The 59,449-nt window shown below is 32.6% G+C and overlaps 1 protein-coding gene across 3 annotated transcripts; it reads right to left on the bottom strand.

The window, feature by feature from the left end:
• Window positions 1-1,987: 1,987 nt before the first annotated feature.
• Window positions 1,988-38,233, bottom strand: LOC126888399 (uncharacterized MFS-type transporter C09D4.1-like). 3 transcript variants are annotated; one of them, XM_050656635.1, is made up of 8 exons: window positions 38,105-38,233; window positions 28,219-28,517; window positions 25,710-25,895; window positions 22,478-22,655; window positions 21,544-21,758; window positions 18,025-18,128; window positions 15,838-15,948; window positions 1,988-2,421 (listed from the first exon to the last, which is right to left on the bottom strand). In XM_050656635.1, exons 2-8 carry the CDS (start codon window positions 28,498-28,500, stop codon window positions 2,100-2,102), a joined length of 1,398 nt encoding a protein of 465 aa, XP_050512592.1. In that variant the 5' UTR covers window positions 28,501-28,517; window positions 38,105-38,233; the 3' UTR covers window positions 1,988-2,099. The 3 variants fall into 3 exon arrangements, with proteins under 3 accessions (XP_050512592.1, XP_050512590.1, XP_050512591.1); XM_050656633.1 differs by lacking the exon at window positions 38,105-38,233 and having other exon boundaries at window positions 28,219-28,746; XM_050656634.1 differs by lacking the exons at window positions 1,988-2,421; window positions 38,105-38,233 and adding an exon at window positions 12,035-12,394 and having other exon boundaries at window positions 28,219-28,746.
• Window positions 38,234-59,449: the final 21,216 nt, after the last annotated feature.

Raw genomic sequence — 59,449 nt, 5'->3', positions numbered from 1 at the left:
AATCTAGATTGGTTATTAAAACTTGCTAACATTAATACATATAAATAAGAGGAAAACTATTAATATCCATAAAATGAATTCTTCCCAGACTGCATAATATAAATTAATGGCCAAAAGATTTAAATTTTTGAAATGAATTTTGAATTTGAATGATCGGTAAATTGGAAAAAAATTTTAATACAAAAAGTCAATGTCAGTGAAAAAATCAGCCTACATCGACAAGTAGCTAAAAGTAATTTATTTAAATATATTATAACGTGATGATTTGTTAAAAAAAAGAAAGAAGAAATAAATAAGTAGAGAAAAAAATATTTTAGTAGTTTACAGAAGTACAAAAGAAATGTAATAAGGATGTGAAAAAAGTGAAATATTTATGGTGCTCTGAATATTATTTAAAATTATAAGGAAATGATGTAATTATAAATTTTGCTTAAATTTTGAATTTCTGATCTTTTATTTAAACTATGATCACTTCTACTAATAGATACCATTTCCAAAAAAGTCCTTTTGAATTTATTACCTTCATTGCACAAAATTTTTATGTTGTCAAAATCCATGATATGATCTTTGTCAATCACATGCTCTGCCAAAGCACAAGACGGTTTTTTGATTCGGCAATCACTTTTGTGGGAAATTACGCGACTAGATAAATTCCTGCCAGTCTCACCAATATATACAGCCTCACACTGAGTGCAACTAATGCCGTATACTACATTAGTTTTCTCTAATTTTTCTATAGGATACTTTGTCTTAGAATACAGAGATGTAATGGTTTTGATGTTTTTTGTTGTTATTTTTATATTGTCAATAACCTTTAAAATTTTTATTAACTTAGGTGTTAATGATGGTATGTTATATATATTGGTGAGACTGGCAGGAATTTATCTAGTCGCGTAATTTCCCACAAAAGTGATTGCCGAATCAAAAAACCGTCTTGTGCTTTGGCAGAGCATGTGATTGACAAAGATCATATCATGGATTTTGACAACATAAAAATTTTGTGCAATGAAGGTAATAAATTCAAAAGGACTTTTCTGGAAATGGTATCTATTAGTAGAAGTGATCATAGTTTAAATAAAAGATCAGAAATTCAAAATTTAAGCAAAATTTATAATTACATCATTTCCTTATAATTTTAAATAATATTCAGAGCACCATAAATATTTCACTTTTTTCACATCCTTATTACATTTCTTTTGTACTTCTGTAAACTACTAAAATATTTTTTTCTCTACTTATTTATTTCTTCTTTCTTTTTTTTAACAAATCATCACGTTATAATATATTTAAATAAATTACTTTTAGCTACTTGTCGATGTAGGCTGATTTTTTCACTGACATTGACTTTTTGTATTAAAATTTTTTTCCAATTTACCGATCATTCAAATTCAAAATTCATTTCAAAAATTTAACTCTTTTGGCCATTAATTTATATTATGCAGTCTGGGAAGAATTCATTTTATGGATATTAATAGTTTTCCTCTTATTTATATGTATTAATGTTAGCAAGTTTTAATAACCAATCTAGATTTATCTGGTGAGTTATATTTTTACATGATCTTTGTTTCCACTTTATCAGTTACTTTTTAGCTCTTGAAAATGAATGTAAACACATTCGAAAGCTCGAGTAATAAAAAATAGTATTCTAACAGCCCCTTTTTATTGACTCCAACCCACCGAAACTCAAAAGTGTTTTTTATAAACAAGTCAACAAAGTACTTCTTTTTTCTTTATATATATATATATATATATATATATATATATATATATATATATATATATATATATATATATATATATATATATATATATATATATATATATATATATATATTTTGTACTCTCTAAGAATTGGATATTAATATGTAAAAAGTTCTATGTTCATTTTTAATAAAGGTTCTGAAAAAAAAATTAAAAAAAAATTATTATTTCTGGTCTTCTAAAGTGTACTAGTACCTTAACATCGTCTTTAATAGTAAGAATGTGCTTAGAATAAAATATTTTATTTATCGTAACAATTAGATTTTTCATTTAACAAACCTTAAATTTATTTCTTATAAAATTAAAAACATTCTTCTAATTAATTAAAACAACAGTACTCATTTAACAAATAGTGAAGACCCACGGGATTCTCTCCTCTTCAAAAACTGCAAATTCGTCTGCTTCGATGCCTCCAGCCTTAACAGATTATTAGGAATGTACGCAGTGACTATTGTACCAATTAGAAGCAGTACCACTTGGGTACTCAATGTCCAAAACGCTCTAAAATATTGATTGAGGTATCCAACTCCTACAGTAACTACTACACCCAGAACTTGAGTACTAGCCAGCAGTATACCGGAAGTTGTAGACTCTTCGGATGGAAACGTTAGTTCTATAGCCAATTCAAAACCAACTGGCATGTAAGCATTGGTAAATAACCTAGAAAAAACAAATTATATTTTTAAAAATAGTAAATGTTTTTATATGTCGTGTTTAACATGCACACCAAATTTAAATCTCTTTAAAGGTCTTTCAACCTTTAGAAATCATAGGAACAGCTAAATTTTGTTGTAAGAGTCCCCAAAAAAGATGCAGAAAGTTTGTCACTCCACTCTCCTGGCTTTCCTCTAAACTAAAATTCTATCTTCTAGAGTGGAGGCATCGGAAAACATTAATTTACCTAGAATCTGTACGCAGTAGAAAAAAAAATTTCAAACCAGAAATGTAGCTGAGATCATTTTGAACAAAAATTTAAATATATAAATATATAAATAGTCTTTAAAAACTATTTGTGCAGAATGAACCATTCTCTCGGAAACAACTCTTGAAGCGATGGGCGATTTTGAATTTAAATTGTGCGTCTTGAATACATCTTAAAGGTGAAGAGAGCAGCTTTTTTTGTGCAAATTTTATTTAAAAACTTGATTTCGCGCGTGTAACTGACACTCAAAATCACCAGTCGCTTCAAGCGTTGTTTCTGAGAGGTCTATACTACACAAAAAATTCTAACATTTTTGTTTAAAATTATTTAAGCTACATTTCTTGTTTGAAATATTTTTTCTATTTTTTCTACAGCTTACATATTCTTAGGAAATCGATGTTTTCACACAGTTTTCGAGTGGCAATAATCCTATTTTGTTAAATGTTCTACATGCAGTATTATAAAATACGTCAAGAAAGTACGTCCATGATTTAGATTGTAGATATACAATAAAATGCTTTTACACACAAACACGTTGTTTAGAACATATGAGTGACTGTCAACAATACACTCTATTTTGCTCATTATCTGGGCTGGGCTATAGACTATAGCTATGATTTATTTGTAAATATACTAAAGCAAAGCACCTGAAAATGTTCATTTCGATAAAATAAATAGGTACATATTAAAAAACCAACTTATTTTTATTTATTTACATAATAACAACTATAGGAATATAGTACTCAATCAAACTTTTACATTGAGATACTAAACTTACGTGAATAGAAATCGGCCCACTTAAAAATGTGATCATTTTTGATGTCTCATATTTCCTAAACCTGTTAGCCGATTTAAGTGATTTTTTGAACATGTTATAGCCTGATTCTTTAACAATACGTCTGTAATAATATTGTTGCTAAACAGTTAAATTTTCATTGTATACCGGGTGTAGGTACCACTCAAACTGTGTTTTTTTCTCAAATTTTGAATCACCCTGTGGAATATTCTAGCATTTATAAAATACTGAAATTAAAATCCAACTATAGCATCAGGTTTTCTTAACATTCTGCTTTTTGATTCATTCATTTATGTTGGATAATAAAAAAATTAAGATACTTTAACAACTAGACATGTTCTTCATCAATACACGGTGTTTCCAAATAAGTGCGACAAACTTTAAGGGATAATTCTGCATGAAAAAAAAATGACAGTTGGCTTTATAAACGTATGACCGCAAATGTTTCGTTTGCGAGATACGGGTTGTTGAATTTTTTCTTACAAACTGACGATTTATTTATTTATTGCTTTAAAACCAGTTGAGATATGCAAATGAAATTTGGTAAGTTTTAAGAGCTAGTTATTGCGGATTTTTTGACATAAAATTAAGAATTTTATATTCACCATTAGCGTGCATACAGGTAATATGATCGGTCATATTACACGTATGAGCGCTAATGGTGAATATTAAATTCTTAATTGTACGTCAAAAAATGTGCAATAACTACGTCTTCAAACCCACCAAATTTCATTGGCATATCTCAACCGGTTTTAAAGAAATAAAATAAATCGTCAGTTTGTAAGAAAAAATTCAACATCACGTATCTTGGAAACGAAACATTTGCGGACATATGTTTATAAAGCCAAATGTCATTATTTTTTCATGCAGAATTATCCCTTATAGTTTGTCGCACTTATTTAGAAACACCGTGTATTGATGAAGAACATGTCTAGTTGTTAAAGTACCTAACTTTTTTATTATCCAACATAAACGAATGATTCAAAAAAGAGAATGTTGAAAAACCTGAGGTTATAGTTGGGTTCTAGTTTCAGTATTTTATAAATGCTAGAATATTCCACAGGGTGATGCGAACTTTGAGAAAAAACACAGTTTGATTGGTACACCCGGTATACAATGAAAATTTAACTGTTTAGCAACAATATTATTACAGTAGTATTGTTAAAGAATCAGGCTATAATCTGTTCAAAAAATCACTTAAATCGGCCAACAGGTTTAGGAAATCTGAGACATCAAAAATGACCAAATTTTTGAGTGGGCCGATCTCTATCCACGTAAGTTTATTTGCTTCCGAAAATCGTTTATTATGCACTTGCAATTTAAAATTCTTATAGAAATATTTGAAAAATTGGAGTAACTTTCGAGACGTATAATAAATGGGTTAATAGTAAGTCCATGCTTTAATTATCTTTTAGGCATAGCTATATTTAACTTAACTTACCACATTTTGTACTAATTCGTAAACGGTTTTCTTGCATTGGATACACTTTGTTCAAATTTAATTGTAAAATTGAAATTATAACAGTTTATAAACAAATATCAATGAAAAAACTATAAAAAATATGACAATTATCTATTACGATACGATGACTAATATATCTATTTAGGGAGATGTTAGCAAAAGCTACTCTGTTAATGTTAACATGTCTTCAATCAATGTTACCAACTGTTAACAATCTTCTTCTCCTTATTAGCCTCCTATTGACCATTTTTGGACATAGGCCTCTCCGAACTCCTTCCATTGATCTCTATCCTGAGCAACTATCTTTATACTTCTAATTTTAGTCCAGTCGGGTTAGACGAATAACAGGCCTAACCTTGCATTAGGAGCTGCCCCAAATTTTATTTTTCTAATCTTTATCAGGGGATCAATAGTAGTGTAAATTTAAAATCTCGACTGAATTCCGCCGTTGCGTTAGCCGCCATCTTGATTTTAAACGAGAACCGTTTTTGCTCAATATCTGCGCCATTTTCAACATTTCGACAAAAAGTATACAAACTAAAATTGTTTAAAATGTGATTTTCTGTAATTTTTATAATTACAATTTTTTCATGCGGTCTATATTCTCCAATTTATGGCGGAAGATAGTAACAGTTAGAGCATAATTATTGAGTTATCTTGTTTATTATTAGTTTTGCGACAAAAATGTGCCTATACAAAAATAGAGAAAATTTAATTCTACACAATTTTGATTTCTTTAATTTTTTTGCTAAAATGAATATTTAAAGTAAGTATGCGGTAATGGCGCGAGCGTAAGACCTGATTGATTTTATATCAATTGTTTTTGTTCAATATCTACGCCATTTTCAACTAAAATTGTTCCAAATATGATTTCCTACAATTTCTTTTTAACAATTTTTTTCATGCGGTTGATATTTTCCGAGTTAAGTGGGAACATAATAAAAAGTGGTGGGGTGAACATAATTATTGAATTGAATCTTGTTTCCTAGCTGCCCCAAATTTTATAATTTTATCCTTTAGGGGAGGCCAAATTTTATAATTCTATCCTTTAGGGGAGGTCAATAGTAGTGGAAATTTAAAATCTCGACTGAATTTCGCTGTTGCATTAGTCGCCATATTGATTTTAAAAGAGAACAGTTGTTGCTTAATATCTCAGCCTGTTTCAACTTTTCGATAAAAATGGTAGTAACTAAAATTGTTGGAAATGCAATTTCCTACGATTTCTTTTACACAATTTTTATTATGCGATCAATATTTTCCGAGTTAAGGCGGAAAATAGTGGTAGCGGGGAGGGGAAGCATATTTATTGAATTGTCTCATTTATTATTAACTTTACGACATAATTGTACATAAACAAAAATAAAGAGAATTATATTTTATATAATTTTTGAAACTTCCAATGAAACACCAACCAAACGAAGTATATAAAAGACATAAATAATAACTTATATGCATTAAATTCACTTATTTTTATTAACAATTGCGGGTTTTATTGGTTGAATTGGTCTGTCGATATTTTAAGTTTCATGTCAGCTTTTTATATTTCAACATTTTTTTTAATTTTGTACCCTGTTGAGGGAAGTTTCCTCATTCCACCCCCCTCTAAGACCCGCCTCTGATTCTCTCGAAAAATTGTAGTAAATCGTAATTGCAACAATTTCAGTCCTTAGACATTTTGTCGAAAAGTTGAAAATGGCGGAGATATTGAACAAAAACAATTGCTATAAAATCGATCAGGTCTTACGCTCGCACTTTTACCGCATACGTATTACCTTAAATAAAAAATGAAAGAGATCAAAATTATTCAAAATGCAATTCTCTTTATTTATGTGTAAAATTCTTTATTTTTTTGTGTATTTGTTGTAAAATTAATAATAAACGAGATAATTCAATAATTCAATAATTATGCTTTAACTGTCACTGTTTTTCCCCATAACTCAGAAAATATGGACCGCACGGAAAAAATTATAATAAACGAAATTATACAAAATCGCATTTTCAACAATTTCAGTTTGTATATTTTTTGTCGAAAAGTTGAAAATGGCAGAGCTATTGAGCACTTAGAGGATCTACCTTTGTTAATTAACCTCGTTTAGGCTTTGGAACCTCTTCAAGGGACAGATACTCCCTTTTTTTAACGGAGGCAATTTAGAAGATTTGTTTGCGCTTTGGGTGCGATTTTATGATTGACATGTTCGTTTTTGTCCAGACGAATGGATTGGGTTGTTCAGCTAGAGGTGTTCGATATGCCATTGATTTTTTTTCCTTTTTATTTTTATTTTTGTTTTTTTTTTGTATTTTATTTTAAATTAAAATTAAAGTTAAAGTTGTGCTGCTACTAATATACAAGTTCGGTTATTTATAGGAACGGCTCTTTGATTCAGCGTTTGGAGTGTAGACGATTATTGTCTACGATAGTATATTGGGATAGTTTCTAGGACGTTCCAATACTCATCAGGAAGTTCGTTACCTGCTATGTCAAGAAGTTTAGCAGGCAGGAATGGAACTTTGGTTGCTGGATTTCTGGTGAGTATTTGTCCTCTGCGGTCAACTCTTGTTTTTAACACCTCCTTAGCCCTGGTGTTAGTGCTATTTACTGTTCTGAGGACGTATCTTTTGCTGAGATCGTATATTCTATCCCGGACAGAGGGGATATTCGCTAGACTTAGAGGATGGAAAATTTTAGGGTGGGGTAAAATTTTCCATCCTCTAAGATTGAGCATAAACGGTTCTCGTTTAAAATCAAGATTGCGGCTAATGCAACGATAGAATTCAGTCGAGATTTTAAATTTACACTACTATTGACTCCCCCTAAAGATTAGAAAAATAAAATTTGGGGCAGCTCGTAATTCAAGGTCAAATGGTATCCCGACTAGGCTATTTGTTCGGCTATTTTTTTGATAAATATCATCTACCCATCTCATCTGTGATCTGTGGTCTTCCTTTTAGTCATCTGCCTATTTAGGGTCTACAATGTATTATTGTGGTGTTTCAAGGTTGTTTTTTTTTATCTAAAAGTGGGACTTGCGAAGTTTCATTTGAATTTGATAATTTTTCTTGTGATGTCCTCGACTTTTGTTTTTAATCTTACCCAGTCGTTCCTCTTGCCCTCTTACCCCCTCAGTGGGGCGGTCTTACCCAGTCAGAGTGGGTAAGAGGACAACAGCTAGTATGGGTCTTAGATTGATGTCACATATTCGTTTTTTCTAATTGTTTTATTTAGTTCTACGTATTCTTTAGTAGCTATGGCGTTTGTTTTGCACTAGTTTTTGTATTCTTTCCTTCATTAGTTGCTTGATTCGCTGTTTATTTTGTCTTCTTTAGTTAGTGCTTGTGGTCATTGTGACATGTAGTCCGGCTTGTTTTTTTAAGGTCATCAATTTGGTCCTGATTATATAGAGGAGATGATGTGAACAAGTAGACAGGCCTGGATCCAGCGTACCAAAAAAAAGTTTATTAATAGCAAGCTGAAAATTTGTTAATAGCTTAACGGTGTCGGACAAACTTTGATGTATGGGAACACTGGAACAGGTTGTTTTTAAGTTTATTCAATAGCAAAATTTATATAATATATGAAAAAATGTTGGACAAATATGTTGGGCATTTTACCTAATAAGTAAGTAGAACATATCAAATGACAGGAATTATGTTGGTGATAAATAGCAGTCCGACTTTTGCATGAGAGTTTATTGAAAGGGTAACAAATCAATAATTGGAAGTTCTGTCTGACAAAATACATTGGACGTTTTCGTAGTCTGACGTTCGAAACTTTTAACCTGTTCCACAATTAAAACTTCTCCTGTTCCAGTGTTCCCGAACATCAAAGTTTGTCCGACTAGACACCGTTAATCTATTAAAAAATTTTCAACTTGCTATTAATAAACTTTTTGTTGGTACGAGCAGGGCCCCGTAAGGGTTATTGGCGCCTGTGTGCAAAAAAAGATTTTGGCGCCCCTTAAGCCATTTTGAATGATGTTTTTTTATTTATTTTTTTTTGAGGTAGGTAGGTAGGTAGGTATGTAGGTGCTTAAAATAAAGCAAACAACTAAACATTAGAAGTCATATATAGTCCATTCATTCAAGGTAAAATATTGCAAAATCTCCGAATTTTAAAGAACCGCTAGAAGTAGCATGACATTTGGCATACATAATAGCTAACATTTCAAAGAAAAAGTGATATTGTGTCGATGTGTCCGTTTGCCCTGGATATGAGTTTCACCTCTGGTGAAAAAACATAAGTTCAAAAAAGTCTAAAATTGGATAAAGTGACTAATTTTAAGCAACTTTTGTTCTATAGAGTTTTTTCACTAAGTCAATATTTTAGCGTTATTTTCGAGTAAATATGTTAATTAAAAAAAACACGGTTTTTCTCAAATAACTCAAAAAGTTAGTATTTTATCGAAAAAAAAAATATTATCAAAAATAGATCTTATAAAAAAGTGAAAAATATGGTGTATTTGTAGCTAATGAAAAGTAGGTTCTGATTCGTCAAATTCCAAATCGAATATTTCAACGTAAAATAATAATCTTATCGAGGAAAGCTCCTTATAAATTAAACTGTTTAAAAGAAGCTTTATTTTTATTTTTTGTTTTTAAGTTTTTAACATCATAAGTAAGTTACGCTCAAAATAATTTTTTGTCAGAAAAAAATTGTAAAAATCGCCCCTTAATTAGCTTACCAAATGAAATTAATCGTCACCGCTTCACCACAAGTTACTTTACTTATGCATTGTTTATATGACCTCTAGTTTCATCTGTTCAAAGTGCTTATTTTTAAAAAGGCTGTAGTTAAGAGGGCTAGAACGAGTCACTAATCACGAGTGTATGCAAATTTTGAACAGCCTTATCTTAACCAATTTTTGTCTTACAGGAAAACAAAACATCCAAAATATTCAGAAAAGCAAAACTTACATTGTTTTACTGCTTGATATTTTTGGTATCACTAATAATTTTTAAGTTATTTTGAAAAAAAAATGGAATTTTTTCAAGATTAACAATAATTTCACTTTAAAACCAATTTTTTTTTTAAAATGCGAACTTTCAAGCACCGATGAAACTTACAGATCATATAAACAATACATACAATACATATATAGTAAATGGTAAAGCGGTAACGATTAATTTAATTTATGATGCTAATTAAGGGGTGATTTTTACGATATTTTTTACCAAAAAATGGGACCAACTTTATTTTGAGCGTAACTTACTTACCTTTGATGCTAGAAACTTTTTTAAAACAACAAGAATAAATCTTTTTTAAACAGTTCAGAGAAGTTGTAATCAGTTTTTCCCGCAAAAGTCCCTAATTTTTTGGTTATTTCACGTCAAATATTGGATTTTAAATTTGACGAATAAGAACCTACTTTTCATTACTTACAACTATGCTTCTACTGAGTTCACAGACTTCATATTATATAAATCATTTTTTTCACTTTGTTGTAAATATTTTTGCTAAGAACATTTTTTCGATAGAATACTTACTTTTTGAGTTATTTGCGAAAAACCGTCAAAAAAGAAGATTTTTTGTTGAAAAATGAACATATTCACTCGCAAATAACCCAAAAAATATTGACTTAGTAAAAAAACTCTAGAACAAAAGTTGCTTAGAGTTAATCAGTTTATCAAATTCCTGATTAATTTTGAACGTGTGTTTTTTTACCCCCGAGAAGGAGTGTAACTTACCCCTAGGGCATAGCACACATCGGCACAATATCACTTTTTATCTTTGACATGTTAGCTATGTGTATGCTAAATTTCATCTCAATCCAAGCGGCTCTTTAAAATCCCCAACAAAAACCGTGAGTAAATGGACTATTATTTGTAGATTAAAATATCAAAATGAAACAAACAGAATTAAATAAAATTATGACTTCATGCATGACTTCTACTTGTTCTCGCAAATAGGAATCGGCAGTAATAGGTCTGGATCCCGTGTATGAAAAAAAAGTTGATTAATAGCAAGCTGAAAATTTGTTAATAGCTTAAGGGTGTCTAGTCGGATAAACTTTGATATATGGGAACATTGGAACAGGGGCAGTTTTAATTGTGGAACAGATTAAAAATTTGGAACGGTCAGACCATGAAAACGGCACATTTATTTTGTCCGACAGAATAGACTTAAACTCTCCGAACAGAGATTAAACTTTCATGCAAAAATCAGACTGTTATTTATCACCTGTCATAATTCCTGTCATTTGACGTATTCTACATGTTCCACTCATTAAAACGCCCATTTGGTGATAAATAGCAGTCTGATTTTTGCATGAGGTTTAATCTCTGTTCGGAGAGTTTAAGTCTGTTCTGTCGGACAAAATACATGTGCCGTTTTCGTGGTCTGACCGTTCCAAATTTTTAACCTGTTCCACAATTAAAGCTGCCCCTTTTCCAGTGTTCCCATATATCAAAGTTTGTCCGACTAGACACCCTTAAGCTATTAACAAATTTTCAGCTTGCTATTAATCAACTTTTTTTTCATACGCGGGATCCAGACCTATAACTGGATTATATAATATGTACTAATAAAATTTCGTGTCTTTTTATACCATCTTCTTCTTTGGGTGCGTGTCCGTGTTCAGATGTTGGCCGTCATCATGTTTACAAGTTCCTGAAACTTTTTTCTATCGCCTGCTGCGCGAAATAATTCTACTGTGGTTCCACACCATTGTCTAATATTACGCAACCATGATAGTTTCTTTCGACAAATCCATGTCTTTCCCTCCACTTTTCCTTATACGTATTATAATGCGCAGTAGATGGTATTTAGGTCCTTTAATTATTATGCCGAAATATTTTGTTTTTCTCCTCTTTCTCTCCTATTTATACCTAATCCTATTTAATTTCTCAACTTTTATTTTAAAATTAATTTTTGTTTGTTTGTTTGTTTTTTTTGCAACTTGTGAGCCCGGGTTTTGCCCCTATAGGATGGCGCCTGTGTGCATTGCACACTTTGCACATATGGTAGCGGGGGCCCTGGGTACGAGGGATCCAGAGCTTTACTCTCGGCGTCTGGAAGGGATGAAATATAATTTGTACTTTCAAAGTTCTACTTTTGGCGAAGTCTTCTTCTTTTTACCTACCTTATTAAGTAACAAAATAAACGAATATACTTTATTACAAAAAAATTTGCTAATATCATTCAATAAACACTAAATGGGAGCCATGGTATTGTTCTTTTCGGAACAAGTCTTTATTTTCTTTGAAAGCCGCCTGCCTTAGAAGACAATTAGGTACAAAAATCGTTACTATCGCACCGATAAATAACATAACAGCTTGAGAACAAAGCGACCAAAACGCGCCCAGCCATAAGTTAAAGTGGCCCAAGGCGACTGCCATTATCGCTCCAGATATTTGAGTAAAAGCGAAGAGAATGCCTGAAGTTGTGCTCTCTTCAGAGGGAAAAGTGAGCTCCATGGCTAGCTCGAATCCTACTGGCATGTAGGCGTTTATGAAGAATCTGAAAAATATTAAACGGTGTTCGGCAAGGTTTAACGATAAATGGTTGTCGCATGCAAAATATTCTATTCTAAACTGAAGCTTCAACTTCAGGTCATCAACGTTCTTTAAAAACATTTAGAGCAAGAAAAAACTGACAAAGAAATGTGCAACTTCAAGTGTTGTTGGTATACTTAATAATTTATTCAAATATGAAAATATCACTATTAACCATCGTTCAAGATGATTATGGGCTTATAATGTTTTACTCTATCAAATGTATTTTTCACATTGTTTCTTTGAGCAGCATTTGCGGGCCTTAAGAAGGCATTTGACAGGATAAACTTAAAGGACGTTATCCATTTATTATTAAGAGACGTACCTCTAGGAATAATTAAAACTATCGAAAATATCTACCAGAAAAACATAATAAAAGTAACAGTAGAAGAAGAACTAACTGACCCAATTGAAGCTGGTATTGAGAAGGGAGATTCCCTGAGTACTCTGTTATTCAACCTGATTATGGATGAGATAATAAAAACAAGTAAGAAGGATACTAAATGATAGAAAAACAACTTAAAATAATTTTGTAGACGATGCCAAATTAATTTCTCAAAGTGAAGATGATTTACGTTTGCTGCACCAATTTAGTATAACCGCCAGAAAATTAAACATGTTAATTTCCCCACAAAAGACAAAAAGCATGGTTATAACAGCAAATCTACTAATAAGATGTAAATTAGAGCTGCAGAGTCAGATAATAGAGCAAGTGATCGAGTTTAAATATTTAGGCATCACACTATCTAGCTACGGAAAGCTCGAAACAGAAGTGGAAGATCAGGTGAATACAGCAAACAGAACCACAGGTTGCCTAAATGAAACAATATGGAGAAATAAACATATCGGAAAAGAAGTGAAGGACAGAACTTACAAAACAGTCAACAGACCAATAATGGCATACGCGGAAGAAACACGACCTGACACAGACACAACAAAAAGAATGCTAGAAACAGCAGAGATGAAAACCTTTCGAATAATCGATGATAAGACACTATGGAACAGAGTTACAAGTACAGATATACGACGGAGATGCAAGGTGAAGAATATTAATAACTGAGTAAGAAACAGAAGAGTAGAATGTAACGACCACAAAAGCCGAATGACAACAAATATAGTAGTAAGGACGGCGAAAGACAGTTCCTCAATAGGAAGACGATCAGTGGGAAGACCACAAAAGCGATGGAACGACAACTTACTAGAGGCACATTGAAAAAACCAGACAGAGCCATGTCTACACAAAAAGAAGAAGAAATGCCTTTTTGTAATCGACAAAACAATCATATCCTTCAGAGTTGACATAACTCCAAATCTGCATAAGCACTTATAAAGCGAATAGAGCCTTTCGGGTGCCTAAGGCATCGCAGAATCCAAATTGTGTCCATTACACTTTTTTCTTCAAGGCATTTCTCTTATTTGAAAATGGAACCACATCTGGGTCGAGCTATAGTTATATACCAACCAATTACCGTAGTTGGCCAGTAATTTCTCGAAAAAATCATTAGTGGAACAAAAATCATTCTTTAGAATATTTATAACCATGTTTTAACTCCCCAGTACAAATATAAAATAAAATTGAGTGATTCTCCTAATTGTTCATGTGGAGAAGAAGGTACAGCGGAGCACATGATCCTAGGCTGTTCTAGAATAATAAACGAGGTTAAATTATTAAATGAAGAAATGGACAAAATACCCAAAATCACCAGACCATATAACCTAACTCAACTATTAAGAGCAGAAGATTACAATGTTTATCAAATTTTGTACAAACATATTTTATGTATTAGATTAAGTTTATAACCTATGTTTTTTTCCCTTCTTGTTAAGCCGTATGTCTATCCGAGGTCCACCTGTCTCGTCTAAATGCTCTGATCGACCCCTGAGCGTCAAATTGTGTCCTAGTCTAATATCCCAATTTATATTGAAAAAAAAGACAATGAAAAATAAAAAAAATAATAATATCAAAAAATAATAATAAAAAAAATAAGTAAATAAATAAAAAAAATACATAAAAAAATGATTAAAAAAAATAATAAAAAAAAATCACAACGAAAGGAAATAATTCCAAATAAAAACAAAAATCGTTGAAAATTAGATATAGGTATGTAAAATAGTTCTTTGTAAAATTTGTAAAATAATACAAATAATTCCAAAAAGGTAAGATGGCGAATGGACATTGACTCCGAAGCCAATAATGCTCAAACGCACACACACATAGAATATTTATATGTCCAACCTAGTGAAAAATTACTAACTATATATTATAAAGTAAGTTAAGTTCAAGGAAAGTCAAAGTTTTCAACCTAATAAAAATATTCAAAATATTTAAAAATATCCAAAATATTTCTGAAAGATATTTAATCGAAAACTTATTGGACCATTTTGCTGATAACACCTCCATGGCTTCTAAAAATTGCAAGCCAGATGGATGCTGAAGCGAAGAAGACAAGAGGGAATTCTAAAAATTTGCGTCCCCCGTCACGACCCCGTCTGCGTCTGTTCAACTGGTAAATTCCAACGGAAAATGGACCTATGTTACTCAAAGGAGTAATACTAATATAAAATAAAAATGTATACCATTTTTATTCAGTTGCAACAGTTGCAATGCGAAGACAAAACTCTCTTATTTTTCACTTAGTACAGAGAGCGCAAACCAGCACTCAAAATCGACTATTTTCGACTCTATTTGGAGTCATCATCAGAGAGGCGTAGGTCTGCTGCTCTCTGCCCGAAGTGACGAAACTCCGAGAGCTTATCCCCGCATTGCAACTGACGTTATGGAGTAGGTGCCTAGCGACATCTGCTAAATGAAAGTAAAAGTTTTCAACCTAATAAAAGTATTCAAAATATTTAAAAACATCCAAAATATTTCTAAAAGATATTTAATTGAAAAGTTATTGGACCATTTTCCCGGTACCTAACACAATTTTTCTGGCTTGCAATTTTTAGAAGCCATGGAGGTGTTATCAGGAAAATGGTCCAATAAGTTTTCAATTAAATATCTTTTAGAAATATTTTGGATGTTTTTAAATATTTTAAATATTTTTATTAGGTTGAAAACTTTGACTTTCATTTAGCAGATGTCGCTAGGTACCTACTCCATAACGTCAGTTGCAATGCGGGGATAAGCTCTCGGAGTTTCGTCACTTCGGGCAGAGAGCAGCAGACCTACGCCTCTCTGATGATGACTCCAAATAGAGTCGAAAATAGTCGATTTAGAGTGCTGATCTGCGCTCCCTGTTCTAAGTGAAAAACGAGGCAGCTTTGCCTTCGCATTGCAACTGAATAAAAATGGTGTATATATTTTGATTTGAAGTTAAGTTCCCGTATAAATAATCGTGTTTAAATTTTTTAGTTCAAATTATTACAAATTGCCAATTAATATTCTCATAAAACTAAAATACTCACCCTACTAATGCACATGAAAAATATGTCATCAACTTTTGTCGGTATTTTAACGTAAACATTAAAAATCCAATGCTTAACGCTGAACAAAAGTAAATCAATAGAGTTATTTCCCTAAAAAAAAAGACAAATAAAGTAAATTTTACAAATACTATACCAAATGCATTAAATGATACATTCAGAAGGCTTGAAACGTATGAGACGTTGTGACATGTTTCGTTATACAGGGAGTTCATAAAAATTTTCTCAAATCTCCCAGACAGTGTGTTAGGAGTCCTCATCTCTCTAATTAATGATTCTTTTAAGAAAGGTAAATTTCCAGAGTGCCTAAAGACGGCCATCATTATTCCTCTTCATAAGGGTGGTGAAAAATCAAATTCCTGCAATTATAGACCTATTGCATTACTACCGGTACTCTCCAAAATTATTGAGAGACTCATAAAAGCCCGAATTATGTCCTTTCTCGTTGATAACAATATTTTATCACAAAATCAGTTCGGCTTTTTAAATAATAAATGTACCACAGATGCCACGTTTTCTGTACTACATGAGGTTTATCAAGCATTAAACAATAATCTGCACACTGCCACTGTTTTTTGTGATTATGCCAAAGCTTTTGATTGTGTGAATCACGACATTTTGATAAAAAACTAGATTTCTACGGAATTCGAGGTATTTCTTCGAACTGGTTTCAATCTTACTTGGATAATAGGAAACAATTGGTTAGAGCAAATGATACAGACTCTAGTCTCAAAAATGTTGTATGTGGGGTACACAAGGTTCATTATTGGGTCCTCTACTTTTCCTTATCTGTATTAATGACATCACTAGCTTAAAAATCGATGGAAAAGTTTTTCTTTTTGCTGATGATACCAGTATCACTTGGAGCAACTCAAATATTGCAACTCTTCATGCTACTATAACTTCTGATTTACTTACAATAAAATCCTGGTCCGATTCAAATTTACTCTCTTTTAACCTAGATAAAACAGTAGCATTGTCCTATAAAGGAGCTCTTCAACCCTTACCTCTTCATAACAGCCAGATCAGTATCGTTGATTCTGTAAAGTTTCTTGGTATTTTTTTAGATAGCAATCTGAAATGGTCTCTTCATATTGATGTGTTAAGCAAGAAACTATCCTCAGCTTGCTTTGCAATAAGATCTGTTTCGAAGGAAATGAATTTAGCCTCTTCCAAAATAACATATTTTTCTTTGTTCGAGTCACATCTTGGATATGGTCTCCCTTTTTGGGGTTCTGGTACGGCTGCCCAATCTAATGTTATTTTTAAATTACAAAAAAGAGCAGTAAGATATCTGTTTGGCCTCAGAAGAACAACACATTGCAGAAGTTACTTCAAAGATCACAGGATTCTAACACTACCTTCTTTATATATTTTAGAAACTGTTTGCTTAATTCGTAAACATCTACATGTCTTTCCAGCAAGACCTAGACGTGACTATTCCACCAGAAATTCTACCTTTGACATCTATTTACCGATCCCGTCCAGTGAGTTAGTAAAGAAATCTATATTATATTCTGCAAAAAATCTTTACAACCATCTCCCTCTACAACTTAAATCTGCAACATTTTTCCCCAAGTTCCGTAAAATGACTAAAGCCTATTTATCTGAAAGACCATATTATTCAACAGCAGAGTTTCTTAACCAATAACTAAGAAAGTACAGTATTCTTATTTATAAGTATAATCTTAATCTATATTTGAGTGTCATATGCAGCAGCTTAACTTAACTTATTAAATTTCTTAAAGTAGATTATGCAATTTGCAAATTTTTTTTAAATTTTGCATTAGATTGTTATTGTTTTTTTGTTCATTATTTTTATTTATATATACGATTTATATCATTTTAGTAAATTGTATTTATTTGTTATTGTCTTATTTATGATTCTTGTAAGCTTTGTCTATAAAATTGTTAAATTTTTCATGACAATAAAGCATATTTCTATTCTATTCTATTCATCGATAATGGTACGTCAAAAAATACAAACTCAAATACAACAAGACAATCCACTACTTATGTTTTTATTACTAGGTAGCTGACCCACCAAGTATCTGATGAGATCCAAGTAGAGCAAAACATATCCTTGTGGCAAGAGCACAAACTTTTAGATAGTACAAAAATTGACACAAAAAAATTTATTTGATAACAATAATTAAAAATAGAACTTACTTATATTTGTGAGTTTTATCTAACAAGATTCCGAAAAGGATTGATCCAATCGTCCCAGAAATAACCATAACAAATCCCATCCAACCAGCATTTTCATAATCTCCCTGCAAAAGTATCGTATATAGCAAATAGGTACTAAAAGTTTCTATCAATTATCAATTTTTCTAAAATGTTAAAGCTTTGTGCTCCGTAAGATCTGTGAGCACTTAGGTACATATCTCCTCCTATAGGGTACCTCATATAAAGTATAAAAGCAGTCTGATTAAAGCAATGATTAAAAACGTGGAAGTTTTCGAGATCTGGCTTTACAGAAGAATCCTGAGAATATCCCACGTAGACAGAGTCACGAATGAAGAAGTCTTGCGAAGACTTTCTAAAGAAAAATATCTTAAATAAAGATACGAAAACTACAATACCTTGGTCACGTGATCAAAGGAACAAAATACCGGCTTCTGCAGAATATCATGCATGAAAGCCTAGCGTTGGAGACGACGAATTTCATGGCTGCGCAATCTAAAAGAGTGGTTTAATTGCTCGTCTAACAGTGAACAGAGTTCAAATAATCATGATCGCCAAACTTGGAAAGAAGGCCGCACCTTAAGTAGAAGCTCTCATCATCATCGTTGGTGGGTCCATGTATACATGCAGGGCAATACAAGCCATGGTGGGTATTGGTCTGTTCCAGAATCAACTTCCATTTCTTCCCATCCTTCGCCTTGGTTTTCCAATTTTGCACCCCTAACACTTGTAAGTCGTCTTCCACCTGGTCCTTAAATCATGCTCTGGGCCTGCCTCTTTTCCTCACTCCATCTGTTCTCTGGCTATAAATGTTTTTCGACGGCTCTACCTCATTCATTCTTTCTAAGTGGCCTCGCTTGTTTATTTTGATAGATCTACCAATACTAGGCACAATCTACTCACTCTATAGGCAGTAAAGCTCAAAATTATAGCGTCTCCTCCATAATCCGTTTTCCTGCACTCCTTTAGAGATATATCTTAGGATTTTAGTTCAAAACAGCCTAACCGTTCTTCATCACTTTTTGTTATCTGGGAAGAAGTTCTGGGTTAATAAAATTCGATGGTTGCCTTGTGGTTCTATCTTTCTAGGGCTGATTTTTCGGAGTAACCAAGACGACAGTTTCTTCTGTTTCAATGTAAACTGATAGACAGTAGACAAGATGTAGACATAACATGTGCGATATAAATTATGTAGTAGCAATGGCAGACGAAATGTCACCAAAAAATAATTCTTTTTTTTTTGGCAAATTCGCAAAAATATAATATGATTGATAATCTCTGATAGTCTTTATTATTATTATAAATTTTTTCTTACTGTTCGGAAGATATTTCCTACTGTTATTTTCATCTTATAATTAATATTTAATGTGAAAATTAATAAGGTTACAGTTCAAAATGATCCTGTGGTAAAACAACCATTACAAAAAGTTTTCTTTTAAATAATTTTATACCTCCTTATCAGTAACTGATAACTAATTGGTTTATTACTAGTTAAGTGAATTACTGTTTGATTCTTTAAGATTTCTGAATGCCACAAAAAATTCCACATTTGAGATGAAAATCACTGTGATCTCGCTTAGCTTAGAGGGAAAAAATATTTTTCCCTACATATTATACGGTTCTAAGACTGTAATTCCTAATAATGGGCGGTGAAAAAAGTAATTCTTCAATACAGTATATGAGTAAAGTGGTCTAGGTCTCCGGAGACTGAGACCTCGGAAGCCCTGATGAAGACTACAGAGAGGAATCGTTATACTCAAATTCAACGTGGTTCAACCCGAAAACTAAGTCTTTGGTGTATGTGTTATATTTATATAAAATAAGAAAATCTACAGTTTCGTTTTGATTTAAATCTGTCTCCCCCCATCCTCCGATGGTACTATTTCTAAGTTTACCTGTTGTCAAGGAGCCTCTGAGGAAGACAAATTTACACCAACACGACCGTAGTTTCTCGATATAAATTAAAACTATTTATATCGCAGTATGGTTAGAACGCCCTCTAACGGGGAATAAGTGAATCGAGTCGAAATTCATTTCACTTATATTTATATGGCAGAACATCTTCAGCAGAATGCAGCAATCTTTGGTTGCCAATACTAAAAGAAGAAGTCAACAATAAGAACATGCCAATAATAGTGGAATAAAGAAAATCGTAAGAGCAAATTATCTAAAATATCTTACAATGACAACAAACATGGAAAATTTAAAAATTTAATTTACACAATCACATCCACGATACAGATTAGGTACACAAACATTCCTCAAACTCCTGCATCCACTGTTGGATGCTATCTCCTCCATATTTTTCCATTGTTCTCTGTCTTGTGCTTTCTGTATCCAATTTCCCACTGTTTTTCTCAAGTCATCCATCCATCTTTTTGGTGGGCTACCTCGGTGTCTTTTATCCTCTCTAGGTCTCCACCCTATGAGTCTTTTGGCCCACCTATTATTATTTACACGTGCTACATGTCCAGCCCATCTCCATTTGGCTTGTGCAATTTTTTCTTTGACATGTCACTTTGGTCCTCTCTCTCACTCTCATATTTGGTACACAAAAAAATTAACACAAAATAACATTCATAATTGAATATCTTTAGAGGGTAATAATATCACCTTCAAACAATTTCTTTCAGCCATACATTGCTATGACCTGTAAGATCTAGGCCTAGTACGTCATTTTTTCAACATACATAAATAACCTAAAAAACAGGTTAAAAAGTCTTCCTTGAATTTTTAGAATAACATTTTTTGAGAACTATTTCCGGAGTGGAAATCGAAACGTCAAACATAATACAGTGGAATCCCGATAAGTCGGCCCCGATAACCCGGAAGTCCGGCTAACTCGGACCGATTTTCATCAGACAAACATTTCAACAATAAAAATGTATGTAATATAATATTTGAGAGATAATGTGTATTTGTGTAATTTGAACTATACGGTAGTAAAAATGACTCATGCCACACGCCGGCAGAGCGACGCCGACGTTCATTGTCTCGGATTATCGGAAACAACAGGCACCTGTAGTATTACTTTATTTATTTCAAACTGTCTTAGCATTGTTTAAAAAAGACTAAAAGACTATTTAAAAAATTCTTTTTTAAACAATGGTCTTAGCTTTCACTGTTATTAAATAACATAACATCGTTCCGATTGTGACTGTATTGTGTGTAGTACAGTCTTGTATTGTTCGCTTCCTTTTGCTTAGGTTTGTGTTTGCGTGTTTTTAGTAATTTAGATGTGTAGGTACTGTGCATATATACATATATTTCATGTTATTTCAATTATATCGTAAGTTTATCTGTAAGTATACCGTATTTTATTAATTTTACCATATTCTCCGGATAACCCGGATTTTCGATAACCCGGATCGGCCGCGGTCCTGATTAATCCGAGTTATCGAGGTTCCACTATACTTAAATTAGAAATTCCATAAAAACACTTTCAGAACATTGTTAAGTGTTTAATAATAATTTTTCTAATAATATTTGTTGATTACTTACCTCAAAAAATTGCAAAATAAATTGATTAAGTAAAGTACCCACTGCAGAGAATACTGCTATATTTATACTATAGGCTACCATATGGATAACAAATCCTCGATTTAAAAACAAATCTCTTATGGATTTGAAGAAGACACTAGTGTCAAATTCTTGTTTGTTCAGTCTTAACAGCGCTTGTGCGTTACTCGGGGGTAGTGGGGGTTCCTTTGGGAAATCTGAAATACAGAACGTATTAAATATGTAAATACAAGGGAAAATCCCAGAGTTTGACTGTATAACATAGTTTAAAAAACAATGAAGTAAGATCTTCTGATGTAAAATTGTACATCTTTAATATAAAATTTAAATTATCCAACTTTTAAGAATCCAACTTTTAAGAATCCAACGATAAGGACGTTTTCGGTCTTATCAGACCATCATCAGCGCAAACATCTTAATATAAATTGAAACGAGCCACATAGCAAGGTCTAATAATCCTTAGATTACATATTGAAAATATTGAATTTTAAAAAAAGTTCTGATACGAGGTCAATGCTAGAAGAATTCACTTTAAGGGAACATAATGATCCCTGCCCGAGAAACAAAGGATATTAGATTCCTAAGGAAGATACCGCCAACTGGCATGGATGGTTTTCAACTGGCAAGATACGCTACGAAACGAAAAGAAGAAGAAGACTTGACAAATGAAAAGAAGAAGACGTAGAATCCTCCATGGTTAGTGTTAGTGTAGTAGTAGAAGGCTTGACAGACGAAAAAAAGAAGACGAAGAATCGTCTCCATTTTAGTGTTAGTGTTAGAAGGCTTTAAATAAATTAAAATAAACATTACAACTGTAAAACGAATCTTTGATTCACTGAAATTTTCCAGGAAACTCAAAAGTAAAGTTTTATCCTTGATTGAAATGAATTGTTTATAAATAATTGTATATACTTACACACTAATACTACGATTGTGACTGGAACCATTGATCCAGCTAGTAACCAACACAAGATTTTCAACTGGGATCCAATTTGTTCGACGTCGCCATCTTGTACAATTAACGGGGGTAGAATATAACCGATTGCACACCCCACTTGAGTTCCAAATACTCCGAGAGAACATGCCGTTGATACCTATAATTACAATAAGAAAGAAAAAAAAATTTATCTGACGATCATGTGACATTTCGTTAACTTAATGTAACTTCAGTTAAAAAGATTATTCTACAATACTATAAAGGGTTGTCTACAGCTAGTACCCTTTTCCAATCGTTTCTTTGACATGGCTTTGTCGCCTCCATTCTTCCATGATCCTCTCAATCTTCATCTCGTTCTTGTCCGTCTTGGGCTCCATTCTGCCACTTTGTTTATCCATGTATTTTCTTTTCTACCTGGTCCTACCTGGTCTGTTGTACTGTATAGTTATGATCTAGATATGATTTCCCTGCTGTGAATCCTGCTTGCTCTTAACCGATTTTACCTTCTATACCTTCTATACTTTTCTCTATTTTGTTCCTGAGGATCCTAACATATAATATTCCCATTGTAGCGATGGTGCGTATTCCCCTGTAGTTTTCGTATTTGTTTCTAATTCCTTTCTTCTTCTTCTCTTCTTCTTAACATGCCCTATCAAGTCCCCTTGACGTTGGCGATTAACATGGCGAAACTGTCTTTGTCTCGAGCTATTCTAAATAGGTGTTCTGCTTTCTTTATTCCCGTCCACTCCCGGATATTCTTCAACCAAGAGGCCTGCTTTCTACCAATTCCTCTGCGTCCTTCGATTTTACCCATCATAATAAGTTGAAAAATATTATACCGGTCTCCCCTTACTACGTGTCCAAAATAGGCCATCTTTCTATATTTGATGTTATCAAGCAGCTCGCGGGCAGCATTTGCTCTCTTAAGGACTGCCACATTTGTCAGCATAGCCGTCCATGGTATTTTCAGTATACGTGTGTGCAGCCACATTTCAAAGGCCTCCAAACGCTTAATGGTGGATATTTTTAATGTCCATGCTTCGACACCATACAAGAGGACTGACCAAATGTAACATTTAATCATGCGTTTTCGAAGTTGATGTTGCAAGTTATCATTACAGAAGAATGACCTCATTTATCATTACAGAAGCATGACCTCATTTTTAAAAATGTCGTGCGGGCTATCTCGATTTTACATTTTATCTCTTTATCTGTATCTAGTTGTTCAGTAATATGGCAACCAAGATATTGCAAACTGGGTACTGTTTGAATTATATTACCATCAACATATAACCGTGGATCTTGATGGGCCAAACGGCTAAATACCATGTATTTTGTTTTTGAACAGTTTATGTTTAGGCCAAACTCTCTTTCCACTGTGTCAATGGCAGGTGTTGTAAATTCCTTTCTTACCGATGTTATATAAACTTCCTGCCATTGTTTAGTAATGTCCTAACCAATGGCATAAAATATTATTCTACACACTGTATATTACTTGTAGACCCAAACAGTGTTAGTTTACTGTGTTACAGGCTGAAGTTTTTGCTTTGGTGGCCTGCATTGATGAAATCGGTAAACTGAGAACAAGAAACAATATAATAACAAAACTTGCTGGAACAACTTGGGGTGCTTCTGCAGAGACTCTTCGGACCTCTGCTCTAGCTTTGGTTTTTTCAGTGGCAGAATGTTGTGCACCAGTATGGTTAAATAGTGCACATACAAACAAAATCGATGTCCAACTTAATCAAACCATGAGAATAATCACTGGAACAATAAAATCAACCCCAGTGAGATGGCTGCCTACTTTGAGCAATATTGCTCCACCAGATCTACGGCGTACAGCAGCATTAGTGAGAGAGCATCAGAAAATTGTAGCCAACAACCAATTCATCAAGACATACCAGACATCTCAAAAGAGCACCACGACTGAGGTCTAGAAATCCTCCAATCAGATCTGCCCGAATAATTGGTGATTCCTATGATATACAAAGGCAATGGTCCACAAGATGGATACCAACAATAGCAGCAGACTATATTCAGATATCCACCCCAACCCAGGGTTTCATCGGATCTCGTCTGCCCCGGTCCATCTGGGCGAGGCTTAATCGCATACGTACCGGACATGGTAAATGTGCTGATTCTCTGTTCAAATGGGGTCGCGCGGAAAGTCCACAGGGCGATTGTGGATCGCCTAGACAGACCATAAGTCATTGTGTTTCAAATTGCCTAAATCGTGCCTACCGTGGAAACCTCCAGGACTTTGTGGAATGCTTCCCAGAAGCAATTGAATGGCTATGTAAATTGGACATTAATATTTAGATTTATTCATTATATTTTAGTGTTTGAATAATATATATTATATTTGTGTATTTATCGTACTGTGAAAGTCCATACGCTAAATAAAAAAAAATAAACTGATGAAATCATTGATGAAGACCCTAAAGCTAAGAGAATCAATATTTACAGATAGCCAATCGGCTATTCTGGCTGTAAAGAACCCTCTCACCAAATCAAAACTGGTGAGAAACTGCAAAGATCTCCTCAACAATCTGACAAAAGACAATAAAGTGTCTTTAATATGGGTGCCGAGTCATGAAGGGGTGGATAGGAACGAACGAGCAGATATGTTAGCGAAACAAGACTTGAGAGAAACTTTTGAAGGCCCAGAACCTTTTTGTGGCATCACTAAAGATGCTACGAAAAACGAGGTTCAGAAATGGCTGATAAAGAATCATCAAAAGAAATGGAGAACCACTCTAAGGCAAATCCAGAATAAAAAAATAATCAAGAATATTGATAAAGAACTCTCGAACAGTTTGATGAACCTCAATAAACGAGAGATCAAAACGTTCATTGAAATGATGACTGGACATGGCCGTTTAGGAAAACACTTATACAAACTAGGTAAGGTGAATGAACTATGGTGCAGAAAGTGCGAAATGGAAGAAGAAATTACCATACACATACTATGCCATTGCAGTGTGCTGGGTGATTTAAGGCAGAAATTCACTGGTCAAATGAGTTTTGAACCAGAAGAGCTCCTAAAACTACCAATAAGAAAACTATTGGCCTTCGTTGGGGCCACAGAACTTATTAGAGTTTAAGGGAAAAACAAGGTATTGTACAAAAGTCTTATGACCAAGTGCCAGAGACTTACGGATCTCGCCTGAGTTAAGAAGAAGAAGAAGAAGAAGTGTTAGCTTGTACTTACCTCACTAGCTTTAAACCAAATAGCAGCCAGCTTTGGTGGTAAACATACTATCACTAATTGGGACGCTGATACAATCGATTGTCCCAGAAGAACAACACTGAAGAGATCATTTCTAATAGAAAATACTTTAATACTGGTTCCAATAAGGGTTCCAACACATCCTATAATTCCAGCTGTCCTTAATCCCTACAATACAGAGTTCTAATATTACTTAAGATTGCTGCGTAAATAAGCTCATAGTCACATTCGAATAAAAATATTTTAAAACAAACTAAAGAATCGTTTAAAAATTAAAACAACAATTGAGGCCCCTAGAACACAAGGGGTGTAAGTGAACAATTTTTAGGAAATTGGGTTAAATACAAAAATGGACTCCCAAACACATAGAAAACATGGTTCACTAGGGATGTAAGTGAACAGTTATCGGGTGCTGAGATCTAGTGACAAATCACTTAACTACTTGGCAGTGTTGAATATTTCAGTCGCCAAGAAGTGTTCTAAACACTGAAACTACGTTTTTGGCACTTACAACCCTTGTGTTCTAGGGGCCTCAACTGAGGTCAATACATCATCAACTTTTCAAATTGTCAAGTACTCTTATTTATATCGGAAATGTACGAAGAGTTAGAATATATGACAAGAAATGGCACCCCCTTTAAGATAGACAAAATGCTCTAACTCCCACAATTAAATTTTTTTTCATTTTTATACACTCTATGTAATTAAAAAATAAAGTCTCAGCGCAATTTTAACATGCCGCCACTCTTCCCCCACTTCAACAAATTTTTTCCATTTTTATTTTTGTTATTCTTTATTTTTTCTTTTTTTTTTTTTGAATAAATGTTATTTTTCATAAATTATTTGAATATGAATTGAAGGCGCATTTATTCAGGTTGTACCGATCTAAAAAAATATGATTAACCCCGTAAAACAAGCAAAAACACTTAAAAACTTTGAAAAAAACATAGTTTTTTAAGGTTTAATGATGTTTCGAGAATTCAAGAATCTCATAAACTTCGAGAATTATTTGAATGTCATAAAGGACACAGTTAGGTACTTTAAATTATTTATAACTTATAAAAAAACCTTTAATTGATCTATTTTAAATTCTATAAAAGGAGGAAAATCTCCCAAAACCCCTAAAAACTGGGTTTTTGAAGGAGGTGTCCTTACGAAAAAATCTGAGAAAAATCAAAAATAAGTTTTTTGATAAAATACACAAAATAAAAAAGCCTTAAGTATGAATTTTTTGAAGTTTTTAAATTAATTGTAACCCATCGAAGAAAAATAATAATAAAGAACGAAAAAACAATGTTTTTGGCAGTAGAGGAGGGGGTTGCGGGTTAACATTGCGCTAAGTCTTTTTTCAATCATGTAAAACACGTAAAACAATTTAAAAAATGATTCAGGTTGTATCGATCTAATAAATAGGATTAACCCCGCAAAAAATAGCAAAAGTCCTTAAAAAACTTCTTTTAGAATGTCCAAAAGGACTCAGTAACTTCAAATTATAATATATAATCTACAAAAAACCGTGATTTAATATGTTTTCAAGTCTATAAAAAGAAGAACATCCCTGAAAACCCCTAAAAATCAAACTTCTCGGGCTTTTGAAAGTGAAGTACCTTTCGGAATATGTAATATGGAAAAAATCAGTCTTTTCGGAATATGTAATATAGTTTTCGATAAAACACACAAAATAAAAAATAGTCGTTCGGCAAACTGCAGTCGCGTGCGGAAAAGTATGACTTTTTGCACTTGTTAGGAAATAGTTATTTTGAATTATTTTGAACAGAAACGATTTCTTATAATTTTTCTCTAAAGTTGATCGTTTTTGAGTGATAAACATTTTAAAACTAAAAATATAAACGAAAAATCCCGATTTTCAAGGCTTAAAAACACAATATAATAGATTTTATTTTTGAATTCACCAAGTAACTGAATTCAAGTTCAAACCTTCTTATATCAGCTTCGTATAAATATTTTGGGCTTTCTTATGAACATTTTTTTAGCTTGGGTCCGTTCGAAAAAAAAAATCTCATGAAATATTTTTTCATAACCACATTCGTGGGACACCCCAAAATAAAGCATAAAAGGCATAATGATAGAACAAGGTTTGGACTTGAATTTAGGTACATGGTGAATTCAAAAACAATATTTTTTAATTGTGTTTTTCAGCTTTGAGGATCGTCATATTTCGTGTTCTTTTTTCAGTTTTAAATTGTATATAACTCGAAAACTATCAAATTTAGAGAAAAATTACAGAAGACCTTTTTTGTTCAGAATAATCCAACAAAACTTAAAAAAAGGCCCGGGTCGAAAAAAACTGATTTTTTACAATTTGTTTAATTTTTTTTTTAAATAAATTAGGACTACTTTCTGCATGGGCGACTTTTTCTGGGGTAACTTATGCAAGTGATTGTGGAAATAAATCTGATGGGAATATTTTTCCGAACGCTTTGTCTATAAATGATGAAGGAGATAGTGATAGGAATACAAACAAACTTACCTTCTTGTCTATAATATACGACGCAGGAATAACTAGCACAGGATATAGCGCCATGTAAATAGTGGATGTCCAATCAACAGCCAATGTGCTAACATTATAATACTTAACCACAATATGCGTGATGCTCGAATACTCAATCCACTGTATCGCATTGACACAAGCGTAGTAAATAAACAACAACATAATCAGCCATCGCCTCGTATAAGCCTTGATCTTCGGTTTGGTCTCAGCAGAATTCTTCAGTAACTTCACCTCATTATGCTTCACCAGTTCCTTCTCCATGTCTTCACGTGCTGCATCTATTTCGTAACAAATTAAACACGTTAATGTCTTAATGAGGAGACTAATTTAATTGGGACCGTTCAAAATGTGCTAGTGTTCGAAACAATCAAAGATTTATTAACTTAAATTAAAAGTTGATGGTGTGACGTGTCTAATTCTATTAAGAAACCATTCGAAATGTATGATGATGTTATAAACGTTCACATGCGTATTATAGTTGCAGTTTATGTAGAAAATCGTCACTAATGCCATTTATTGTACTATTCTATTCTAGTTTCTGTGTATTTAACTAGGTATTTAAAGGGTAGATTAGACAGGAACAATATTTAGTTAGTTTCAAAAATACATTTTAGTTGCATTAAAATATATTTGCATTGTTAAAGCTTTGTTATTCAAGTCAAGTAGAGAAGAGAGCGGAAAAATGATAAGCTAGAAAAAATGTTATCAATAGAAAAGAACAGACGTAGCAGGAAGAGCTATAGTCCAGTCGCCAGAGACGAAAATGCCACTCTTCTTCTTCTTTTCCCTCTTTGTAAGCAATTCTGCTTGTTTCTTGGCGAATTGATACATCTATGGAAGATTGTCACTCCATGTTCTGCGAGGTCGGGCGATACTTATTCTACCGGCCGGTTGGTGATTTATTTCTTGCTATGACCCCACATTCTGCTTAAGTATGTGCTATTTCTTCTTTTTTTCTATTTAGTGCTGGGCCGTAAATACGATGTTGGGGGCCCCGGGGCAAATGTGATCTGGGGGCCCCCTACCGGGAGGTCTGGGGAATTTATAGCTTCATCTGTATCTGACATTGCGGACGGATTATTAACGAATGCGTTCGTTCGCTACACAGGGCCGTAAGTACGATGCTGGGGCCCCGGGGCAAACGTGATCTGGAGGGCCCCTACCGGGAGGTCTGTGGGTCTTCCGTTGGGGGCCCCCTACCGGGGGCTTTGTTTGATATTTAACCCCTTGAAAACGCATTTTAATGCATTCCATGACTGAAGTTTCTGAAGACATACATAATTTTTTAGAAAATGTTCTTACATCTGTTGGCAAATTTGAAACAAAAATGTTATATGGAATGGGCGATTAAATACTCCCCTGAGGTATTCCTTCCTGGACTTGTTGTATCCTGGACATTTTTATATCTCTTCCAATGACATTTTAGGTTTTATTACGCCGAAATAACTAATTTCCTAAGTAATCATTTAAATTTTTATTGTAGTAAAGAAAGAAAGACGTTCTCACAAACAATTTATTCCCCTTTATTTATTTCACTTATTCCCCGTTAGAGGGCGTTCTAAACATACTGCGGTATAAATAGTTTTATTTTATATCGAGAAACTAGGGACGTGTTGGTGTAAATTTGTCTTCCTCAGAGCCTCCTTGACAACGGGTAGACCTAGAAATAGTACTATCGGAGGATGGAGGGAGACAAATTTAAATCAAAAATAAAACCGTAGATTTTCTACTTTTAATTTATTTTACAACTGACGACCGGTTTCGCTGTCTACAATTTGCACAGAATCCTCAGGTCCCGGTTAAAGTAAAATTAAATACTACAAACAATAAAAAAAATCTTATTTTTAAAATTTTTTTATTTACTTTTTTTTATTGTTTGTAGCATTTAATTTTACTTTAACTGGGACCTGAGGATTCTGTGCAAATTGTAGACAGCGAATCCGGTCGTCAGTTGTAAAATAAATTGTTTGTGAGAACGTCTTTCTTTCTTTACTACAATAGTATGGACCATGCAACCCATTCATTATTTAAATTTTTATGTTAAGGTCTCGGGGGGACCCAGCTTAGCTCAAGCCTCAGGGACCCCTGCTCTGTTCCAATTTTAGTCGAAAAGACTAATTTTCCCTGTGAAAAATTAAAACTTTATGTTGAGGTCTAGGGTGCCCTGTAGGTCTTTTTAAAATTGTGTCATTTGAAAATATTTCGTTTTTCGTTGGAATCGGCTTTTAAAATACATATTTTTATTTTCCTCGTTAAAATCTATGCACGGTCAAACAAACGAGGGCCCCTGAGGGGCCCCCTTTGTCCGGGGGCCCCGGTTGCCCCAATGGTAGTTACGGCCCTGATTTAGTGTCCGGTCATTTATATATTCTACTTTTCGTTCTAATGTCTTCACTTCTCTTTCGATCTCTCACCGTATTTCCTGTAATTCTTCTCAGTACTCTCATCTCTTCTGTTTCCAGTAGTCTTTGTATTGTGGTTGTGTCGGGTCGTGTTTCTGATTCATATGTCATTATTGGTCTTACACAGGCTTTATAAATTATACACTTCATCTCAGTCAGTGTTAACATGTAACAAAACCTCAGTGTTAATATGTCACATATAAAATGCCACTGAATCTCTAAAAATCATACGAGCAAGCTGAATATTTGTAGTCATTGTCAATTTTATGACTCCAAAAAATATACAAAATATATACATTACGCAAAATTTTGCGTGTTATATATAGTCCTTGCAGGGACAGTGTGACAAATGAATGGAGGAGCAGATACAACAATGAATTAGATACTCTGTACAGTAAGGGAAAAAACCCTTATTGTATAATATAATATGTATCGAAAAAATGTATATAATTTTAAGTAATTTAGGTTGTTACAAAAGATATTGTTTCTACATACACAAACAAAACGAAGGTTGATTGACGAAGTTTTTTTGTGTAACCTCGCAGAGACTCACGTATAGTTTACTTCCAAAGTCCGAGTTGGAAGAAGAGATAAATAGCCCACAGGGGGATTAAATTGAGCATTATAGTATTGTCATTATTCATAGTAAGATTAAGATCGTTACTATGCTAGTGAGCTATCCTGCGAGAAGGGTGTCTTAAAGGACTACCCCGCGAAACATCATCTTAGTAACCTTATGTTGATGGATGTTGTAAGTCATAAATAAAGTTATAAGTTAGAGTCAGTGTTTCAACTCGACATACCAACCCTGCAACGTATCATGGTAATCTACCAACTTAACAACTCTCTTTGGACAGGGAAACATCGTGAGATGCATAAAAGCCATATCAAATAGACTAAGATGGGTAGGCGATGTGGTATGGAGTGATCAGGGCCCCCGCAAGGCTGAGCGGCGCCCGCGTCGTGCACGTATTTTAGCGCCCTTTAAATCTACTATATTATAACAGAAGTTGCAAGAACTCTGTTGTAACTGATTTGCTGATGATGGCAAAAAAAACAAATAAATATTTAATTATGTTATGAAATACAGCTTATGTTTCATTTCAAAACATTAATAATATATTAGTTAAATCTAGAAATCGATACCTTAAATCTAAATTGAATTAAATGGATGTTTTTCTATGCAGAAAATTCTTTTATAATATTTTCAAAGTCAATTTTATTGACGAGCTCTTGCTATATAGCATAGCTTATATTGCCACACCAGATAATCTTTCCTCTACCATAGTAGACCTCAAATAATTTTTAATTAGCTTTAATTTTGAAAATGATCTCTCACAGAAGCAACAGACACAGTTAAAGTGAGAAGGATTCTTAATGAAATGTAGTGATATTTGGTAAAGATGAAGTTAGATATTTTCAAATATCTATTGAAGATTATTGAGAAGATTTGATGAGTCAGGTAATGAACATAATTGTAAAGCTCTTATGTCACTAAATAAATCAGTTGCATCAATATCTGCCTCCGTTTTACTGGATCAGTTAGCTTTTGTTGAAGATCAAGACAGTTTTTTAAAATATCATCGTCATTTAACGTAAAAATATCACTAAAAAACAAAAAAATTATCATAACCAGACATCATATCAAATCTACTACACATTAGACGAACTTAAACTTGAAAGCAGTGGTGTCATGGTGCGGGAACGCCGTTCCGGCACTGGTTAAGAAAAGAAAAAAAATATAGAATTTAGGTTTTAGTCCATTGAAATGTTACATTTAGGGTTGCATTTCTTAGAGGAGTCAATTTTATTTTTTTAATGTGTAGGGAGGTTCAGTAGAAGCTTAAGTTCAAGTTTTTGGGGTCGCCACCCTTGTCCCCCGACCGCCATATTGGAAAAAGTGGTGCAAAGGGCTTTCGCGCTGTATCTTCTAAACTAGCAATCCTACAGAAAATGTAATTACACATAAAATGTAGAAAATTAAATTTTCTACAATTTTATATGTATTACTTTTTATAGTCAAGTGACCAACAAAAAAGTTATAAACAAAAATAAAAGAAAATTTTGTAAGAAGTTTCCTTTTGGAGGTTATAACTTTTTTCAGTTCATTTCACAATAAAATATCATCATAGCGATTTTGTAGAGGATTTTTCAATGAACAATTTTCACTATAAAGTTTAATTTTATTTATTATCTAGGTTTTACAGTGCTCCAAACTTGACCAAATTCTCGAATTCTCATAGGAATACAATAAAAATAAATATTTTTCTATCCATATATTAGGCGAACGGCAGCAACGTTATGCTGACCACGAAAATCAAATTTAAGGTGAATGACCAATTTTGGTCTATTTTTATGTTTTCGAGGTCGCTGAATCCGAATATGAAGTTTATTTTTATCTAGAGGTAGTGGAACATGTTCAAAAGTCAAATTTTATACAAAAAATCCAAAAATAAATATTGATGATTTTTCAAATTTACCTCACTGTATCTTTGATCACTGTAAATATTTCCTTTTGAAAATTTTACTGTGTCATATTTGAAGTATGTAGATATCAATGAAATTTGTCCAAAATGTTTAAACACATTAAAAAAGGAGTTGTTAATTTTTAAACATTTTGTCATCATATTTCGTTAGCTTCATGTTTACTTAAAAAAGTTGAGTGACAAACTTTTTATATTATAATTTTAACCAACACAGCAATAAAATATAATTCACGAGGAAGTTTTTTGAAAAATTTTAAGACAAAACATATAATAGGAAAAAAGTTATGTTACTTCATAGACAAGCGACACAACCCAAAAAACGCTTAAATCTCGAGATCCTGACCACGGTGTGGTGAATGGCTAATTTTGATCATACTTTATGATTTTGAAATCAAAAATCGTTTTTTTGCTCTTCTTAAGAATTTTGCATTTTGCGGTTGCGTCATTCTTCTTCTGAACCGGCGAATTTTTCCTCAAACAACTTTTTGGGCCTTTTCTATATATGCTTAGGGTTATAAGTTTTATAGTGGGGAGAAAGGTCAAAAACAGAATAACAATAGCATTGTATGAATAAAAAATATGTATAGATAGAAAAGTAAGCCTAACTTTTGTTTTTATTGTATCCCTATGAGCATTCGAGAATCTGGTCAAGTTTGGAGCGCTGTAAAACCTATATACATAAATAGAATTAAACAACTTTATAGTGGAAATTGTTCGCTGAAAAACTCTCTACAAAATTGCCAGTGTGATATTTTATTTTAAAATGAACTGAAAAAAAGTTATAACCTCCAAAAGGAAACTTGTTAAAATTTTTTTAAATATTTTTATTTATATCTTTTTTGTTGGTCACTTGACGATAAAAGGTAATAGAAACAAAATTGTAGAAAATTTAATTTGCTATATTTTATGTTTAATTAGATTTTTCGTAGGAAGGGTAGTTTACGAGATATAGCGCGAAACCCCTTTGCACCTCATTTCCAAGATGGCGGCCGGGGGACAAGGGTGGCGACCCCAAAAACTTGAACTTAAGCTTCTACTGATCCCCCTACACACTAAGTGTGTAGGGGGAGTAAAACAGAAGAGAGTAAAACATACTATAAGAGATTTCAGAGCCATTAGTCCCAGAATGTGCATTTTAAGAGTTAAAGGACGTTTCTTTAACTACAGTCTAATTAATGCGCATGCCCCGACAGAAGAAAAAGAAGATGAAATTAAAGAAGAGTTTTATGATGAACTAGAGTCCGCATATCAGTCATGCCCAAAAAATGATATAAAAATAATCTATGGAGACCTAAACGCCAAAGTTGGAAGAGAACAGCAATTCTAACCCACAATAGGTAGGCACAGTCTCCATGAGCAATCAAATGACAATGGCAATAGGTTAATAAACCTAGCAAGATCACTTAACATGGTGATTGCTAGCACATACTTCGCTCGCAAAGATATACACAAAGGTACCTGGAAATCCCCAGATGGACTGACAGTAAATATGATAGATCATGTTATTTTAGATTCGAGACACCAATCGAATATAATAAACGTCCGCACCAGAAGAGGGGCAAATGCGGATTCTGATCACTACCTGGTCGAAAGTAGGGTAAGGGCTAGAATTTCAAACATCAAAATGGAAAGAGACTCCAAACATGAACGATACAAGGTAGAAAGACTCAAAGAAACGAACAAAAAGCACGAAACAGATCAGAATGGAGAGGAATACTGGAACAGGCCAAGACCCAGAAAGGGTTGTCGAGCCAGTGATGATGATATGAATAAATTAATCAAAGTCAAGCAGCAGACTTCAAGCAAATAGCCCCGTGATTGTATAACAGATGAGGAGAAAGACCGATACATCGATACATCGAATGCCATTTGGAAGAAGAGGTTCGATTGGAGTTTACCGAAATAACGGATAATCCTGGTTTAAGGTCATTGGCCAAAATAATGTTGAATCCGTTTTGGGTAAATTCGAGCAACGCGAAAAGAGACGCCAAGCTTCTCCCTAAACCTCTCCCCCCTCGTAAGGAGGAAAACGGAAATCATTGATTCACCAAGAATCTGACGCCGTAGAAAAAAATGTTTAAAACGATAAATGTAGCTGAGATGATTTTGAACAAAAATGTTTATTAGCACTTTTTATATACAGGGTGATTGATTAGTAGGGTAAAGCTCAATAGCTCCGCTATAGTAATTAACAATAAAAGTTAATGACAAAAATTTTAGCCACCTTTGAGCTTCACATTACAAAATTAGTTAGAATATTACAGGGTGTTCGATAACACAGTGGCAGACCTAACTTATGTTTTTTTAAATGGAACACCCTATATTTTATTTTATATTCGAAATCCTGTTAACTTCTCCATCACAAAAATATAAAGGTTTGTAATGTTATACAGGGTGGTTACAAAGTTATAACCAATTTTGTATGAAAATCGTGACAAGTTCAACTCCCTGTATAAATAAAAATAAGCACAACAGCAATGGTTTATTAATGCCATATTTTTTAATTTATTCTCAAAATTTTTAAGAATTATTGATATTGCTAATTTTCTTTATATCAAATACAGGGTAAGTCAAAACGCAAGTACATTATTTTCTCAGTAATGTTAAATGGATTTTATATCATTATTGAAGAGTAACATTAACGTACTTTAATTTTTATTTCCCTATGCCCAAATTTATTAGTTTTCGAGATATTTTCATTTTTCAGAGCAAATTATTTTAGGTGTTTAAATTTATCTAAATTTTAAGTAAGCCATGACTGAATTGACAATTGAAGAAATAAAAATAATTTATTAATAATACATTTTACAAACAAAAACACAACCACTACATGCAACATTTTTGAAACAATTAAAAACTATTTTTTATGTAAATACAACAAATAAACAAAGAAAATTAGTAATAAATTTTACAAAAAAACACACAAACACAAAATACAATATTTTGTGAAGACAATTAAACACTACTTTTGTATGTAAATGTAACAATGTAACAAATAAAGAACAAAACATAATTTATCAGTAATACATTTTGCAAAAAAAAAACAAGCTACTTTTAATAAAATATTTTTAATATCTAATTACATGAGGTGTTCAAAATTATCTCCTAACACATTTATGTACGCCTAAAAACGATCATTGAATGAGCTACTTACTCTACGGAGCATTTGTAAATTAACACATCGAAATACACTTTGTATTCTATTTTTCATCTCATCCCTTGTTGTTGGAGGTATTTTATAAACTTCATTATTAACGTAACCCCAAAAAAATCAGTCCAGTTTATTAAATTCTGGTGATTTGGATGGCCACGCTACTGGTCCATTGAAAAATGAAAATATCTCGAAAACTAGTAAATTTAGACATAGAGAATGTTATCTAAAAATTAAAGTACGGTAATGGTACGTTTCAATAGTGATATAAAATACAGGGTGTTCCATTTCAAATTACTGAGAAAATAATGTACTTGCGTTTTGACTCACCCTGCATTTGATATATGTAATTGAAAAATATGGCATTAATAAACCATTGTTGTTTTGCTTATTTTTATTTATACAGGGAGTTGAACTTGTTACGATTTTCATATAAAATTGGTTATAACTTTGTAAATACATTGTATAACATAACAAATCTTTATATTTTTGTGATGGAGAAGTTATATAACAGGATTTCGAATTTAGGGTGTTCCATTTAAAAAAACATAAGTTTGGTCTGCCACTGTGTTATAGAACACCCTGTAACATTCTAACTAATTTTGTAATGTGAAGCTCAAAGGTGGCTAAAATTTTTGTTATTAACTTTTATTGCTATCTATTACTATAGCGGAGCTATTGAGCTTTACCTTACTAATCAATCACCCTGTATAAAAGTGAAAATACCAGACGGTAGAAGGCCGGCAGGATGGCCTAGAAATAGGTGGAAAGATGCAGTCAGAAAAGACCTGGAGATGATGGATGTGAGATCATGGTAAATAGTAGGACAGGATCGGAACCAATGGAAGACAATAGTAAACGCGGCAAAGACTCATGGATATAGGTCAAAAATCTCGGATTACTGGACTATTAGTTTTGACTTTTATTTGCAAGTATTAAGTACTGATAATATTGTCTGTTTCCTAATTTGACGTTTTAGTCGTTTTTGTACCTTTTTCTCAAAATGATCGCAACAAAACGTAGAAAAGCTCTTGTTAATGCGTTTAGTTTTATAGGATTACATATCTACTATTTGTAAATCATAAGGGAATTCAATTTAGTTAGTAACTAATAAAATTTAATCTTCTGTCGAGACAACTACTGTTTAATAATAAATTATTTTGAGAAATGTTTGAGCCATTTTTGGGAAAAGCCATGAGAAATATAAGGTTTCGCTGGAGGCCAAGCGGACATTTTTGCAGTTACTCGAGCGCGTCATAAAATCACATGGTGAGAAATCTTGTATATTGTAAACGTACCCTTACCATACATATGGACTCTTAATAAAGGGGAGATCTGAAAAACTCGAACTCGCCAGATTAAGATAAAGTAAGTTAAGTACCACACAACAGTGTATATGTCAAAAATCTAACGATTTGAGAGGGGCGTAAGGAAATGGGTGAGTCATAAAGTTTCACAAAAAAAGCGAATATTTCGCGAAATGAACGTCAGGTCGAAGAACTGGAGAAAAACACGACCCCTCATGGAGAGGGTTAAAATTTTAAAAAGGAACTCGGCGAATATTTTGCGAAATGCTCCCATTTTTTTTATTGCAGATTTGGATTCCTTACGTAAAAATAAGCAGCTTTTATTCGAGACAATTTGTCGAATTATAAGTAGATGGTGCTATAATCGGAAAAACGATTGTTGGAAACGGAACATTAAATTAAAAAATTCAACAAAATATCATGGTAATGACAATATTATTTGTATACTACCAAATTTACAACTACAGACCACCTAATACCTAGTACGTATGCCTAAAACTATATAAGTAGTGTACATACCTGTTAAATCACATTCAACTGTTATTTAAATTACTTATACATAAATGATAAACTGATGATGACTCAAATAAATGAAATTGAGTGACAATTTTTGAAGTTTCCATCAACGGCAGGACCATCCTTAATAGGTATCAAATCCGTTAAAATACCGGTTTTGGTTGAATTTTTAATCCTAAATATTTAAATGAAAAATGGTAATGCTATTGAAACCTACGTTTCGTCTATAATAACTTAAATACTTATTTGATCTATAAATTTGACCACTGACGTCCAATGACGTAGACTGCTTAAAAAATAAAATATTCATCAAATAGTTCAGTGTGACATTTAACATCTGTACTAGCACATTCTGAATTCTTAAACTGTGGGCCAACCATTTTTTGATGATGTGAATTTTCAATAGAAAAGTACGATTATTATGATATTATTCTTAAAGGATTTGTGTTAACAACAGACTGGCTTAACTCTATTCTCTATTTGTGATGCTTCAAAAAAAGACAATTCTAAAAAAGTGCTCAGACAGTCAGTCTTATAGTCACATTTTAAAAATCTTTCTTTGGGTAATTTATTTCAGAATTTATGCTAGAATTAAAGGAGAAATTAGTGGTGTGCAGTTTGGTTTCCGTAATATTCTTGGAACAACAGAGCCACTAGAAATAATATGCTTTATTGTCATGAAAAATTGTACAATTTTATCGACAAAGCTTACAAAAAGTCAAGAAAACAAAACAATAACAATTCAATTTATATATATATATATATATATATATATATATATATATATATATATGTATAATTAAAATAATAATAATAATAATGAAGTTAAGCAGAAAGAGTCAATTGCAAAATATAAAAATTTAAATAAATTTCAAATTACATAGTCTACCTAGTAACTAAGTTTAAAAGTTAAGCTGCTGCATATGACACCCAAATATAGATAAAAAACCATAATAAAAATACTATTTGCGCAAACGGTGCTGTAATTTCTTAGTTATTGATTAAGAAACTTTTCTACTGCATAATATGGTCTTTCAGATAGGTAGGTTTTTGTCAATTTACGGAATTTGGGGAAAGATGCTGCATATTTAAGTTGTAGAGGGAGATGGTGTAACGTTTTTTGCGGAATATACCTAATATAGATTTCTTTACTAACTCAGATGACGGGGTAAATCGACGTCAAAGGTAGAATTTCTTGTGAAGTAGTCATGATTAGATCTTGGTGAAAAGACATATAGATGTAGAGGTTTACAGATTAAGCAAACAGTTCCTAAAATATACAAAGATGGAAGGGTTAAAATTCCGTGATCTTTGAAGTAACTTCTGCACTGTGTTGTTCTTCTGAGGCCAAACAGATATCTTATCGCTCTTTTTTGTAATTTGAAGTCAAAGACTGTCATGACTGGCACATATCTCCACAGACAAAGAAAATATTACAATGGAAGCCTATATGAAGACGAATAAAGGAAGGCCCACAACGAGGTGGTTGGATGACGTGGAAGACGACTTGAAAACCATGAATACAAGACAATGGAGGAGAAGGGAACAATATAGATCTGGATAGAAAGACATATCCACAGAACAAACCCCCCCCCCAGGGTTATGATGCCAAAAGAAGAAGAAGGTTACCATACCTTAGCCGATTTGTTTCAATATTATGGCGCCAAGTTATTCTGCATGTTTTTTCCATTACTGATAGATGGCGACAAATAAATATAAATTACATTATGTACTTAGTTGATACTATGGAGACCTACACAGAGGAGAGGAATCGAGATAGGACGACCTTGAAATTTTTGTACACGATTTTGCCTGTTTGCTTGGTTTCTCGCTAGGGCGGCGGTGGCGTAGAGATAGATGCTACTTTTGCATTGGAGTGAATGTGAAAATTTCGAAAATAATTAATTATTCGTAGTTAATATAAGATTATTGGTTTTGGTGGTTAAGATTATTTAAATATAAGTGCCAAGAAAGCTTACACTAAAAGAACTTGCTTCGTACCGGGATTTATATCGAGTTATCGTTCCGATAAAAAATTCCAAAAGGGAACTTAATGAAGTTAATAAAGACTTTTTATAAATATTTGTCTTTATGTTATTTATAACGTTCATGGATTATACCTATTCGTTTGTATGTTATTTCCTTCGGTGTAAATAAAATTTGTGCCTATTATTGGTTTTTATTTTAACCTGAAAATTATAGTGATAATAGTAGGAGGATCTTGGAAAGTTTTTCTGTCGAAACAATGCATTTTTTGAGACAAAATATTTCACAAAAATTAACATTAATTTTATAAAAGTCAGACTATCGTCTGCGTAGTTTATAGACATATATTTTTATTAACTAAATTTAAACATCTGATAGGTAAGCTTTCAGAATATAGATAAATGATAGTATTCAAAAGAAAAAGCAGTTTAAATTTTGATAAAAAGAATAATTAAAAAAAAATTGATCAATAAACTTCAAATTATTTAAATAACTTTTTAAAAACAATTACGTACAGTTAAGTCAATTTTTTCAACTAACAAACTTTTTGATATCAGTTACAGACATAGGCGTAACCAGGATGATCCTAAGGGGGGGTTACAACTACCTGAAAGGGGGGGGTTACAACTACTGGAAGGTCTCTGAGGGCTATGGTGTTAAGCGTATAGAGCTCAAAGTACATCCCAATGGGGGGGGGGTTACAACCCCCAAAACCCCCCCCTGGTTACGCCTATGGTTACAGATATTAAAAAATTAATTTGCAGTTGAAATACCATTGGTATATAAATGTGGCAGTTAGATAATGTGACAAAATATTTCCGCTTCAAAATAAGCTGTCCTACATATTAAAGTATGTAATGACAAATTTAAATTTGATGTCACATCTCCATCTACAAAAGAATACACTTTTTACCACACGTCGATATGTTATAAGGTTAAAATAATTTATTTTTGGCATAAAACATATTCAGCTACAATCCACCAATAAATTAATGTCTAATTACGCTAAAAACAAAAATAAAATGAGTTAAATATTAAATAAGTCCATAAGAGCTAATGTATTTGTAGCACCTATTCGAACACTTGCGCCTCTAGCGGCGATTGCCGAAAGTTGAATTAGAAGTTGAAAAGTTAGCCCACAAACGATGCATTGCGTTTCCACTCCTTCTTACAGGTCTCCATAGTTGATACATATTCATTATTAATTTCTATTTTATATAAATACCCAGAGTGTTTTAATCAATGGTTTTAATGCTCGTAAATGTTGAGCACAACTTTTATCGCGAGTCGAAGCTAAAAGTGTTGTCTATAGTTTAGTTATAATCGTGTATACAGTGCGGTGGAATAAGTGTTACCCCCCTGTTAACTTGTTTATTTTAAGAATATAAGCAAAACACTCGGACAGGTCGATTTTTAAACTAATCATAGTATATTATAGCATCAACGTTTCCAAATTTACGCGATCCCTCTTCAGGTGACAGGACAGCCATAACTTTGATTTTTTAAATGGCACTGTAAATCAATGTACACTTCGCGTCAAAAAAAACTGGTACAACTCTTATAACCGAAAATCGTGTTTTTCAAGTTGTGTAAGTTGATCTTGTCAAATGTGTCATTCTAATTTCTAGGGCAACGTTGCCAGTTCAACGAAAATATTATATCAAACTAGGTAAAAACAGGGCTGTGCGACAAACCGCATTTTTAAATATACTAAAAACTAAAAACTAAAACAACTGTAATTATCTGTCATCTCAATTAAGTATCCATACATTGATTCGTGTTTTATTATAATTTATAAAAATATTTCAATTCAAAAATAATGATAAATAATAAATCTTGACATGACTTTAAATTATTATGTTTAATGTCAAATCGAGAGGTGTGATTGGTTTTTCGTAAATTGTAGGACAAATCTGCAATAAGTTGTGTAGAATCAAATAAAACACACTGGAAAATTTTAAAATTTGATTTGAAATTAATACAAAATAAATAACTTTACAATTCGAAATATACATTTTATTTTTTTTTGTATTTAGATTTAGTGCAATTCCGTTATCTGTGATGGCAACAACGAAGTGATTCACGAACAATAATTGTCAGTCTGAAATCAGGTTTACATTGGGAAAAAAAAGTGTACCAGTTTTATATGACGCGAAGTGTACAGTTACGATCATTGAATAGTTTACTGGCTTACGTATCTAGGAGCCGATCTTTTTAAATTTTACCTCGTTTAAACGCACCTTTTACGTCAAAGTGACGTTACCAGTGGTGTACCTAGAATAGGTTGATTAAAATTAAAAAATCAAAACAATATAAATATATTTTACAAAATTTAACAAAAATGCCAAGGGCCATTAGTTGCCGAGGCATTAAGCTAAATAAAAAAAATAACAAAATGGGAAGTATACAAAGAAGTTTTTTTGGAGGAGTTTGATATCGTTTTATTTTATTTTTCAACACGCGAAATTTTTGACAAGTATTGACTTTTTGAAATTTTTTGACTTTGACATTTATCAGATCCGTACGACACTGCAATTTTACAGTATTCATCATCATCATTTGGCTCTACAACTCTATGTGAGTCTTGGCCGCGTTTACTATTTCCCTCCATTGTTGTCGATCCTGAGCAGCTATTTCCCATTGCTGTACTCCCATTTTGCGTAGATCGCTGGCTACTGCGTCCTTCCATCTCTTTCTTGGGCGACCAACTGACCTTTTTCCATCGGGCCTTTCCCAGAATTTGGCGTTTAGAAGTCTTTCGTCACTTGATCTTAGTACGTGACCTGCCCATCGTATTCTGTTTGATTTAATGTAGCGTACTATGTTTTCATCTCCGTATATTGTCTGGAGTTCATCATTGTGTCTTCTTCTCCATTCTCCTGTTGTCTCTTCTCTGCAAGGCCCATAGATAGTCCGCAGTATCTTTCTTTCAAGTACCAATAATTTTGTTGTTTCCCGCTGATTCAGAGTCCAGGTTTCGCTTCCATACGTTATTGTGGGACGAATTATTGTCTTATATACTCTTATTTTTGCTGGTCTTGAGAGTATTTTTGATTTAAGTAGGGTCCTTAACGAGTAATATGCCCTGTTTCCTGCAATAATCCTGGCTGCCACGTCCTTTTCATAGTTATTTTCAGATGTTATGATCGCTCCCAAGTACTTAAATTCTTTGACGACTTCAAAATTGTATTCATTAATTGTTACGTTTTGTCTAACCCTTGGTCTCGGGTTCTTCGTAACCACCATGTACTTGGTCTTGTCCTCGTTGACCTTAAGACCAACTTCCTTGGCTCCGTTCTCGAATAGGGTGAAAACTTCTTTTGCATCTCTGGTGGATTGTGCAATTGTGTCCACGTCATCCGCAAAGGCTAATAGTATTTTTGATCCTTGGGCGGCAAATCCGTTTGTCAGTTGTGGCTGAGCTTTCCTTACTGCATGTTCCAGTACGAAGTTAAACAGCAGGGGGGCGAGAGGATCTCCTTGTCTAAGTCCGGTGTCAATGAGGAATTCCTCCGACGTGTTGCTGCCAACTCTGATTCGTGCGGAAGCGTTCTCCGTGCTCACCTTTGCTAATCGTACCAGTTTTCCAGGTACTCCCATTTCTACCATAGTCTCCCACAATGCTTCTCTGCTAACAGAATCGTAAGCTTGTTTGAAGTCCACGAAGATTTGGTGTACATCGCGGTTGAATTCCCAGTATTACAATATAATCGCGGTTGAATTTTACAGTATTACAATATAAAAATTAAGGTGTAAACTATTCAGTGATAGTAACTGTACATCATGTGACACCTCATTTAACAGCTTTTGAAATACTGATTACAAAAATGTATAATACTTTAATTCTTTTTGAGAGCGTAGGCGCAAAATTTCGGTCGAACTCTTTTTAAACGCATTTATTTTTTTCGAATCCTGAGAAAACTAATAAGTATTTTTGAAAAATTTAAACGCAGAATGAAAGATTAGATTATTACCGAGGGCTGACAGTACCTTAGAATAAACAAAAAGTTTCTTTTGAATGATATATTTGAAATTAAAAATCACACTAAATTTTCTCTTTTTTTCACCACTGTGACTTATTAAAATAAACATTATAGGAGTTCTCAGGGACTTTGGACCATCGAGAATACTGTAATATTTCATTCTGCGTTTAAATTTTTCAAAAGTATTTTTTAGTTTTTTCAGGATTCGAAAAAAATGATTGCATTTAGAAAGAATTCGACCGAAATTTTGCGCCTACGCTCTCAAACAGGATTAAAGTATTATACATTTTTGAAATAAGTATTTTAAGAGCTTTTAAATGAGGTGTCACATGATGTACTTTCCCATTTAAAAAAATCAAAGTTATGGCTGTAACTTGAAGAGGAATCGCGTGGTTAGTTTAAAGGGGGGTAACACTTATTCCACGGCACTGTATTTTTTACAGATAAGAAATGAGTGAAATATTTTTATGTACTTATTAAAACTCAAATAATATCAATGCATATACAAAGCATTTAATATATTCATTGGTAATATTAATTTTTGGTGGTAATTCGTTCGAGGATAAATAAGAAATGCGAGAATTTGAGTTTTTGTTTGTTTGTTGAGAGTACCTATAAAATCTAAAGACCATACAAGTTAAGTTTCCCGAAAGAAATAGCTGGCGTGAGTTGGATTCAGAGTACCTCCCTAATAGGATACACTGGCACTGGAGTTCATTTCCTCTCTTGGAAGTCATGCTCACGGGTGCGTCCGTGATGCCCTACCTACCTACTACCAAACTAAAACCACACTCAGCCACACACTTAATTTCCTGTTTATGATTCATATAAATAGCTACAAAAAGCCTCCACATTATGCGTATTAATAAATACCGACTTCTACAGTTGATTCTAGATTGATCTTAAGATTTAGGGCAAGAGAGGCCTTGGGCGTAGACGTATATCCTAGCTGGCCAACAGGGCCCCCGCAAGGTTGAATGGCGCCCGCGTGCGGGACATATTTTTTAGCGCCCTTTAGACCGAAAGTCCCTGAAAACTTCTATAATGTTTATTTTAATAAGTAAGCGCCGAAGTCCACTTGCGATGTGCAGTCGCGCGATTGTTTTTTCGCGAAAATTGAACACATTGTTTCAAATACAAGTCAATCCATTTTTGACTAAATAATCGTGGATTGACTTGTATTTGAAACAATGTGTTCAATCTTCGCGACAAAACAATCGCGCGACTACAAAATCGCAAGTGGAGTCCGGTGCTTACAGGGCTGAAAATAAAAGAGAATATTTATTGTGATTTTTAACCTGGGAGCAGTTGCGCCGTTAGAAGAAACATTTTTTCCTTTTTCATGATAAATCGATGAAAAATTTTACAACATAACTTTCCACTCGTAAGTGTTTCGAGGAAGGGTGTAGTAATGGGTAGGTTTTTTTTTTCTTTTTTTATCTTCTTTTTTTGGAATCTATGGCTTTGGTGAAAATTAATTAACTTTAATAATTGTTAGAAATAATATTTCTAACATAACAAGTTAATAAAAATACTATAAACTAAAAATTTGTTGTAAATTCGTATTTAAATTCGTTTTGTTAGATAAAATCTAACCCGCGACCGATTACGGATTAGGTCGCGACTGTTCCCGGGTTAATTGCAAATATTTAATTCAAAAGAAACTTTTTATTTATTCTAAGTTATCTTTCATTCTCCGTTTAAACTTTTAAAAAATATTTATTAGTTTTCTCAGGATTCGAAAAAAATGAATATGTACATTTAAAACACATTGAAAATTTTGACAGGCGACATTGTGCGCCTTTCCCCTTAAATTTTTTGCTACATTAATGAAGCACCCTCTATATTAAATTAAAAATATACATTCAAGTAAATAAACAATAATATTTTGTCATTTCAAAATTTTCAAACAAATTTTATATAGCGTCTACATAACTAGGAACCATAGGTATGTTTTATTATTAATTTTACCTGTTTAACCTGTTTTATTATTAATTTTACGAGAAAAAGTTATTCTTCATAAAAAGATCTGCATTGTCTACTAGAACTCAGAATACAAGCATCAAATATCAAATTTTAGGAATCTTATACGAGGTATGTCAAAAAATATGAGTTTCGGTCAAGAGTGAGACAATATTGAAAAGTTATTATGAAAAGTTGTTCAGCATTAAATACTTTATTAAATGTTTCTATAATATGCAATTACATCCTTCTAATTAAAATATTGTGATCCAGAATCTTGATCGAAACTCATATTTTTTACACCTATCTCATATAAAATTGATAAAATTTTATTATTTGATAGGATTTGCTGGTTGCATTTTAGATTTTAGACCATCATGCAAAGCTTTTTATAAAGAACTTTTTATCGTACAATAATTGTAGGTACTTTTCAACAACGCCCTTTTCGTTTATTAGAAATAATGTGATGTCTTTTATTATTATTAATTAATTAATCATTAATAATAAAAGAGTTATCACATTATTCGTAATTAGTAGCCCTTTTCATTTATTACAAATAATGTGATAACTCTTTTATTATTATTAATTAATTAATCATTTATAATAAAAGAGTTATCACATTATTCGTAATTAATGAAAAGGGCGTTGGGTATCTGAAATTTGAGAAAAAAAATTCAAATAAAAGGATGTAATTGCATATTAAAACATAGTTTTTAATTAATTCCAAACAACTTTTCGTAATAATAATTTTCGATATTGTGAAATATAAGGTACTCTTTATCGAAATTCATATTTTTGATAGGTATTCGTATAAGATTGATACAATTTTATATTTGGTTGTATTTTAGTTTTTAGACTATGCAAACCATTTTATGAAGAATAAATTTTTTCCGTAAAATTAATAATAAAAAAGTTTCCTATGTGGTTCCAAGTTACGCAGGCACAATGTCTTAATTTTATTTTTTTCAAAATAAATTGTAAATTGTGGATTTTATTAGAGAAAACACGATTATATTTAAAATGAATTATTATTATTCTAAGCAATGATTATGATACTTACCACACCACTTAAAACAACAACAAATAAATTAGATTGTCCAATATTTTTACACGAAACAAAAGTTTAAAATCAGTGCCTAATAGGCAAGAAGGGAAAAGGTATTATCAAATACATAATCATAATTCATAGAGTATTTGTTTACTTAAGGGTAATTATCATAAATTCGAATAAAAGATTCACTTTATAGGAGTAAAACTACTTGATCCAGCAAGTTTTTTTGTACGAGTAAACTGCTAAGTTGCGTTTTATGGGTGTTAATGATTTATGTTTCTACTCGTCAAGGATTGTGATTTGATGTTTATTTGACTATTTTGAGTGTGGCTTTTTAGTTTAAAACATAAAATCGGTTGGATGGTATGCCAAGCCTAATTCAATCTACTTCAAAGAAAAAAATTAGGAAGGAACAACAAAATATACTTTTGACGGAGTAAGTTCAACATTTCAGGACGGGAATAATTATTTTTTCAGTAATAACGCAATATTTGATTTTTGAGATTTCTCTAGCTGTTCAAGAAATAAATAACATTGTACAGATATAAAAAATGATTATCTCATTTAAAATAAATATTTCTTATTTACCAAACCTTCGGTTTGGCGCCCCTTTAGGGTTACGCCCGCGTGCGCCGCACGCGTTGCACGCCCGGTTACGGGGACCCTGCTGGCCAATCTTAGGTAGTGGACTGGTCCACAGACTGGTCTAAACTCACGCGTCGCCACTGTGCCGAACTATTCAGATCTGCCGTAAACACAGTCTGAAAAGCCATGTTAATCGCCAAAGTTCGGAAAGGGAAGGCACGTGAAAAAGAAATAAATTTTCGAAATAGTTTTTCCAGTGGACAGTAAATAGAAAAAAAGAATGGAACAATAACATCAGTAGAATGGCGGACACAAGGGTCATTAAAATAGCAAGAGACAAATCATCAAGTAGTAGAAGAATAAGTATCAGCCGAGAGCGCAAGAGATCAAATGTCAATATTCCATAGAGAGAACAATCCGCTAATCGCTAATGAACAAGCAAAATTTGGTTATACAAAGGAACAAGAAGAACAAGTCTTGCTTTCACTTAAAAAACTTATTCAACATTACGCAAAACTTGCTTACTTTCATGGTGAATCTTTTTAAACACCAATAAAAAAACTTGTTGATGACAAATATTTGCCTGTGAAGATAATTTTCTAGATCAGCAAAATTCGACCCAAAATTTATTATGTGCAAAAAACCCAGCAAAGTCGTTATTTGTCTTACAGCACCTTGTTTTGGAAATTACGAGACATACGTGATTTTTTATCTTTAGTCCTTATAATACAGATAAATAGGAAGTTAATACGTAAATACATAAAAAAATGATATATTTTTTAATTTAACGTTGGAAATTATTTGGGCTAATATATTTGCTAAAGATCATAATTTTGTCGTTAATATATAACCTATTTGCAGATCACTTTAGTCGAATATGTAAAACACATATTTTGAACACGTTTTTATAAATTTAATTATATTTTCTCATGCCAGAAGTGAAATAATATATTAAATATTAACAGTTTTTATTCTGTTGAACAATCAAATGAACTCTGGATGGGCCTTATTAGAATGAATGAATAACGCAAGGATTGACTCCAGGTATAGAATTATTATTCTAAAATACATAATACGAGAATGCAACTATTCAAATAAACAACCAATACTGAATGAGAACAAATGCTGAGGTCAATCAGATGTAGTACAAATGTAGAACAAATCCACGTAGTCCAAGAAATTAAATCCCAATGTCTAAGATGACCTGGTCATGTCCATAGACTCTGTAATAACCGTATTGCAAAGTTAATCTGGAAAGAAGCCCTCACAGGAAAAAGGCCCTTAGGACGCCCACGAATGTGATGGAGAGACAATATATGGTCAGATCTAAGAACAATGGGGCTACCCACTGACCCAACTATCATGGACGGCCGTTCGAGATGGAAGCGAGTTGTGCAGTCAGCCAAGAACCACCCTGGGTTGTAATGCTACGTGAAGAAGAAGAATAAAAGAAACGTAGAAAAAGGTCTAACAACAAGTAAAATAAGAACGGAAAGATGAGTTAGACAGGAAGACACTATCTCTCAAAAATTGTTTACTCTTGCATTAGAAGATGTATCATTTAAAATTTGCCGATGCCATAGTACATGCATATAGTCTGGGCTGATTATCGGAGAATAGGCCATTTTTGGGAAAAGTTATTTACCAGCAATTTTATTGCTGGAATCGAATTATAAGATCCTATATATTAATAATATAGGTATGCAAAGTCCTCAGATAGTGTGCTACTTTTTTTATAAACAAAATGGCGCCCGAAAATCGTGTTTTTTTCAATTATTGCTCTAGAACTCCGAAGATTTTAACTTTACAACAAAAACACTCAAATAAAAATTCACCGTGATTAAATTCTGCATAGAGACGTGTTTTTCCCGATCTGCTCGTCCCGAAAATGCGGGTTTTCCCAACAAAATCTTTAATTTTCAAATAAAGTTTTAGATAAGTAATTATTTACCAATAATTAAATAATTTGGTGACTTAAAAGCCTTCTTGGTTTAGATTATAGTTCCAGAAGCTGGTGAAAATTAAACGAATATTTTAGCAACAATTCAATTGTTAATTAATAATTTACGGTCGCAATAATAACCAAAATAATTATGATACACTGATCAAACTTTGAAATCTTATAAAGGTGAGATGCCTATTTAACATTTTGTCGACAAAATATAAATTTTTATTTTTTTGCATAATCTTTAAATGTTTAAAAAAAATAGTTATAAACAAATTAACGTTCCTCAGAAAGTTTTTATTATATTATAATTTTAAAAAATAGCTAAAATGCGCATTTCAAATATCATGAAAATGAATGCTTTAAAACTTTTTTGCAACCATTTGCAAAAAAGTTATGAAACAGCAAATTAAACATACGATTACTACGGTGTTAATAATTTTTTTTAATTCTTTCAAAGCGTAGAAGTGAGTTTAAAGTACAAGATAATTATTTATAAAACAATATCGATTATCAGCTTAATGGTTATATTTTAATTAAAGATTATAAATATATTTTTTTGTAATTTACACGCGCGAAAGTAGAATAATACAGTACCGTACCTACCCGCCCACATACACAACTCGCGCGTAGCGTGTCAGCCGCTTCGAGTGAACATTTTATCTCCGGCTCTGTATCAAGCCTGCTTTCGCGCTAAAAATTACAAAAAAAAAGTATTTTTAATCTTTGATTAAAATATAACCATTGCACTAACTTTTGACATTTTTTGTGAGTAATTAGATTGTACCATATAGACTCACTTTTAAGCTTTGAAACAATTAAAACAAATTATAAACAATGGAGATATCGTATATTTATTTTGCTGTTTCCTAACTTCTTTGCAAATGGTTGGAAAAATTTTTTAAAGCATTAATTTTCAAGACCTATGAAATACGCATTTTAAGTATTTTTTAAAATTAGAATATAATAAACAATTTCTAAGAAATGTTAATTTGTTTATAAAAATTTTTTTAAACATTTAAAGATTATGCAAAAAAATGAAAAATTTATATTTTGTCGACAAAATATTAAATAGGCATCACACCTTTATAATCTTTCTAAGTTTGATCAATGTCTCATGATTATTTTGGTTGTTATTGCGACTGTAAATTGCTAATTAACAATTGAATTGTTGCTAAAATATTCGTTTCATTTTAACCGGCTTCTGAATTTATAATCTATACCAAGAAAGCTTTTATTTCACCAAGCTATATAATTATTGATAAATAATTACTGGCCCAAAAAATTTATTTGAAAATTCGAGATTTTGTTGGGAAAACCCACATTTTCCGAGGAAAATTTTTGTCGGAGCAAATCGGGAAAAACATGCCTCTATGTAGAATTAAATTGGGGCTGAATTTTTATTTGAGTATTTTTGGTGTAAAGCTAAAATCTTCGGAGTTATAGAGCAATAATTGAAAAAATACGATTTGTCGGCGCCATTTTGTTTATAAAAAAAGTAGCACACTATCTGTGGACTTTGCATACCTATATTAATAATATATAGGATCTTATAATTCGATTAAAGCAATAAAATTGCTGGTAAATAACCTTTCTTTGTACTTTACTAATTAGACCAACGTATTATAGCTATTTTTTTTTCAAAATTTAAAGATTATGCAAAAAAAAAAGAAAAATTTATATTTTGTCGATAAAATATTAAACAAGCATCTCTTCTTTATAATCTTTATAAGTTTGATCAATGTATTATGATTATTTTGGTTATTATTGCGATCGTAAATTGTTAATTAACAATTGAATTGTTGCTAAAATATTCATTTAATTTTCACCGGCTTCTGGAATTACAATCTATACCAAGAAACCTTTGATGTCACTAAGTTATTTAATTATTGATTAATAATTACTTACCTAAAACTTTATTTGAAAATTGTAGTTTTTGTTAGGAAATCCCACATTTTCCGAGGAAAATTTTCGTCGGAGCAAATCGTGGAAAACGTATCTCTATGCAGAATTTAATTGCGGTGAATTTTTATTTGGGTGTCTTTGTTGTAAAGTTAAAATCTTCGGAGTTATAGAGCAATAATTGAAAAAAATACGATTTGTCGGCTCCATTTTGTTTATAAAAAAAGTAGCGCTTATTATCTGCGGACTTTCCATACCTATATTATTAATATATAGGATGTTATAATTCGATTCCAGCAATAAAATTGCTGGTAAATAACTTTTCCATGAATTTTGCTAATTAGCCCAGAGTAATAAGGTAAGTTAAGTACATGCAAAACAGTGTATATTTCAAAAATCTGACGATTTGAGCGGGGCGTAAGGAAATGGGTGAATCCCAAAGTTTCACGAGAAAAAGCGAATATTTCGCGAAATAAATGACAGATTAAAAAACTAAAAAATACGTGCTCAATATTTTTCAAAAATCTATGGAATGATACCAAACACGACTTCCCACGGTGAAAGGGGCGGGGGGTAAAATTTAATATTTTAAATACGAGTCTCGCGATATTTTGCGAAATGAACATCAGATCGAAAAACTGAAAAATACACTTATTCAATATTTTTGAAAAATCTATCGAATGGCACCAAACACGACCCTCACGGAGGTGGGGTGGGGGGTTACTTTAAAATCTTAAATGGGAGCCCCATTTTTTATTGCAAATTTGGATTCCTTACGTAAAAATAAGTAGCTTTTATTCCAGACCTTTTTCCGAATAATATGGATAGATGGCGCTATAATCTAAAAAACGATTGTCGGAAATGGAAAATTAAATTCAAAAATAGAAAGTCCCCACTAAAATGGAAAACTTTACTTAACTTTTTTTGGTTTTAGGACCTACTCTTCACAACCCAATAGGTCCCCATAACGCTCGAGTGACTGCACATTTAGCATACTTTGCTCCCCTACCATAATTATGACCTATATATGGAGTGGAGACTAGTGATGTAACGAATGTCATTTTTTGAACATTCGCGAATACGAATGCGAATGCGAATATCTACTACCAACATTCGCGAATGCGAATATTCAGTTTTTTTTAATTTGTTTCTATTTCTGTAATATTTCCTAAATTTATAATGAAAAGTTAAATGATATTTAGTGTAAATCGATCTGAACCTTAAGCTTTATTAGGTACATAATACCAAATAATAAAAAAAGTGAAGGCCGATAATGTGATTATACAAGGTTAAGTTATATCTATCTATTCCCCTTCATTTGTCCAAAGTTGAATGTAGGCCTCCCCCTTATTTTTCCACTCTTCTCGGTTCAGTGATAATCCTGTCGATCTGGTCCCTGCGTATCTTTTTAGGTCATTTGACCATCTCGTCTGTGGTCTGCTCAATTGGCTCAAACGTCATGGCTCTTTTGTAGTCCCAAGGTCTCCAGTGAGTTATCGCTTCATTCCATCTTCCGTCTCTTTGTCTGCTGTTGTGTCCTGCATATTTCCATTTGAGAGTAGCTGCATGTTTAAGGTTAAGTTACCTTTTCTTAATAAAAAAAGATGAGAAGTGAATAGATTTTGATTTATTATATTAACCTAATATTATCTTAAAATTATTTTTTTTTCTGGTTTTCATATTCGCAAAACATTCGCACAAATTTCGCGAATGCGGATGCGAATGCGAATATGCAAAAACATGCGAATATTCGCGAATGCGAATGCGAATACGAATATTCGTTACATCACTAGTGGAGACCGTGACAGATACAGTGCTATCAACCAATAGATTAAGAACAACATAGAGGGCCATCTAACGAGCTATGTTAGGAGTTTCTCTGACGGAACGTATACGAAATGAGGACTTAGGGGAAAGGCGGGCAAAATGGGGTACTTAAGGTTTAAATTGAGATTTAAAAAAATATGTATCTTTTAAGGTCTAATAATAAGACAAATATCATTGTTAGAGTAGTATCTATTTATTAATATAATTTGAAATTAAAAAAAGTAAAAGTTTTTTTTATTATATGAAAAAACAGAAACTAATGTAAATTACTCCATTATGCCCGTCGTATAGGGTAAAATGGGGTACCAAATTGAAACCAAGGAAACTTATTGACAAAATTCGCATATAAGTACTGCTTCATCATCCTCATCTTCAACACTTGCACATGAATTTTCAGCCCATTTATGGCAACTGGATCAGCTTATCCATCCTTCCGTGGAACTTGAATAAAAGTTTCCGCAGAACCAGTCGGTGTCATTATCTTTGCCTTCTGAATCTGACTCTACTTTTTTAGTTTTTTTCAATTGCGATTTTTTACTCTTCTGTGATTTGGTTTGATCATCGGCTATCTTACTTGGTATGGTAAAAAGGGTAAAGACTACCAATAGGTATGGTAAAAAGGGTACCCCATTTTACCCTACCTATTGGTACCCCATTTTGCCCAAAGAGCAGATTTTGAGATTATGACCTGTTTAAATTATTGCAAGTTTTTATTGTTCAACATAATGGCAAATTAATACTCTAGAACACATTTACTGTTAGTTGGAAGTAATGATATTAAATAATAAATTGGTTTAGTAATACTAACGATGGATTATTTTTCGGCCGATATTATAACTTGGTTAACTAAAAACGCACATTACTGTTTACAACAATCGACTAAACTTAGATCTACAGACCGGGCGCGTCTCGTAAATTGCACGACTTCGCGCAATCGTACTTGAGACACTGTGTCAGGTGAGGTGTTTGAAAATTTGAGTACTGTAACAATTGCATTTTTTTAAGGTAACACACACTTTAACTTTATTATGAAATCGAGCGTTAGTCAAAATTCTAAATGCTCAGTAAATAATAACAACAATTAGGTAATTGTATTGAAAACAACATATTTTGTAATTAAAAAAAACATATTTGCAACATAGATAACAAAACAACATGCTTTGTTACGTATTTAAAAAAAACTCTCCATCATGCATGCTCCATGAGAAAAGAAAATATAAAACTAATTTCAACCTTATCGTGTCTCAGATGGCGTAGTTTGCTACTCGACCTACCTACATACAATTTGTATTATTTTATCAAAAAACAAGCATTTACAAACTCTGCAAATTGTATTATTTTGCTTTGCATTTTCATATGGAAAAACCGCGGTATTTATCTTGAACTTTTTTTGAACAAGGTGCAATACTTAGGTAATATTATTATTAATAAAACAAAGTATATTAAAATACAATGTTAAAAACTTTAATAATATTTAAAACCTTTAATATATTATATTATAGTATACATTTTATCAATCAGTAGAAACGATTAGGTATATTTAAATTTGGTAAATTATAACTCCACTCGACCAGAGCACGACCACACAACTCAAAACATATTAAAATACAATGTTAAAAACTTTAACAATATTTAAAAACTTTAAATATAATATATTATAGTATACATATTATGAATCAGTAGAAACGATTATTATATTTAAATTTGGTAAATTAAACTCCGCACGACCACGCAACTCGAAACACAAGTACGCAAATACGGTTGCGTGAAGCGTGGCTCGAAGTCGTGCAATTTACGAGACTCGCTCGAACTTTGTATCGACTAACAGCTAATTATATCTTCTTTATGACAGAAGCCGTAAACAGGCGTCTATAATATAATTTCATTAACGTCGTATAGATGGAGCGAGTGATATTGAAAAAAGGGGGTACCCCGTTTTAGGCAGCTACCCCGTTTTGCCCGCCTTTTTCCCCTATAAAGCAGGACGAAGGTAAAAGATGTAATTTGAAGAATGGGGCAAATGAAATGGAGCTGCAAAGACAATGAAAGACGAAGAGAAACATTGCACATTGGAGACCACTCAAGGATCGCCGTAGTAGAAAAATTCCACAAAAACGATGGCTAGACGATCAAAGCAAAATTGAGGAGAAACTGGCACCAAATATCACAAAACAGAGAAGAGTGGAGAACTCATGGGGATGCCTTTGTCCAGGAAGGATAAGAAGAGGAAGAAGAATATATTCAGAAAAACGATAATCTAACTAAAGCAATGCCTACTTCCACAGTAGGGTGGAACGAAAAAAATGATTTTATAATTTCAATGTGTAATAGTGATAGAAAGTTGCCTATAGCCATTGTGAAGCCACAAATAAAATATTGTTCCAAACAAAATATTTTTAGAGGTGCCGCAGAAGGGTTGAAAGTTAGAATTTTTAGTTAAATTTTGCAAATTTTGATGATTTTGGTTTGGTAAAAAATAGCTATTGTAATGTCTTAATTCCTATTTTAAATGATAAATACACACTCTAAAACTACTCTTTCAAGATAATTTTAGTTTTAACTTACAACAAACCATTGGTTATTTTTACTAAAACTGGCAAAGTTTGAACTCGAATTCCACATTTAAAGAAATATTTAATAGGAAATATTTATTTCATTCCTTAATACAATTTAACATTCTGACTATAGCAGAAGAGCCCATTTCAATAGTAGAGGAACCTGGATCAACCTTGCTAGGGTATATAACTTCTGCTTCCGGAACAGGTGAAGCTATAAAAGATAATGGATCATTTTCAAGAGGACAATCTTTTGAACATTTCCAATATAACAGCTGTCGGATTTGATGGAACTGCCACTAACACCGGCATTAACAATGGTGTAATTGTTTTTTAGAAGAAAACCTAAATAAGCCGCTGAAGTGGCCAATTTTTTTGTTCTATACCAATGAATAATGGCCTTTGCATCATTTGTTTTGCACATTGGATGGAAAAACTAAAGACCTTAATGAATTTGGAGGGCTTTTAGGCAAAGAACTTGAAATCTGTAACCAGCTTCATGTGGTTAATTTCGTTCCCATACAAAACAACCTCCCTACTCTAGAGATTAAGGATGATCTAAGCACAGATCAAAAATATTTACTTGAAATGTGCAAAGCAATCTCCAGTGGTGTATATCCTTCTGATCTTTCTTTAAAAAACCATGGGAAATTAGCTCATTCACGATGGCTTACGTTGGCCAATCGCCTTCTTCGGTTATATGTTGCAACAGAGAATCCTTCAAATAATCCGAAAACTGTAACTATGTATGTGATGAAGGTGTATGTCCCAGTCTGGTTTCATATCAAACTGAAACCATTTTGTGTAAATGGATGACTCCATCTATGGAGACTCATCAAATTTTCACGTTATCTTTGTGAGGAACATCTCTAAATAATTGATCCAGTAATTCAAAGGAATGGGACAAGAGAAAACATATAAGGGAGCTGGTCTGCTGCGACTTTTGAAGGCAAGATCGGAACTCATAAATGGTATAAGGAAGTTTGTTGTTCCGAAGCTTAACTTTAATGCCAATGACTTACATTGATATAGATATAATTAACTGGACGGTAGAATAAAATTACTTAGCCTCCTATGACAAAACATAGAACTGACGAGGACTTAAAAAATATATAAGTGAAGCAAGAGACCCTAGTTGTCAGGTACAGTGTGTGGATTTTTCGTGTTTTCCCTGTCATACACAGGCAGTGAAAAGAGCCATAAAGCTGGTGACTGTATCATCTCTTAGTGTCTGTGGTCTTGAAGCAAAAATCGCTTTGTAGAGCAAAGATTTCTTCCCAAAAGATCATTGTAACTAAAGAAATCTTATAGCAATGTGTACAGATAGCAATGTTAACTGTTATTAGAAACAATATTTGACTAAGAAATGTTAGTTACGTCAACAGGTTATATATAAAAAATATTTGAAATTTTCTGTATTTTTTGTTAAAAACCTATCTTTTCAAAGCTCCTGCGGCACCTCAAGATGTAAACCTAGAACAAAAATATTTTGTAGTTTTATTGTAGACATAATAAGGCAACTTTCGAGTGCTATTAGAAAGTTCCATGAAAGAAAAAAAAATTTTTCCTATCCTTTCGTTCCACCCTATTCCACAGTTCCACAAAATAAGATATAAAAATTTTAGCGTTAGGAAACAAAATAAAAAACAGAGCAATCACACATTGTATAAAATTAAATATAGAATGCAGTTTTTGCAGTTATTCCAAAATCAACAATCAAAAGAAGCTTAGGTACTGTCAAGTAATACATACGTAATCTTTTTTAAAAACAATAATTGTAATTTTTACATTTGACAGACAGCAGTCAAGATACAACTGGATATAACCAGATTGGGTTTCATTTAATATAAACAGATTCCCCAGGTGGTTTATTAAATATTAAAAATCTGAATAGAGGCAAATATAAACGAACCTTGGTTAAAATTTCAGGGTTTAAGTGTAGGTGAAAATACTGGGTGAAGAACTTATTTGTCTACATTTTAATACATCTTTAAAACACGTGTAACATCAATTCTTGATCTGTCTTTCACTGGAACATGTGGTTAGAGGGTTAGAGGAATCCACGCGGCAGCAAATGAAAGATTATGTTGACAGAATAAATCTACATACTTGCACAGTAAAATACAACAACTAAACAGAAAGAAATAATTATAACACTAACAGAAAGAACAACAAAGTTTTAGGTCGAGAAGAACATGCACGGGCGCTATATTTATAATGACGCAAGTGGATCTTAAGAATTTATTTGACATGGTCAAACGAAAGGATCGAAATATCTATCATAAGAAAAAAAAGGAAAAGTGGAAGAAGAACTAACTGACTCAAGTGAAGCTGGCAATGGGTAAGACAGGAGATTCCCTGAGTCTTCTATTTTTCAATCTGATCATAGATAGATGAAATAATAAAAAAGTAAGATCTGAAAAAGGTTACCAAATGGGAGAAAAACAACTTAAAATAATCTACCATGCAGACGACCCAATACCAATATCTCAATGTGAAGATGATTTACAACGTATGCTACACCAATTTAATATAACCGCCAGAAAATTTAGCATGTTATCATCATTCTCTTTGTCTTATCCCTATGCGGGGTCGACTTCCCTAATTGCATTTCTCTACACAATTCTATCTTGTTTCACATCAGAAAATTTAACATGTTAAATTCCTTTAAAAAAACTCGAAATGCATGGTTATAAAAGCAAATCTACCTAAGATGTAAATTAGAGCTGGAGGGTCATAAAATAGAACAAGTGATGAAGTTTAAACATCTGGGCATCACAGTATCTATCATGGAAAGCTTAAAGACAGAAGTGGAAGATCAAGTGAATAGAGAAGCAAATTTCTGAATGCGAATATGGTAATTTCTGGTGTTTGTGGTCCCAAAGTCATGTGTTGTTCTTTTGTATATAGCTTCTTTATATAGTCAATCCATGCTATTTTCGATGTGTTTTAGGTCTATCTAAGCTCTTTAACTTGTTATACCTACAAATAATAAATCTCTTGTATAATTGTTCACAAAAGCTAGGGATGAATATCTTACATTCTCACCAAGCGAAATATCAATGGAGACCGAAAGAATGATCATCTGAGATGAAATACTAAAAATAGCAATGAAAGAAATTTTTTGGAACAAGCAAAAAGAACAAGAAATAGAAGCAAAGAAAGATCTAGGAAAATATATGCCCCGCATTCTAAATAATAGAACAAAACAAAATACCACAAGGATAGAGATCAAGCATCCTAATACCTCTCTTCAAAAAAGGAGACAAATCTGACCCGGAGTATTACAGAGGAATTAACTTATTAAACACAACATTAAAATTAGCAACCAAAGTGATAATAAACAAACTGAATGAAATTATTACATTAGCAGAAAAAAGATTGCTCGAAACAGCAGAGATGAAAACCCTCCGAAAAATCGATGGCAAGGCTCTATGGGACAGAGCTAGAAGAACAGATATACGACTGAGATGCAAGGTGGACAACATTAATAACTGGGTAAGAAACAGAAGAATAGAATGAAATGGCCACATAAGCCGAATGCCAACAAAT

Source organism: Diabrotica virgifera, chromosome 7, assembly GCF_917563875.1.
Source record: "Diabrotica virgifera virgifera chromosome 7, PGI_DIABVI_V3a".
NCBI classification, from domain to species: Eukaryota; Metazoa; Arthropoda; class Insecta; order Coleoptera; family Chrysomelidae; genus Diabrotica; species Diabrotica virgifera.
The sequence above is the reverse complement of the archived record's forward strand: the minus strand, read 5'-3'. Positions and strand labels throughout refer to the sequence as shown.

Coding starts and splice junctions, on each gene's coding strand:
- LOC126888399 (XM_050656635.1), bottom strand. CDS start 28,500: ATGGAGAAGGAACTGGTGAAGCATAATGAGGTGAAGTTACTGAAGAAT. Junction 22,656..25,709: donor TTTGGTTTAAAGCTAGTGAG/GTAAGTACAAGC, acceptor TTGTAATTATAG/GTATCAACGGCATGTTCTCT. Junction 2,422..15,837: donor TTTTCATGTGCATTAGTAGG/GTGAGTATTTTA, acceptor TGTTTTTTCTAG/GTTATTTACCAATGCTTACA.